The sequence below is a fragment of the Rhinolophus hipposideros genome, assembly GCF_964194185.1.
Source record: "Rhinolophus hipposideros genome assembly, chromosome: 19".
In the NCBI taxonomy this organism is placed as follows: domain Eukaryota; kingdom Metazoa; phylum Chordata; class Mammalia; order Chiroptera; family Rhinolophidae; genus Rhinolophus; species Rhinolophus hipposideros.
Genome location: NC_138065.1, coordinates 8,913,750 through 8,985,377, shown reverse-complemented (window position 1 = coordinate 8,985,377; position 71,628 = coordinate 8,913,750). Strand labels below are relative to the sequence as shown.

Genomic DNA, 71,628 nt, shown 5'->3' with positions numbered 1-71,628 from the left:
ACACAAGGAGTGACTTAGAACTTCCCTACGTGACCATAAGGAAACTCAGGTAAGAAAGTGTCCCCAAAGGCAAGCACTCATACATAGGTGAGCAAGGGGACAAATTCACACCATTCTCTTAGCCACACCATCTAAAGATTCTCCCCAGTGCTTCCATGAGCAGGAGCTAGTTTCTATTAGAATGGCAATAGTCTGTTGTAGGTAACATGCTAAGATGTTAGTAAGGTTTAATGAAATGCTTCCCCGGTTCCTATTTTATAGGGAGGGTCTCTCATTCTCAGCAGATTCTTCTGTTGCTTATAAAACACTGCATTAAACTGTCTCTCTGGATTTGTGGACTGAGTTTGACCTCTGTGTGTCACTTTCAATAAAAGTCCTCGAACACAGAGTAGACCAGAACCGGTGAATGGTGCTGGTAAAGAATGTTGCTTTACCGTGATTGACTTATGTCTGTCTATGGCCTGTTTCATTTCAGGGCAGCAGACAAATCAGCGGTGACCACAGCCCAGCCAGCCCTGAGAGAGCAGTACCCCTATGGAAAGCGTAAGAGTTAGCAGATATCGGGGAGCAGCTGGAGAGGGGGCCAGTTTCAGACAAAACAATGTAAACACGGTCCACTAAAGGCCGCTAAAAACCTGAACAGAACACACGGAGCAGCTACTGGGGGACTCTGAGAAGTAAACGGTAGTAGGTGGACTGGAGAGAAAGACCAGTTGCCCTCTGTATCCCCCAGTCTGAATTTGGGGCAGCCCAAAATTTGGAAATGAGCACCGGGTGTGGATTAAAGCTCCCTCTTGTTCTGGTTCACGGTGCAGGTAACACTCAGAAAGTGGGGGAGATGCCCTATTCTTTTTCTTTTTCTTTTTTTCCCCTTTTCTCCATTCTGTCACACCCTACCCCGAGGCAGTCCTGTGGCACACACAGCAGTCGCAGTGAGAGCTGCAGCTGTGGGGGTCCCCAAGGACCCTTCCGTCTCTGTTTGGAGGACCTGTTTGCCTAAGAGAATGGCGGAACCTCCGTCCCTTGTTTTCCTTCTCCCTGTTCTCACCACCTGGCTTTTCATGCGGACACATTCATAGGAGGTCTGCAGCACAGTAGGAAATAGACCACCAGCTTTCTATCCAGAGGATGGAAAGGGGGAGCCACAGAGCGGGCAATCCCAAAAATGGGGGAACCCAGGGAAGTGGCCTCATAAAGGTGTTTACAAACTCCTGGGCTCCACCCTGGGCTGTGTGTGTATGGATCTGCTCCTAAACAGCACACTACAGATTTTGAGAACTGAAGGGTCGACCACTACTCGGGTCCCAGGACGACCCCTGGTTTCACACATCTGGTATAGGTCTGAGTAGTTGTAAGGCTCTGCAAACAAAACTGACATTGGGACTGTGACCCACAGAGGGCTGGCGGAACATTCAGCCAAAATCCATCCAGGTCAATTGCCTATGAAAATACAAATAACGTCATTTGCAAAAGATGTGAACAAAACCCAGGGTCTCATAACATAATATTCAGAATATCCAGGTACAATCCAAAATGACTTAGTGCATTCATTTTCTATTGCTGCTACAACAAATGACCACGTACTTAGTGGTTTAAAATAACACATGCATTTTTTCCTGTTTTAACGTTCTATGGTTCACAAGTCCAAAGTCAATCTCACTGGGAAAAGTCCAGGCGTGGGCAGGGCTGGCTTTTTTTGGAGGCTCTGTGTGCAGATTGTTTCCTTGTCTTTTCGAGGTTCGTGAGGCTGCCCGCCTTCCCTGGCTCCTGGACCGATTCCTGCATCATCAAAGCAGGTAACATAGTATCTCTCTCTGATCCTTGTTCCGCTGTCACATCCCTTTCTGACCATAGCCAGGACACATTCTCTGCTTTTAAATATGCTTGTGGTTATACTTAGTCCACCAATGTAATCTACCCATCTCAAGGTCAGCTGATAAGCAATCTTAATTGCATCTGCAATCTTAATGCCTTTCGTTATGACATGTAACATATTCACAGGTTCCAGGAATCCGAACGTGAATATCTTTGAGGGAGACTTTATTCTGTCTTCCTATGGAGGTAGCCTGTGAAGAACCCTCAAATCTCAACTCACATGAAAACAGATAATCAACACAGATGATGCAGATTTGGGAATTTTCTGACAAAGACTTTCAAGCTACTATTACATTATAAAATATTCCAAGAAGGGAGAACACTCTTGAAATTAGGGAAAAATAGAAAGCCTTAGCAGGGAAATAGAAAGTATAAATAAGATTCAAATATAAATCTTAGAATTTAAAAATACAATGACTGGAAATTTCATCTCCTACTGCATAGCCCAATAGAAATCATTCAATATGAAAATGGAGGGAAAAAAAGATTGGAATAAAAATGAACAGAGACTCAGTGACCAGTAGGACAACATCAAAATGTCTAATGTTTGTGTCGCTGCAGTCCCAGAAGAGAAGGAATGTGGGACAGGAAAAAATGCTGGAAAAAATAAGGACTGAAAACTTCCAAAAATTGACAAAAGACAGAAATCTACAGAATCAAGAACCTCAGTGAAGTTCAAATAGGGTAAACCCCCAAACTTCGTGCCCAGACACATAATGAAACTGCTGAAAACCATGATGGAGAAAACTCTTGAAAGCAGCCAGAAAAATGACATATTACTTGTAAGAGAACAATTCAAATGATCGTGGATTTTTAAAATCACAAATCAGGAATATGCAAATGTAAAAAAGTTGCAAGTTTTTGCCCACCAAATTAGCAGTAGTTTAAAAAATTGTTACTATCTGGTGTTATGGTGCAAGAATATGTTAGCGGGAAACGAAATAAGAACATTTGTGAAAGGCAATGAGGCGTCATCTATCAAAAATTCAAATGTGCAGAAAACAAACAAACAAAAACATTTTAAGTCTGCATACCTTTTAACCTTCAAGTCTACTTGTAGAAATGTATCCTACTGAAATATTTGTACATACGCGCAAGGATGTGTATTGTAGTCTTTTGTGTAATGGCAAATAAGTACATTAATTAATAAAACATGAGTTACTTCAGATGCAATAATGTTTAAATTATTAAACATCATGCTGTGAGATATAACGTACAAATCAACAATTAGATTGGAGCCAGGTCTTCTGGCATGGGAAGAAACTACAATACTGTGTTTCCCCGAAAATAAGACCGGGTCTTATATTAATTTTTGTTCCAAAAGACGCATTAGGGCATATGTTCAGGGGATGTCATCCTGAAAAATCATGCTGGGGCTTATTTTCCAGTTAGGTCTTATTTTCGGGGAAACACGGTATATTGTTAAATGATAAAGACATTTGTTGAATAGTACACATAGACACACACAAATCAGGTTTTATAATTGTGTGTGTATGTGTGTGTGTGTGTGTGTATGAGAGATTATAATTGATTGGAAAAAGAGCCAGAAGAATAAAAACCAAACTGATATCAGTAGTTGCTTCTGAGGAGTAAGACAGGAAAGATAGGAAAGTTACCTGTACTTTTTACTTTCTGTGTCTGTATATCAACATATGTTTTAACAAGGAACGAGTATTATTTTTGACATTTAAAAAAATGATACAAAGTCTATCTAATTTATCATTCTTTCCACTTCCCTTGAGGAAGCCCTATCGTCTCATTCAGCATCTCCTTATTTTCTATTGTGGCATAACAAATTACGTCAAAATTAACCAGCTCAAAGCAACCAAAATGTATTCTCTCATACAGTTCCTGGGGATCAGGAACCCAGATGTGACTTGGCTGGAGGCTTTCAGTCAAGGGCCTCTCTTGAGATTGCAGCCAAGATGTTGGCCAGGGCTGCCGTCATCTGAAAGTTTGACCAGGATTGGAACAGCCTCTTTCAAGTCCTTCATATAAGCTTTTGACAAGAGAACCCAGTTCTTCGCTGGGTAGTGGTCAGAGGGCCTCAGTGCCTCCTCACACAGGCCCCTGAAGGGTGCTAGCAGCATGGCAGCTGGCTAGAGTGATGAAAGAGACAGAGTGGCCAAGATGGCAGCTGCGATGATTTCTACAACCTTTTCTTTGAAGTGACGTACTATTGCTTCTGCTCGAGTCCATTGGTCACAGAGACTGACCTTGGCACAATGGGGGAGGAGAAAACACAAGAACATGAATACCAGAAGGCAGAGAGCTTTGAGGGCTGCTTTCTTGAAGACCAGCTACCACAACTAAACGTTTGCCTGCCTTCTTTCTCATCTCCCTAAGTCCATAGACAGCTCTATCCCTATAGCGTCACTGGTGTATTTAGGGGGTCCTGGAGCACTTAACCCTTCATCAAAGAAAACTCTATGGACTAATAGAAAACTCTAGTTCATGGAGCCCCAACCTTTTCCTATAAACAAAGGGAATTATGATTTCCCTCAAGTGTGATGATGGAGGAGAGTTGGGGAAACTGCAAGTGTCAATAATTGATTAAGGAAAAAACATGGAGAATAACCAGGCACCTCAATGAACATCCATTCCACAAAGGATCATGTCGTTGGCTCCCACCCTGCAGCCCAGCTTTTAATCTTCACAAGTCAGGACAGTCTTCCCTTCTCCCAAGTGGAAATTCCCATAAGCTATGGAGACGAGGAAGTGGAAATGCTTGCCAGAGTATTAATCAACAATAAAGGCTACTGGAGTCGTCTGTTGTTGAGGCAATATTAGACAGTAATAAAGAAAATCCTTGAGTTCCAGGATACCTATGTCTCTGCACTAGAACAATGAGAAGTACTCCAAGGCATGGCATATCTAAGGATTTCAAACAAAATTTCCTGACATGTGGATGTACCCGACGACAAACGATGTCTGTTGTATTCCTAGTAATATAATTGAGTGGTATTGTTCCGAATGCCGCAGGTTCTGCCAAATACTTAAGCCTTTCATAATATGCCTGTAGGTATGATGGAGAAAGAAAAGTAAGAGTTGATTCATCATAGGATGAATAACCCTAATGCAAACAGTGGTGATTAAATCACTGTTGTCAACTTGAAAGAAGGAACATGCCTCAAGGCTTTGAATGTGGCCTTGCCTCATTTAACATTTCTATAAAGTATTTGGACAAAGACAATGAAAAGGGGCTTATTGTATTTTCCATGATTATAGAGCTAGACGGGAGAGCCAAGAAGTTGGATAATAACATCAGAATTCCCGAAGGTCTCCAGCAGGCTGAAATGATAGGCCAGAACTCATGACCTGAAAATGAGTAGGAAGCAGGCAGCATAAAACCCTGCCCAAGTACAAAATGGGAGAGACCTGGCACGGTACCAGTTAATGCAGGAAAGCTTGAAGTGAACACAAATTTAGGATGAGTCAGGAGTTTGCCAGCTCTGCCAAAAAGGCAATGCAAGAAATTGGTCTGCACCATAAAAAATACAGTGCTCAGAATCTGAGCGAGCCGGACCTGATAAACCCACACCGTGACTCCTGGATACTGACTGATTGATTTCTCTATGACCATATATATACCTTCTAACTCCAAGATTATACAGTTCTCTGTTAATAACACTCCCCTGAGGGGCCAGTCCAGTAAGTCTATCCAAAAAAAAAACACAAAAACCAAAGTTCATTTTATTCTTTTGATTATGTTCAAATGATATTTATTGAGAAAAACTATTTGCCAGGTACCCAGCTAAAAACCAGGAATACAAAGATGCTTGGTACACAAATGCCATCTTCCACTGATTCATGCAAACACAGAGATTGAATACTGTTGTGAAGGGATTGGGTTCATGGAATTCAGGTTCCAGATTAGTTGTCATTGAGATAGGGAAATTATCTGGAAGGGCCTGACCTCATCACATGGGCACTTGGAAAATAGCGTTTTGGACGATGGCAGAAGAGTAAGTCAGAGGTTCAAGGCATGAGAGGATTGTATGCTGGCTTCCATTGCTGGCTGGAAGATAGAGGGGGCCATGGTAAGGAATACAGGTGGCTACTGGGAGCTGAGAGCTGCCCCCAACTGACAAGCCAGCAAGGAAACAGAGACTTCAGTCCTACAACCACTAGGAAATGAATTCAGCCCACAAGAATGAGCTTGGAAGGGAACCTGAGCCCCAGAAGAGAACGGCAGCCCCAGCCGACACCTGGAGTTTCGCCCAGTGAGACCCTCAACGCAGCATCCAGCCACCGCACGCCCAGACTTCTGACCCACAGAAACTCTGACGTAGTAAGTCGATGTGGTTGTACAACACCGAGTGTGTGGCCATTTGTGACACAATAGAAAACAAACATGGGGGATAAACAACAGCCACACAATGAGGGAAGTGCTCTGACCGGGCAGTCGCCGTGCACATGGTTGGTTGTCGATGAATAAGAATCCATTTCCCTCTTCTCTTTCCTAAGTGAATCTCGGTTTTGTTCAGATAGCCACTCCTCGCCCATACCTACAGTCACGATCTGATTAACTGCACTCGAAACTCCAAGTGTGGTGCTGATCAGTCTAAAATAGGGTTTCTCAGCTTAGGCACTATTGCCATTTTGGCCTACATCATTTTTGTTGTGGGTGTGGGTATCCAATTCATGGTAAGGTGTTGGGAAGCACCCCTAGCCTGCACCAAATATGTGCCAGAGGTATACACTTTCCCTGCCTCCCAGCCATGACAATCAAGTAATGTCTTTAGATATTACCGATGTCTTTGGTGGGGGAAGAGAGACGGGGAGCAAAATCACCCCCATCTATTAGATCTCCCGATCTAAAGGTAAGTTCACCCACCTTGCTAATGATTGGTTCAAGACTAGGTACGTCTTAGGGGAAAGGAGCTGTCTAGAGAGGTTTGGAAGGTTCTGAGAAAATCTTCCTCACTTTGCAGGGAACATTCCTGGAAGTAACCATGTTTCTCTTCTCTAGACATTACAGATGTCCAGATGTGAATCCTGGACGGCTGCAGCCAACTCAAATTCCAACTTGGGGGGGAAGCCAATCCTGGAATCTACCCTACCTCTAGACTTCTGGTTAGGATGAGCCAATCAATTTCTTTATCGTTCAAGGTTGTTTAAGAGAGTTCAAGGGACAGCCATTGACTTTCCTTTTCAGCAGCTATCAGTTGCCCAACTTGTGTCCGTCATACGGACAAGGTGCTGTCGAAGCCCAGAGGAAGACAGATGTACCTCATGAAGCTGAGGCAAGAAATAAAACGAAAAGAGTACAGATTATAGAGTGCTTTCACATTACACGCTGTTTTAAAGATCTACTCTCTTAGCAACTTTCAAACATGCAATCCAGTATTATCAACTATAGTCACCATGCCGTACGTTACATCCCCATAGATTATTTTATGGAGATGTACCTTTTGGCCCCCTTTACCCATTTTACCCACCCCAACCCCTGTCTCTGGCAACCACCAACCTGTTCTCTGTATCTATGAGCTTGGTTTTGTGTGTTTTTGGGTTTTTTTTTGGGGGGGGGGTTTGTTTTCTTTTTAGATTACACATATAAGTGAGATCATAAGGTAATTTGTCTCTTTCTGACTTATTTCACTTCGCGTAACGCCCTCAAGATCCATCCATGTTGTCGCAAATGTAAGATATCATTCTTTTTATGGCCAAATAATATTCGTGTGTGTGCGCGCCCGCGCGAGCACACAGCGTGTTCTCTTTATCCATTCATCTGCTGATGGTCGCTTGGCTTGTTTCGGTATCTTGGCTATTGTAAACAATGCTGCAATAGACCTGAGGTTGCAGATATGTTTTCAAGTTAATGTTTTTGTTTTCTTTGGATAAATACTGAAGAATTGCTGGATCACCCGGTAGTTCTATTTTTGATTTTTCGAGGAACCTCCTTACTATTTCCCTTAGAGAATGCACCAATTTATAATAAAACCAATAGGGCACAAGCATTCCCTTTTCTCCATATCCTCACCAGCACGTGTTATTTCCAGTCTTCTTGGTAATAGTTATTCTAAGAGGTGTGAGGTGAGGTCTCATTGTGGTTTTGATTTGCATTTCCCTGGTGATTAGTGACGTTGAGCACATTTTCATGGACCTGTTGGCCATGTGTATCTCTTTGGAAAAATGTCTATTTAGATCTTCTGCCCAGTTTTAATTGAATTGTTTGTTTTTGCTATGGAGTTGTATGAGTTCTTTATATATTTTGGATATTAACCCCTTATCAGATATATGATCTGCAAATATTTTCTCCCATTCAGTAGGTTTCATTGTGTTGAGGGTTTCCTCTGCTGTGCAGAAGCTTTTTAGTTTGATGTAGCCTCACTTGTTTATTTTTGCTTGTTTTGCCATTGCTTTTGGTGTCAAATCACATCACACATTTGATCCTAATACTACCCCGGAAGAATAAATTATTATTCTCATCGTATGGCTCAGGAAAGTCAATGGTTTGTTCATTTTTACAAGGCCACGATGAGTCAAGATTCAAACCCAGGTCTTCTCATGCCAGATATACTTTTCCCCATATTTCTTTGAACATGACTTTTCCTATCATCCTCCTGCTCAAAAAATATTCAACATGTTCCACTGACTCTAGAAAAAAGTTCAAACTTTTGAGCTAAGGATTCAAAGGTTTCCATAAACCTACTTCTACTGATCACTCCAAAATATGTAAGCCCATCACTCCAGTTGGGCCGGTTCTTGGTCCTCTCCCCTCTGTAGACGTATAGTACATGCTGTTTCTTCTCCACTTGTTTTAGTCTATTATTTAATCAAGTCCAAGTTTATTCCTGAAATTATGCAAAATAGCCCTCGTGTTTGGTAAGGCTTCTTCCACTTACCTCTTAGAACATTTTCTAAGTTCACATGACGTAGATGTCATTGGGCTTCACTGAATGGGGTCCTAATAGTCATCATTATGAAAAACATCCACCACTCCAGCCCCCACCTGCTTATTTGGACCCCATCACCACACAACTACTCATTCTATCTCACTGAGATGTTCCTCTTAGGGAGCTTGACCCCCTTTCCTGTACCCCCTCTCATTGTGAGAACTCCAATGTCTGAACCCAAAATGCTGGCTTCTAATGCCCTATGTCTCAACCTCACAGTCCCAAAGTGGCCAGTTGTGAACCACACCAGAGAAGGAAAGTGACTCTTGGTCAAGACAAGAGCGGCTTTACTGGTGCCTTAGTTCACCATCCCACACGCCTATGACAAGAAAGAGTCCTGTAAAAAACGACTTCTTCAGCCTCCATCTTCAGTCCTTTTCCTAACGTGGCTCAGTTGGAATGGACACAAACTCCATGCTTGCCCCTGTCTTTGTCTGTTTCCAGAAATATTAGCCACCAGCTTTGGACTGCTTCCTCTGGGCCAGGCATTATGCTAAGCACCTGACGAGGTACCTCATTGAATCCTCACCAACACCAGGTAGGGTAGGTATCCTTATTTTATTCACTTTACAAAATGTTCTCGTATAGCCAAAAGAGCATAAGGAACTTGCCCAAGGTCACACACAATTCATCAAAGTGTCTGGACTCTGCTAAAGTCCCTGCTCAATCCACAATACACTGCTCTTCGGGAACCAAAGTGACAACCTCCCCTGTGTCTTCGCCAGCCAAAACCAAGGCCCTTTAAACTGAGCTCATGCGAATGTGCTCCTTACGTGCGCTGCAGACACGCTCGGACACGCTACATCTAGTATTACCAATCGTTGGCACGGATCATGTGCTTACTGTGTGCCCGGTGCTCTTCTACACAATTTGCATGATTAATGCATTTAATCCTCAAAACATCCCGGTTAGCTAAGCATTATTATTATCTCCCATTTCCCAAAAGAAAAGAACAAAACAAAGCAAAGGCATTGGAAGAGTTAGAAGCATGCCTGAGGTCACCTAGCTAGTAAGTGGCAGAGCTGGGATGAGGACATAGGCAGTCTAGTGGCTAAGCCCACACCCCCACCGCTCTGTGTCTGATTCTTGGGCATCTACTATATTCCAGTTCCCGGACTGGCTCCTCGCCTACATTTTCTCTAATCTTTACACCACACCTGCAAGAGAGTTATGTCCCCAGTTTTACAACCAAAGGACCTGAACGTCAGAGAGATTAAATAAATTTGTATGTGATCTTGGTTACTAACTGTAAACGTCCAGATTTCAGCAGGTCTGCGCTGTCCTATAAAATCGTTTGCCTTTTCATGCATATGTTTTTTCTACAGCCCCACGCCCCTACTCCATCCTCCCTGGACCTCTCTGGGAGTTATAGTTCAGGTCTGTGTTCTGGGCATAGACAGGAAGAGGAGGGAGATAAAAGAACATGGTGGATGCCAGCTGCTGCTTCAAACAAAATACATCCACATTTACAGAGGCGCCAGGGCCGGTTGCCTAGCAACAACATTCTGGCTCCCCAACGTGCTGCATCACGTCCTTACCCACCATGCAGTGCACTCGTGACCTTGGCCTGCAGTGCCCTCTGAGACATCCCCCTTCAAGGCTGTCTTTGTTCATTTTAACCCGCTTTGCTGGGCAAATGCTTGCAGCTGGCAACTTGCAGGGAGTCCAGGAAACACATTTCTATCGCAGATGGCCCTAGGGCACTCCGAACAGAGCTGTCCTCCCTGCACAGCCCACACCTTGGCACTCACAGGGTATCCAGAGCTGTGGGAAGGAGAAGGTCTCTTTTCAAGCTTTGTCATATCCCTGAAGGTTTAAAAAAAAGAGAGCTTTGTGTTTCACACGTCAGGTCCTTTAAATAGTTCTTTGATATAAAAGTTTGCTTGGGATAGAACTAAAGTAGACTGTCTGGATCTCTTAGGTTGGTGCAAAAGTAACTGCAGTTTAAAAGGATAAAAACAATTGCAAAACCCACAATTACTTTTGCACCAATGTAATCTTTTTTTTTTTTATCTCCCATGTTTGCAGTTAAGAGCCTCTTAAATTTAAACTTATCTTCAGTTCAACCAATCCCAAAGGCCTTGGGGCTATTTTTGTCCCGGAGTCTTCAAGGGAGGTAGGACAAGGCAGAGTACACAGTACTCTGAGCTCTTCTGTCAAGCATAAAAGAAAAGGGACAACAGCAGTGCAGCCCCTGACCAGTCCAGAAGCTTCTGCCTTCATAATGATCGGGTGAGGCTGACCTGAGAGCTAGGTCTGCATCCTCACATCCTCACTCTCACGGGCCCCTCCGTCCGGACAAAGAAAGCAAAAGCATTAACAATCGTATTTTACAACTATGCACACACACACACACACACACACACACGTGTGTGTGTATACACATGTGTATATTCATATGTATATATATGTATAATTTTTATTATGATGCTACGTTCATTTTTTTCTAATTTTAAAAGAAAACATTTTCGTGGGCCCGACCCTGCGCCTGCTGTGCCTAACAAACAAGACAGCCCTGCTGCGAGCCGATCAGCATTATCGAGACATGGGTGCCCAGGCCTGTGCTCAGAGCCAGGAGCTTAGGAGAAGTGTCAGGTGTGGCACCTAGATCAAGAGGCTCCCTGCCTCGCTGGGGAGAAAAACAAAGGTCATTGAACCACAGACACGCAGCTTGGCAGCCACCAAGGAAATAATCTAAGGCCCCTTCCTTAGGTAATTGTATTCCCACTTAATAAATAATACATTTTGAAAACTAGCAGACTGAGAAAAGTCTAGAAAGGGAGGAGGTGGCTCTGGCAAGCATGGTGAAGGATTGGGTGTTGGGGTTTGAGAAAAGTCAAGGAAGATTTGGGGTCAGGGGCTGGAGTGACCATCTACACAGACAGCAGATACAGAAAGAGGGCGATTGGAGGAGAAGAAGGCAATGAGTCCGGTGTTGGGTAGGTTGAGTCTGAGATGCCTTTGGAGGGTAAAAGGCAGAGACTGGGGTTGGTTGATTCCCCACTAGCGTTCCATCTCCCTGTAAGTAGATAAAGGTAGAGAAATGTAGTGATTACTTGCCTTTATGGAGCTGATACCCAGAAAAGACACCTGGACCCATGGCTAGAGACTGGGGTATTATCGCAGATGCTGGCCCCTCACATTCACTCTCTACCTGAAGGCATCTTATGAGAACGCCTGCAACTCCCCGCCTTGTCCTGGCCCCAGGAATAGACTTGGCCTCTCCACAGGAGAAGCTGGAATTGCCAGAGAATTAATGCCCTAGAAGTTGCCCTCAACCAGGGAGGGACAGGAAGTACCCAGCTTCCTCAGCCTTCAGTTGGGATAACTCTGAGGGACAGACTACACAACCTCCCAGAATTCCCCAGAGAAGTTGAGCTTCTGGAGCCCTGGGAGAGGCCACACCTTTTGGGGAAGAGGCTTATTTGGGTGAAGAGCTGTGTAGGCAGCTCCAGGACTACATGCATCTGGAAAGGAACCGTTAACATTCTTAACAGGCGGTCAACTGCCACTGGACGACTTATTCCTACCAATTCAAGGCCAGCCCATTCTGGCAGTTCTCAGGTAGCTCTAGTTACTGGAAAGTTTTTTTCATGAAGTGAAACAACATAAGTTTATGACTTCTGCCTTTTGGCTCTACTTTGTTTTTAATGAAAAGTTTTATCTTACTTTTTTTTTTTACGTGTACAATTCAATGGTTTTCACTGTCTTCACAGAGTTGTGCAACCATCACCACCATCAATTTTAGAACATTTTTATCATCCCCACCAACAATCATTTATCAGTCCCCTCTAATCCTCCCAGCCCACCCCCCCCAGTCCTATGCAACCTTCTGTTTTCAGTCTCTGTAGATTTGCCTGTTCTGGACTTTTCACATAAGTGAGCTTATATAATATGTGATATTTTTTGAATGACTCCTTTCACATAGCATACTGTTTTCATGGTTTATCCATGTCTTGGCACACCAGGACTGACAATTAGGTTCACGAACTTGTTGCAACAAGGTTGCTAACCTTTTTTGATATCAGAAGGATTATTCATTATGAATTTGTACCAACTGGACAAACAGCTAACCAAGTTTACTATTTGGAAATGCTGAAAAGGCTGCATGAAAAAGTTAGATGAAAACGACCTGAACTTTTCGCCAACAATTCATGGCTCTTGCATCACGACAATGCACCAGCTCACACAGCGCTGTCTGTGAGGGAGTTTTTAGCCAGTAAACAAATAACTGTACTGGAACACCCTCCCTGCTCACCTGATCTGGTCCCCAATGTCTTCTTTCTTTACCTGAAAATAAAGGGAATATTGAAAGGAAGACGTTTTGATGACATTCAGGACATCAAGGGTAATACGACAACAGCTCTGATGGCCATTCCAGGAAAAGAGTTCCAAAACTGCTTTGAAGTGTGGACTGGGCACTGGCGTCGGTGCAAAGCTATCCAAGGGGAGTACTTCGAAGGTGACCGTAGTGATATTCAGCAATGAGGTATGTAGCACTTTTTCTAGGATGAGTTTGTGAACTTCATTGTCCATCCTCGTATATTAATACTTCATTCCTTTTTATTGCCAAACAATATCCCATTATGGATAGATCATATTTCATTTATTCATTTATCAATTAATAAACATTTGGGTTGTTTCTACTTTTGGCTATTACAGATAAGGTTGCTCTGAACATTTGTGTACAAGTTTTAGTGTGGATATGTTTAAAAATGTTGGAAGATATATATCTTAGAGTGAAATTGCTGGGTCATATGGTAACTCTATGTTTATCTTTTTGAGGAACTGCCAGACTGTTTTACTAAGTAGCTGCCCCATTTTACATTCTAATCAGCAGTGTGTGAGGGTTACACTTTCTCCTCATCCTCACCAACAATTTCTATTTTATGTTCCTTATGTTATAGTAATCATAGTAGATATAAAGTTGTATCTAGCGATTTTGATTTGCATTTCCCTATAGAAAGATATGGAGAATCTTTCATGTACTTATTGGCCATTTGTATATGTTTTTTTGGGAGAATTATCTGTTCAAATCCTTTGCCCATATTTAATTGAGATATTTGTCTGAATATTATTGAATTGTAAGATATTTTAGATACAGATCCTTATCAGATAATTGATTTACAAATATGTTCTCCCATTCTGTAGGTTGTCTTTTCACTTTCTTATTTGTTCCCTTTAAAGCACCAAAAATTTTAATTTTGATGAAGCCCAATTTATCTATTTTTTCATTTATTGTTTACTCTTTTGGAGTCAAATCCCAGAAATCATTGCCTATTTCAAGGAGATGAAGATTTCCATCTATGTTTTCCTCTAAGAGTTTTTTAATTTTATTTCTTACATGTAGGTCTATAATTCACAGTGGGTTAATTTTGGTCAATGGGATAAGGTAAGGGTCCCACTTCATTCTTTTTAATGTGGATATTTTGTTGTCCCAGTACCATTTCTTGAAAAGACTATTAAACATTTTTTGAAAAAAACTATGGAATTATCTTAGCACTCATGTTGAAAATCAACTGATGATAAATGTGAAGGTTTATTTTTAGACTGTCAATTCTATTCCATTGACTCTATGTCTATCTTTATGCCAGTATCACAGTGTTGATTACTGTAGCTCTGTAGTAAGTTTTGAAATGAAATATGAGTGTACAATTTTGTTCTCCTTTTTCAAGATCACTTTGGCTATTCTCAGTCCCTAGCCCCAGCATTTCCAGATGAAGTTTAGGATCAGTTTGTCCCTATCTGCAAAACAAAAAACCCCAAAGGCATCTGGGATTCTGAATGGGATTGTACTGAACCTGTAGGCCAATTTGGAGGAGTAGTGCCATCTTGGCCCTATTGTTTTCCAATCCATGAACCTGGGATGCCTCTCCATTTATTTATATCTTTTATTCCTTTTGTTAAATGTATGCCTTAGTATTTCACTGTTACTGTATAGAAATACAGTTCATTTTTGTATATCAATGTTCTACCAGCAAAATCATCTATTAGTTCTAATAGTATTTTTGTGGATTTCTCGGGTTTTCTATCTACAAGATCACAACATCTGCAAAGAGAGATTGTTTGACCTCTTCCAGGTGGATGCCTTTTATTTCCTTTTCTTGCCTAAACAAGGCAAGAAAGAAAGCTTTCTTGTTTACGCTTTCATTACAATGTTGAATAGAAGTGATGAGAAGAGACATTCTTGTCTCATTCAGTCTTTTGCCATTAAGTATAGTGTTAGCTATGGGTGTTTTGTAGATGCCTTTTACTAGGTTGAGGAATTTTCCTTCTACTTCTAGAATATTGAATGTTTTTGTCATGAAACGTGTTTGATTTTGTCAAATGCTCTTTCAGCATCTACGGAGATGGTCATGTAGCTTTTGTCCTTTATTGATACAGTGTACGAGATGAATTGATTTTTGTGCGTTAAGTCAAGCTTGCATTTCCTGGGATAAATTCCACGTGGCAATGATGTAGAATCCTTTTGAAGTTACTGGATTTGGTTTGCTAATATTTTATTGTAATAATTTTTGCTTCTACATATATAAGGTGTATTGATCTGCAGTTTTCTTTTTTTGTATTGTCTTTGGTTTCAGTATCAATGTTATACTGACCTCCTAGAATGAGTTACAAAGTCTTTCCTCCGCTTTAATTTTTTGGAAGGGTGCATGAATTATGGTTATTAATTCTTCTTTAAACTTTGGATATAATTCACCAATGATCCAGTTATGCTTGGGTTTTCCTTTTTACAAAGACGCTAGGGTTTTTGTGTTTTATTTTGTTTTTTTTAAACTGATTCGATCTCTTCACTTGTTATAGGTCTATTCAAATTTTCTATTTCTTCATGAGTCAGTTTTGGTAGTTTCTGTCTTTCTAGGAATTTGCTCGTTAATCCAGATTATCTCAATTTTTGGCATACAATTAATTGTTCATTGTATTTCCTAATAATCCATTTTATTCTGTAAGGTTGGTAGTGATGTTCCCTCTTACACTGCTCATTTTAGTAATTTGATTCTTCTCTTTTACTCCCCTTAGTTTGTCCAGCTAGAGGTTTTGCTAATTTTGTTGATCTTTCCAAAGAACACATTTTTGGCTTTGTTTATTTTCTCTAATACAATCATGTGTTGCATAAGGATGACTTTTTGATCCATGACAGACTGTATAGAAAACGGTGGTCCCATAAGATTACAATGGAGCTGAAAACTTCCCATCGCCTAGTAACATCGTAGCTGGTAGCTAGCTGTCTTACCATTGGCTTAGTGCAACACATTACATAAACGCTTACCACTGTGTTACAGTTGCGCACAGTATCCAGTACAGTAACATGCTATTCCAGTGTGTATCCTACAAGCTGTAGGGAAACAGAATTTGTCACCCCAAAATATATTTCCCTGGCACAAAGACTATTTTAAACTGGTCAATTTTAACAAATAACAGACATGGGAGAAGCTCTGAAAAAAAGTAGAAACTTACACTTTGTAAAATATATTTACATTTGTAGGGAAAGTCTCCCTCCTGTGTACCAGGAAAAGGGGTTGATTTTATCTCTAGGAATGCTTATCAGTGCAGAAGACCTTGACGTAAATCTGCATAACGACATTGTCCTTGTAACCTCCCCCAACTGACTTCCCACACCCATCTTCATTTGTCTTCAGCTGAAAATGGTATATAACATGGTGGCTGCAGCCATTTTGGTGAGTTATTTGTTTTTCCTTGGTCTCGACTATGTATACAGGAGGTAAAAATATTTAATTTCCACATATTTGTGAATTTCCCAAATTTCTTCCTGTTGTTACTGTGTTTCCCCGAAAATAAGACCTAGCTGGACAACTAGCTCTAATGTGTCTTTTGGAGCAAAAATTAGTATAAGATTTGGTTTATATTATTATATTATATTATATTATATTATATTATATTATATTATATTATATTATATTATATTTATTAGATTATATTAGATAAGACCAGGTCTTACATTATAGTAAAATAAGATCAGGTCTTACATGAATTTTTGCTCCAAAAGACACTTTAGAGCTGATTGTCCAGCTAGGTTTTATTTTCGGGGAAACATAGTAATTTCTAATTTCATTCTGTTGTAATTGGAGGATATATTTTGTATAATTTCAATCCTTTAAAAATTTGTGTGGTTTGTTTTATGGCCTAGCATATGGTCTGTCCTGGAGAATGTATGTCCCACGTGCACTTGAGAAGAAAGTGTGTTCTGTGCTTGTTGGGTAGAGCACTCGGTAGGGATCTGTTAGGTCTAGTTGCTTTATAATGTTGTTCAGGTCTTCTATTTTCTGTTGATCATCTGCCTCGTTGTTGTATCCATTATTAAAAATGGGATATTAAAGTTTCTATTATTGTTCAGTTGTCTGCTTGTCCTTTCAATTCTGTCAGATTTGCTTCATGTATTTTGAGGCTCTGTTATTAGGCGCATAGATATTTATGATTGTCATATCTTTCTGGTGGATTGGGATTTTTTTTCATTATAAAATGTCCCTCTTTATCTCTGGTAACACCGTTTTGTTTTAAACTCTATTTTGTCTGATATTAGTATAACCTCTTGTATTAGTTTCTTATTGCCTCTCTAAAGAGATTGCCTCAAATTAGTGACTTAAACAACACACATTTTTTCATCTTGCACTTGTGGAGCTCAGAAGTCCTAAAACCAAAGGGTTAGCAGGGATCTCTTCCTATTGGAAGCTCTAGGAGAGAATCCTTTTCTTAGCTTATTCCAGCTTCTAGAGGCTGCCTGTATGCTTTGGCTTGTGGCCCCTTCCTCCATGGTCAGCAATGCAATATTTTCAAATCTCTTTCTCTCTCCCTCTCCTCTATGTGCCCCCCCATCTACTCTGCTTGTCATCCCGTCTCCTCTGTCCCTAGCTGTGCTCCTTTCCTCTGATAAAGACCCTTGTGATTAAATTTGGCCAAACTGAATAGTGCAGGATAACCTCATCTCAAAATCCTTAATTTAGTGACACCTGCAAAATTCATGTTGCCCTGTGAAGGAACATTTCCACACGTTCTGATGATTACTGTGTGGACATCTTTTGGAGAGGGGGCATTATTCGCCACTCCAGCTTTGTTGTGGTTACTGTTTACGTGATATATCTTTTGGGTTTACTTTCGACCTTGAAATATAGAATCACACTACCTTATCTGTCTTTGCAGATGAACCATTCCAGATGAGCCAACGGTCCATTGACCGTTCTTTCAATAACACGATTTGGGAATTTATTTTGTATCATCCCGGGCTTCCCCCTCTTCATGCCTTCATGATGTTAGGGTAATAATCGCTGCACATCAGTAATAAATACTTATGGAATGCTTGCTCTGTGCTAACCACTATGCTAACCTCTTTACACAAATTGTTTCATTAATCCTTGCAACCAAACTGGGGGATATTATTATCTGTGTTAGGTGTAAATAAGGAGACTGAGGCTTGGAGAGGTTAAAGAACTTGCCAGAGTCTCATAGTTAGCACATGGGAGAGCCAGAATATGAACCCAAATAGTCTGATTCAGGCATCTCCTTTGTTGTTCAACTCTTAAAAATATCACACCTATTCCACTAAATTCAAGCAAAATATGACTTAATAATTTAACCCCCCCCCCAAATTGCACATATGGTATGATACTGTTTTCTAGCTAGCTCTTCTTTTGTTTGTCGATGTGCACCAAGAGATACCTGGAATGATATTCCCCAAGTGTTGACCATGATCATTTCTGGGTGATAGAATTGGGGAAATTTTGTTTGTTTTCTTTGTTACTGTTCTTTTTTGTCTTCTATTAGTGTTTCATGGTCCTTGAGTTTTTATGAAGAACATGTATTTTTTTTTTATCTTTGTCAATGGCTTTACTGAGCTGTAACTTGTATACCAGAAACTCACTAATTTCAAGTGTATATTTCAATTCATTTTAGTATATTGACAGAACTGTACAACCATCAAAACAATCTAATTTTAGAACGTTTTCATCGCCCTAAAAAGAAATCTTGAGCCCATTTACAGCCACTCCCAACTTCCACCACCAACCCTAGGCAAACACTAGTCTACTTTCTGTCTCCACATAGTTCCTATTTGGGACCTTTTGTGTAAATGAAATCATAAAACACGTGGTATTTTGTGTCTGACTTCTTTCACGAAACATAATGTTTCTGAGGTTCATCCGTGTTGTAGCATATAGTGGTACTTTGGTCATGTTTATTGCAAATAATATTCCATTATATGATAATGGCACACTATTTATTCATGCATCTGTTTTTTTAATTAATTTTTCATCTTTCTTGGGGTATTATTGACAAAGAAAATAGTATATATTTAAAGTGTACAGCATGATGATTTGACACATGTATACTTCGTGAGTGATTACCAAAATCCAAGTTAATTAACACATCCATCACCTAACATACATAGTTACCTTTTTTAAATAATCCATTCATCAGTTGATGGACAATGGGTAGTTTCTACTTTTTTGAGTATTGTAAATAACATTCCTCTGTGTATATGTAAACAAGTTGTTGTGTGAATAATTATATTTTTAGTTATCTTGGATTGATACCTAGGAGTGAAATTGGTGGGTCATATGATAAGACTATGTTTCACTTTCTAAGAAATTGCTAAAATGTTTTTTTCAAAGTAGCTGCACTGTTTTATGTTTTCACCCAGCAATTTATGAAGGTTTCAATTTCCCTGCGTTCTCACCAACTCTTACTGTTGTCCATTTTTTTTGTTATAGTTATTCTTGTGGATGTGAAATGGTATTTCACTATGGTTTTGCTTTGCATTTCCTAATGACTAAAGCTATTAAGAATCTTCTCATATGCTTTTATTGGTCATTTGTATATATTTTTTTCAACATGTCTCATCTTTACAACAAACAAACTACTTTTAAAAAAGATTTTGATACCTAGCATTAAACATGATTATCCAGATGACATTTGATCAGCATAGAGTGTAGTGAGAATAGTAACCTGTGATTTGTACTCTGCATTTCTACTAATACAAGCAAAGCATTGGGCTAGTTACATTATACCATAGCTTCCAATTAAGCCTGTGGTCAACTAAATACCCCAGATCCTGTTCTCACTGATTATTGTGTGTCTGGGTTTCTCCCGTTTTCTATTTGGGCAGTTGATTTTATTGAATGCTGGAGTTAACGTCTATCCCTGCTGAAGTCTATCTTCTCAGTTTGGTCCCAATATTGTCACCTGTAAAAATACTCTTTTGTTTTAAGTCTGTCGACTTACTTTACCTACCTGGCAAAATCAGTTTTGATACTAAACGATCCAAGTAGTGAGATTGTTTTAATCTCTATGCTTTTTTGTCTTTTCATACTTTTCCATAAGCAATCCAATTACAATGCATGAAATTTTTTTTTGAAAAAAAAGCACTTCAGAAATAAAATATAGAAGACCTACAAAACTCTGTTTTTAGTTTTCATAATTAATACAGGGATATATGTCTGGTACATGAAAAGTTGTTAAAAGTAAGCAGTGCCAATAAACTTTGTTTCATCACTTTTAATGAATCTATGTTTTTAAAAAAATGAGATTGATGAGAAATCTGATGAGATTGATGAGATTGATGAGAAATCTGATGAGAAAATTGATGAGAAAAGAAAGTATATACAATGTCATTGAAATGCCAACATTTCATACATAGGGTATTCTATCACATTTAGAGTTTTTCTAATTTCACTCTCAGTGGGATTTTTTTTTTCCTAGAAATGCTGGAAGTGATTTATTCATGCATTCGTTATTTTACCTATAACTCATTCACCTCCCACCTCTTCCTTGAAAAGTCTGTTGGGTCTTCCCAAACTTCTCTGATCTTTTCCCTTCTCTGAAATGCCTATGCAGAATTGAATTATTTTCATTCTCTTCAGTTGGCAGCATATCCTCCTTGGTTTGGGCAGGGCCTCCCTTTGTTTTAATGTTCTTCCTTTCGCCCTCCATCCTTGTTCCCCACTTCCCTCCCTTCTCCAGCACCTTTTCTGGTGTATGTAATGTATTTCCTTCAGTCCAACTTGTATATGTTACTTAGATAAATGTGTATCCATAAAATAGTGTTTATATGCCTATGTTTTAAAATTACATAAATAATGTTGTGCTATTAATCTTATTTTGTGTCTTACATTCGTCATCCAACATTATGTTTTGGGGAGATATCCCTGTGCTCCCTGTAAGTCTAGTTTAATACTTCTGCGTGCTGCATACTGTTCTAGCAAATGGGCATATCAAGTGTCCTTTCCACATACTTCCGTACAGACCCTAAGGTTGTCTTGAAAACAACTCCATGAACATCCATGTAAATTTACTGTACTTCCACTGTTCTCTACACAGCTCAGAGAAACTGACCATTGAAAGAGAAATTTGCGGTTTCTCCTTATGGACAGTTTCTTTGACATATGAACCCAGGAGTTAGATTACTGAGTCATAGGAGAATACAGCTATGACTTCAATAGGAATTGCCAGATTGTTCTTTGGAAGAGCTACAGTAGTTTACCTTCCCACACCAGTAATGCAAAGGTTTTTTTTCAACTCATTCTCACCAGCACTTGGTACTGTCAGACTTTGTGGTTTCTGCCAATCTGGTGACGTGAAATATAATCTCAATGGTGTTCCATTAGGCTATTCTCTGATTGCTGGGCAAGCTCAACTTCGATCTCCTGCTATATGAGGATTTCTGTCTGTGAAATCCCTGTGCAAATCCATTGTCCTTTTTTCTACCATTTGTTCCTGGCCTTTTTTCTTTCTTTCTTTCTTGTTTGCTTGCTTGCTTGCTTTATTTTTGTTTATTGCTGACTTGCATTAATTCCCTGGACATTCTGGCTGTTAATACCTTACGGTGTTAGGTATTGCAAATACCTTCTAGACTGTCACCGTTAACTTTGCCCATGATATTCTTCACTGAACCCAAATATTTCATGCTTGATTGTTGTCAAATTCATCAATTTCTCTCTTGACATCTTGAGCTTATGAGGTTTGATTGAATAATTTCTCTACCATCCAAGGGCAAACAGCTATTCCTGAATATTTTCTTCTATTAGCTTTATAGTTTTACTTTCACATTGTGAACTTAATGCATTTTGAGGTGTGTTTTTTAATGCATTGAGATAGGGATTCAACTTTATTTGTCTCCATATGGTGAGCCCATTCTCTCCAAAAATTTTTAAATAATCTATGCTTTTACTACACACTCATTGAGCTTTTATCGTATACTTACTTCTTATAGATGCATAGTTTTATCTTGGTACTTTTCATTCTTTCCACTGATCCGTCTGCTTGATCAGTACTACGAACTTTAGTTACTATGTCTTTCTCAAATGTCTCAGTTTCAGGTAGAATGGTTCCATCCCTTTGTTCTTCTTTTTCAAAGTTGCTTATTTATTCAAGAGCCTTTATTCTTCTTTACAAAGTCAGTTTATCACAATCCTAGAAATTCCTGCTGTAATTTTTACTGAACTTGTAATGAAATGTAAAGCAATCTGGGGACCACTGACTCCATAGTGAATGAAATTGCCTCAGTCATTTATTTAGGCCTTTTCTTTTTTCCCTTAGTAGAGTAATAACGCCAGTTTTTTTTTCTCAATAAAGGTCTTGTACATTTTTATTGGCATAATATTAGATATGTTTGTTGCTTTAGTAAATTATATCATATGTATATGTAATTTTATAAATTAATACTATATTTTCTATTTGTACTCCTGTGGCCTCATGAAAGTTGTATTTGAGGAGAGGGAGCCAACTCCTGAAGGACTCACCTTCTTGTCTGTAACCAAATTTAATAGCTATATATTCAGGTACACACTCAGGGTCTTTAACCTAATGCTTCACTGGGGACTAGTAGGCCCAATGAGATTGTCATCTTCATTAAGATGATTACCTGCCCGTTCCAGTTCACACTACTTTCAGAAAGACCTAGCTGTGTTCTGTACGCACATGGACAGAAGGAAATGGCACAGACTGAAGGCACGCAGTGGAATTGGTAGCGGGAGACTTTGTCCTCCTCTATCTTTGACTTTGAACCAGTCCCTAATCCCTCTGCGTCTCATCTTCCGCATTTCTAACAGTGGACGAATGAAGTTGTCACCTACATTCAGAGGAAATAGATGTATCTTGGCGTGTGAAAACGATACCTGCTGTTTGAATCTAAAGGCAAGAAATACTTACATCAAAATCAGCTGTAGTCAAAAGAAGAGCACTGGCAAGAAAAAATTATGAACTCAAAAACTTGTTCACCATGATTAAAAATGATCCCCAAACGTACTCCAGCCAAACACATCACAGAAAACTTACAATCATGTCCCCAGATACCCAAGGGTTTTCATTAGAGTTTTTTTTTGAAGTTGTGGCTGAAAGGAGACTCTCCACTAGCCTGGGACGTCCTAAAGCAGAAAAATTTACTCTGAGAATCTGACCTTTTTGGTAGAGTAGGAAGCAGCTGTGGGTGATGAAATACTCTCTGCAAAGAGATAATTTGAGAAGAACCCCAAATAATGCCTAGAGGTATTTGTGTGCAAATATTGCACATTTAAAAGTATACTTGAAACAAATTGAAATCCCTCTGTTTGCTTTGTTATTGTTCATCTTTTCCACTAAGCTAGAAACTCCATAGGAACAGGGACCTGGTCTGTCTTGTTTATGTGCCTCGGTTGGTGCCATGCACAGAGTGGACACTCGATAAATGAATGAAGGGAGCCCAGGTCTCCCCGAAATGGAGTAATAGTTCCTTGTTTCCTCATCTCACACGAGTGTATCAGTCAACCTTGGCGACAGGAAGTGGAATGAACTGGATGGAACGTGCTATAAAGTGCTTTGATGGTGAGAACACCGCTCAGTTAAGTGGCATCTCAATGAGCACTTTGCATTGATCTTCCTGGAATTCTAGCAATAAAAAGAATAAACACATGTTGGTCCTGACCTGACTTAACTCTTGGTTCTAGTGAATCCGCACATTCCTGAGTTTATCTTTCTGATAATTAGTAATCTGAGATATAGAGGCGGCAATGGTCTTGAATGAATGAGTAATGCAGCAAGTTACAAAGTTCTTAAAAGCAGGTTTGAGGATATCTCCTCCTTACTCTCTTGGGCTTCTCCGGCCTCTGTTCACGTGTGGGTAGGGCTTGGGCGGGGGATTTGGATCAAGTAATAATCATTTGTTCTGTTTTTCCTTTGCTCCTACCCTCTCACTTTGTTTTTTGAGGGAGAGAATGAAGAGGATAAGACTGCTAAGAAGGCAGACTTCTAATGAAATCATAATTCTTTTCTTTTTTTAACAATAGCTCTAAAACTATAAGGCCAACAAGTAGGAGATGTTAAAGACAAAAAAAAAATTACCACTCAGGAGTCAATGGAAATGTAGTTATAGGCAATTATTGCATGTTCTCTGTGTCCCTTGTAAACAAATTGACCTTTAAAAATAAAATTGATCTTGATTGTTTTTTAAATCTCATTTTCTGTGCTTCTGAGCTTGTTTCCAACTGTTACCTGTATCTCCAAATGTATCATGATAAATAACAGTAACCAAAATTTCTTGGATTCTTAGCTCTGCCTTATGTTTTTAAAATATTCATGTTTATATCTTACCATGAATAAATAAATCATGGTAATGCCATAAAATGGAATATTTTGCAACCATTAAACAGTAGTTTTAAGGATATTTTGAGATATGGATATAGTCATCATGTAATCTTATGTAAAAAACAGGATTCAAAGCCACATATAGAGAATGTTCTTCGTTTGTGGTTCGTTATATTCAAAATAATTTTTGTAGGATTATGAGTGTGATTATGGGTGAGTTTTCTTTTATTCCTTATATTGTGTAATTATTTCTCTACAATTGCCAAGTTCTCTTCAATGAATGTCATTCTAATAATCAGAAAAAAAATTTATAAAAATTCTGACATCTTTTTGATAGAATTTCATTTGTCTTTAAGGTACGTCTTTTGAGGTAGGTAGGGAGTAGACACTTTTTTTTTTTTAAGTGGACATACTGAGGCACCGGAAATGTCCTGCCTCAAATCACATCATTGATAACAAAGAACTGGAATCTGAAAGAGAAACCATCCTGTTGGATTTGTTCCTGGCCTCAGTTCCATCAAACTGGTGAGAAAGGCACAGGCGGAGCCTCTCGATGGCTGGTTCTCAGGAGTCACCTTCCTGTTTGCACTGACTGTACCTGGAGGAGACCCCCAAGAGTGAACCGGGGCTCCCCTTCCCTGCGTCAGTTCTCTCTACAGCCTTTTGCCAAGACAAGGGAAGAATCCCAAACTGTATCTCTGGATTAGCACAATTTCCAAATAACTGGGTCTATCTGGTTCAAATCATTTCAGATGAAACGCTATTGTCTACAAAGGGCCTCGTCCCATGTTTCTAAACTACTGGAAGCCTAATGTCAGGATCGTTTGAATGTTCTCTCGAACATTTCTTTAGAACGAGGACTGTGTCTGTTCTTTTCCAAAGACTCCCAGCCAAATTCCCAACATGGACCTATCACACACTGGTCATGGACTCTTTCTAAATACTCATTAACTCACTCACCATCAGCCTAGAACATTGTACCTTGAGGGCATTAGTTCAGATTCTGACTGGGCGGACCATGTATGCAGTCTTACTACCACGTGAGATGATGCTTTCATCACTGTGGCCTCTCTAAATTTCCATTTGGAGAGTTAGTATATCTTGTGATTTACTTTGAAGTGGCTCTTTTAATTTTTTGGAAGTGCCGAATGACAACTATTTCTTTCTCTTGGTCATGGCTCTTGATAAGCAACAAAAAAAAACAATGATTACCTGGGCTTGCCTATAGAGATTTGGTGGCCTGGATATATATTTTTTAAATCTCCTTTGATAATTCTAATGCTCAACCAGAGCTACTATTTCAAACTTTGAGTCTTTGCCTTTATGACATAGTTAGTGTCTATGCTTTATTTGATACCAAGAGTCTGGTCAAGAATGCAATATCCTATTATAACACAGATCCCATGGGTAAGATCAGATTTAGGCTTTTCCATGCGGTTTTCAGAAATGTACTGCAGTGACAGTCAAGTATTGTTGGGTATTTTATATTTGTCCTTTACCTCCAATGCCCTCAAAAGAAGCACTTGAAAGAGACCTGTTTCTTAACTTGAGAGCTCAAGTGAGAAGGAATGACTTCTTTGCAATATTGAGTCTTCTAATGCATGCACAATTTTTATTCCTGCATTTACTTAGGTCTTATACCAGCCAGGATCTAGTAAAGAGATGGAAACCAGACCAGTCATTTGAACTGGAAGAATTTAATATGAAACATTCGTGAACTAGTACAACTTGTAAAAAGGTGGATAACCATTCCAAAGGATAGGAGATGACCCTAAGGGTACAGAAGGAACAGGTACCTCTGGGGCAGAGTGATAGTGAATAAGTGAAAATACTTCGACACACTAAAGGGCCCCTCCCCCTACTGCCAAGGCTGAGACTCAGACCTCTTTGGGAAAAGGTGTGGCTGTCATAGAAACAAGCAGTCCGCCAGTGATGGAGAAACAGGAGGATGTGGGTCTCAGCTGGATGGCACGAGTGGCTTGCCACTGGGTACAGGAGGGTGTTGCCAGAGGGCATGGACTGACCAGCTCATCCCAGGACTTGTGTTGTAGTGTCGTGGACAGAGGTGATGATAATGGGTATCAGTTACTTCTTCCCAACTTAGAGAGGAAATTTTCAGTATTTCAGTTTTCTCGATGATTTTACAGGTTGGGGCAACACCCAGGGGAAATCGCAGTGTCATTCTCTTACAAAAACCCCAATCTCTTATTATCAGTGGAATACGATTTATGGAAAGAAGGACAGCCTTTAAAAGGAAAATACTGGGGCTCCTAGGTCTCTCCAGCCTTCCTGCGACTGGATCTAGAATCATACTTCCCCCATCACTCTGTTCCAAAGCGTGCACATTAAACATGGACCAGGTGTTGGAAGACCGAGCCTTGTCTGATTAGAATTTTCCGAGGAGCCAGGAGGAAGGGCTGTTCTCTGCAAAGGCAAAGATGTGACTAGATGGATGTTGTGACAGCAGAGAGAAAAACAAGAGTGGGTGAAGGAACAGGGAGATTTGAGACACTGTCCATTTGGCAAGAAAGCGGAAAGGAAAGAGAGAGTAAGGCTTCAGAGACTATCAGCTATCAGGGATTCTAGACCAATATCGAAGGAGCCCTATTAGACAGAAACTTGTTTTGAAGAAGAAATTGGTGGGTGAACTTAACTGCTTCGTGACAAGATGCCATGGATGAAATAATCTATGGCACCCTTTCAAGTTTAGGAAGTGCCCCTTCATTGGATAAAGAAAAGAGATCTGAGGCTGAGAGGGCATGAAGGAACCTGCTGGGAGATGGAACAGTCTACTTGAGGCTACTTTGGCTCCCTGGAACTCCCCACCCCATCTCCATTACCTGCTCAAGCCAGACCCCAGCTCCACACCGAGGCCCTGGCCCCCTAGCTCCTGCCCTCCATAGTCTCTTCAGAATTCTCCTTCTCCACTGACGGGCAGAGGGAGGGGAAATGTCTGAGGATGTTGGAGCCAAGATGGCTATGGGGCAGAGCTGACCACTGTCCCCCAGCAGGCTGAGGAGACCCCAGACAGGTGTGATAGGGCCCAGGGGACTGTCATTAGAGAAAGAAGAAGTTTCTTAGGAAAGAAACAGAGGGGGCTTCTGCTGAGTCTAGCCTGCAAGAGATGATAATGTAATGTTTATTTCCTTGACACCATTTTGAGAAAAGGAAGAGGCTTCCTTGAATTCTTTCAAATTCAAAACAGTAGTGTGAGTTTGTGTGTGTGTGTGTGTGTGTGTGTGTGTGTGTTCAGATACAGCTCCCTTGAGAAAGGTGTGAAAAGAGGTGGAGCGCAACTTTTAAGATGAATCCATATGAGTACCCAGGGCATGATGGAAAATTCTATTTTAAAAGGGCTGGTCTTTTAATTTACATGGTTTGGATAACTGTCATGTTTTTGTTTAGAAGCAAAACAATTCTGTTCTTAGCATTGATTCTTTTCTAATGGTGCTTAAGCTGAGGAAACAGCATGAATGCCAAGAGAAGGGGCTGGAGATTTGCTTCGGCATTAAGCGGGGGCTCTGTGATGCTGAGGACACACACATCCCCTCTCAGCCTCAGTTCTACTCTGTAAAAGACAAGGTCAGACCAGGCAATTTCTGGTGTAGAATTCTCATTCCATAAGCCCAGTGTTCTTTGTAAGACCCAACTGCCTGTGAGTTAAGATTTCTATCCACAGCTTAGCTCCCCTCCCATCTCAAGAATCCAATGTTGCCTGAGCAAGGCTCTAATTGCACACAGTTCTGTTGTAGACATTTCAGAGGCGTGGGAAGTGGACTCAAAGGCAACTACGAGGATTGCTCAAGGCCCCCCAAGTTCCCAGCAGTTCTGTTCCTTCCTACATCTTGTCCTGGCCAACCCTTGCCCTGACACCACACCAGCTCTGTCAGTGCATGCACATGGAAGGTGCACTTAGTCCAGACAGCCCTGGCTGGGAGGGGCATACATAGCTCCTGATTCCTTTTCTCTTGGTACGAGGGGCCTCTGAGATTGGGGAACAAGACTGCAACTTGATGGCAACTCTCCCGTTGAAGAACAGGAGCGCCTGGCAACTGAGAAAGATGCAGAGATGGGTAGAGCACGGCATCCAAACCACAGACAGACCCTTGCCATTCCTTCCAGGCTGCTCACCCCTCTCCATTATTCAAGGATCTGGAAACACTCAGCCTCCTGAATCTTGCAGGAGAGCAAGGTGATTTCACTCACACATATTTCTATGACATGGATGTCCAAACAGGAAGCCAAAGGGAACTGGCTTTTCCGGTTTCGGTTTTTTTTTTTTTTTTTTGCTTTTTTTTTTTTTTTTTAACAGGTGGCTAGGAATGGACAAGCGCAACTTCACTGCTATAATTCTTAAGGTCTACAGGCTAAGAAATCTACCATGGTTTCTACACTGCGCCTGGACTGTGAGCCTGTATTTAGGAGTCAATGCAAGACCTTAGCTAATGCTGCTCTATACCTGCTAGGAGCTGCTCATATGAACCAGGTGGCCTGCTTCAAGCAGAATTCAATTACCCCGATGGCAGCTGTTTCTTAATTCAAAACTTTAACATCGTCTTTTTTTTATTTTCCTTTATTATGAAAAACGAGAGGGGGAATAGAATACACTGAGTCTGAGCACTCCTGGTTTATGAGATTAGAGGCAGGAGAGGGAAATGGATCTCTGGTCTCTGGGCTATAGCACGGTGCCTGGCTGGCTTGGCTGCTTATTCCAGGAATAGGAGTAATGGTCCCCAACAAGATCTGTTCTTCGGAAGCCATAAGGACTCTCCCTCACTAATTAGCCAGTGCATTAGCAGATGGTATCTTTCTTATTGGTTTTGAATTTTTTGAAGCAAAAAGAAAAAAATAAGAAAAGGTTTTAAATTGCATTTGGAGACAATGCTCTCTTCCCCCCTCCCCCCCTCCCAAGGACATTGTGCTGAATCAGCCTGAGCCCGGATATTCAGGCTTCTCACTCTGAAGGTGAAAAATCTGTTGGCTGCGCTGGGCTGGCGCTGCAGTGTTTTTAGTGGGCTTGCTTTTGTGGTGCTCCCCTGGGGCTTGGTGATAACCAGACCAGTTCAGACAGGTGGAGTCCTGACCGACCCCTACCCAGTCCATTCCTGCACTCTGGTTACTATTCTCCCTGGCTGTGCACCAGGAGACAGACAGGCCCGCTGATGGAGAAAGGAGCTTGGTGGGGGGAGAGGAAAGCCAGCATAAAGTAGACTCTGTTCTCGCTCCCTTCTCCTTGAGACAAATTTTCGTTGATGTCTTCATCCTTCCTGAGGCCTCCTTTTTTCCAGGCTGAGTAGGAATTTAAAATCAAGACAAGTCCGCGCACTTTTTGCACAGTTACTTGTGACAGGCAATGTTTGAGTTATTCACGTGTATCCTACCGACGGAGCCTCGTAGCAGCCTGGTGATAAAACAGATTTAAACATTCCTTGGGAGCAAGGAAAATGCTGTTGCTTGAAGGAGATATTTGATTGGAGTTCTGTTATTTGATGCACTATTTTGGGTCTACCACCTCGGCCATCACTGCCACCTCCTACCACCACCACCAACACCACCCACCCACCCACCTCAACAGCCATGACTACTGCCAGATGCCAACTGTCAAGTTGACAGGGATTTGTCGAGAGAGAGAGAGAGAGAGAGAGAGAGAGAGAGAGAGAGAGAGAGAGAGAGAGAGCTGATATTTTCACACAGGGACATCTTTTACTTAAACTATCTGGTCAACTGAAGGCACATCATTCATTCATTTGGCCTCTTATTCTGTTTTCTTTATCCTCCATGGTTTCCATCTTTCTTCATGGAATTGGGAGTCAGGTGGCTTAACTTCTCTTTACTCCACGGAATTGCATCGAGAACTGGTCTCCGAGAGAGGTGGACGCCAACAGTCCTTGGTCTATTTGAAATTCAGTTTAGTCAAAAATATTAGGAAAACCGGAGACAGTGCCTGCACCTTCCCACCAAATCACACTGTCTTCTGAGGGGTCAGATTGTGGTATGCTAACATTGCAAAATTATGTCCGTAGCCCAATTTTTCATCGTATCCAGCCATTTTAAAGCCTCTGTTTGGGGTTAGTAGTGGATAATTGGGATTACGATGGGGATTAAGACATGCATGTGTGTGCACAAAAAAAGGAAGAAAATGAAATTAGTGTCATCTCAAAGATACATGGGAAGACATAGATGTCTTGAGAATCTGAATTCAATAATACAATCAGAAGATCTTTGATAAATGACTGATTGTGAAGGCTTGTACCAGCACTGCCAGAGAAATCTTTCCAAAGCCAGATCTGGTCATGCCACCTTCCTGCTTCAAACCCTGCCATGTCTCCCTGTGGCCTATGGGATAAAGTCCAAGCCTTTAGAATGGCATCCAAGTCATCCAGAATCTGGACCCTGTTCACGTTTCCAGGCTGACCTCCTGCTGTGCGCTCTCCCACAACCTATTTCTAGCCATGAATTTTCAACTACTGGCCAGCCCTCCAGCAGGCTCAGTTTATTTAGGTGCTGGAGGTTTTACCCATGCTGTTGCTTTTGCTTCCCATCGCACCCCTAACACACACACATACACACACATCCCTCCACTTAATGAACGACTATCCATCTTCCAAGAGCTAACCAGAGAAGGCTTCCAGCCTTACAGGAAGAGCTGACCATATCTTCCATCAGCCCCCCATGATGTCCTCCGTAGATACAGCACCTCTCATTGTGTTACTAGTATTTCTTTGCATGTCTGTCTTTTATGCCAGATAGTGAACTGTTTGAAGGTTGGGAGTGTGTCTTGGCCATCTTTATATGTCAGCACCAAGCATGGTGCTAGGCTCAGAGTAGGTTGCCAATAATGGCTGTCCCAGGGTTTTTGTATGAACTAGCTCTGACTTCTGTGAAATGGTGTAGAGTGCCAGAGGTAGGGGTTGGAGAGGGTTCTTTATGAGAGGGGAAGAAAGACAGGCAGCCTTTCTGAGGGGCTTATCTCTAAGGGTCCACAAGTAGAAGTCACCCATTAACCAAAATGGCAGCCTCCTGAGTAAAACCTAAGCTGTTAACCATGAATTGCGCTGGTTACTATTTGTGTGCCTGACCTACTTTCGGGTTACTCCCTACTGCTGTTACAAAAACTCCCAGACTTTTGTAAATGAACCAAACCACTGTTTTAATACTTCTGTGTTCTCTCCTCTTAATATGGCCTTTCCCTCTACAGAAAGGAGAATCTGCACAGCCCTCGAAACCCAGTTTTGGTGCAAGGGCATCTGTGGAAGAGTACTGTTCTCCGTAGGACCAGCTTTCCCAGAACTTGCTCGGTTGTTTTCCCCTGGAAGATCTGAAGTCCAAGAATGGCACATCTAGCCACTCCAATGGTAGCCCTCCTTTCCTTAGTTAGTGCTCACGGCCGTGTATATTCATTCCCCTGGGAACAAGAAGGGTTAGATGACACTTTTCTGCTGCCATCTCCTCTGCATCAGGCTTGCCGCGCTGGGTTGTGCCTGAAGCCACAGTCTCTACCGTCTGGCTGCAGATGAGAGACTCTGGCAATAGAATATTTGTCGGTCCAAATTGCTTTTTTGTTGCCATTTGATTTTTGTTTGTGATGCCCCAGTGGTTGTTGATAGGTCGAAAACCAAGGGTAAATTCGTACGTGCCAGGATATTGTAACACTTACTAGTGTTTCCAACTGCCATAAGGGGCATCAAAGAAGGGTATGAGGAGAGAGTGAGAGAAGACGGAATCCTGGCTGTTAATTTCAGGATCTGATGTAAACACATGAGAACCAACTAAAGGGTCCTTTCACACTGTTTTATTTATGAAGGCTGCTATCAATAAGAGCCAATTATTTCAGTGGCAGTTGCGTTAAAGGGAAGCCGAGGAAAAGAGTGAGGACTTGACTCTGTGAGGTTGATAACAGACCCCAGGCCAGGTACCATGTGAAGGCAGTCTTTTCTAGATTTCAGGAAGCAAAACTTGACGGCTTCAAAATCATTAACAGAAAAGAGGATGTGATATATAGATAACGTGTTATAGAAATGTACACTTGAAGCCTATGTAATTTCACTAACCCTAATAAATTCAATTTTTTAAAAAGTTAAAAAGTATGCTTAGAAGAATATTACAGAACTTTAAAAGAGAAGGAAGAGATGAGTAGAAAATGGAGTCTGGAGGAAAAGTTACAGGGTCAGAATTATTTAGCTGACAGATTTTTGATGGTCAGTGGGGTGTTTAGAACTACGCTTTTAAAACAGGAGATAATACGTCTGCTGCTGGACAAGAAGAAATAGATTTGCAGTGGTGGCATGTACACTGGCGAGGAGGAACTTTGGGGTGGTAAGGAGAGTTGGCTTTAACACAGGGACAGTGGCAGCTAAGTAGCTTTCTGGGGTGCCTAGGAAATAGAAAAAGATAAAGATGTATACATCAGATTGTTTCCATGCTAGCTCTGTTCTTCCAGATCCCTAGCTCCTTGATCTCCCAAATGTTTGCTTCCTATGGAAAATGCGTATTTGGTGTAGTCTCCAACCCGTATTTTTAAGCCCTTAATTGCAATGGTGTGTTTGTTCAATGCAGCAAGTACTTACTCAAAGTGCTGGCACTTTGGCTCAAAATACTGACTTGCATATTTTTCATACATCTGCTGATTCTTTTCACAACGACTGGGCCAACCTTCCATGGTGATGTCAAACCCTCCTCAACACTTGGCAGCCTTGGGGGTCTGTAAATGTTGGGTCTCTAGGCCAATCCCTTTCATTGTTTTCCAAGCCAGGTGCTTAAAAAGAGCTGAAAGGAGGCAGATAGCATAAGGAGGCAGAACTTGCCCCACCCTCTCTTCTGGAAGTACAGTCTGCTCTGGGAGTTTGAAAAGATACCCAAAGGTTCTGCCATTCTCCTGGGACTATCCAGTGCCCAGTACTCTCTGGCCTTTAGTTTCTTCATTGTAAAAAGAGGGGCGTGTTTGATCTCTAAGGTTCCAATCAGAAGCCCCTCGCAAGAGGAAAAAGGAAGTCTTACCCAAGAAAAGGACATTTCCCCCCTTGGTTGCCTATGTTCCAACGTACCTCTCCTGCATCTGAAACTTCTGCACCTTGGCCCTGCCCATGCTGTCCTTGTGTCTTTCATTCCATAGGCGTATCCAGGGCTCCGTATTACAACAGGGTAGGGTTTCTTCCCATCACTCTTTCCCATAAAAAGTTGGCAACTCCTGCTTCTTTACCACATTTTGCCCCCTTACCTCCTAAAATTAGTCCTCAAATCCTGGCGGTAATCTTTACCCCTAAAAACACCCCTGAAGACTGCCCAGTGCCTAGACCACAGCACTTGGTGTGGAGGGGATCACGTTTAGAGAAAGCTTTGACTTTAGAGGAACAATCGCCAGGCCCTTTCTGATATTCTAAAAAGTTTTTGTGGAAAGTCTTTCTTTCCATAGGACTGACACGGAAAATGGCATTACAAATTTTGAAAACGGAATGGGATTTGCCTCTGGAGGTGGGATCAGGTGGGCCAGAACCGAGGCCTGGGGGGGAGTATGCGCCCGATAAACTGATGAGAAGCGGAAATAGGAAGAAAAGGTTCTAGCCGAGGTCTTCTTGGTAATAAAAAAGGGGAGGCATGTGGAAACACTGTATTTGTGAGGATAGCAGTGTTGAGAGCAATGGCTGTTCTCCCACCCAAACTTCCTTGGCGCTACGCTCTGAGACCAAGCTTTTGAAGTGGGAAGATGTATTTTGTAATTTTGAGGACAAACTCCCCGAATCACTAACTCAGTGGTCTTGTGAGAAGAAAGTCCCCCAGCCTCCCGTTTCCTACTCTGGAAAAAGGCAGCTAAAGCCCTTTACCATCCAAACTTATGAGAATCCAACAGGATTTTTATATGAAAAAGTGCTATGGGGAGGCAAGAGCAACACACAGATTTTAGTTAACATTTTTTAAACTTTTCCCCTCTCTGGAATACAGCTAGAATTTGGAGGTCCTCCTGGAAGGACCTTCAGCTGCCAAACAAACAGCTCTAGCGACAGAGGGAAAAAGCCTTATCTATCAGGGTTATACTGTTGAAGGAAAAATGATACTTTTACTTATGGAGAACAAGGAGACCAGTTGGCAGGAGACATCCACATTGTTCCGAGTTTTGCTTTCTACATTTGGTTGTTGTTCTTGCTGCACTTTTTCCATTCAGAACAGGGCCCAAGGGATGATGAATCTTAAACAAGCTAAGAGATCTCATAAAAAGCACACGTCTCCTACAGGCCAGCAGTCAGGGGGCCTGTAAAGAAAGCGTTTTCTAGACCCTTGGAGATGGAGCCCTGATAACATTCTGCAAATGCCTTGTTGAATTAGCAGTGTTGGGGACTCTGGATTTGGGGCTCTCTCCCCAGCAGTCATAAATTTGAGTTCCAGTTACAATTTCTGCTCTTCCTGGCATGGAATGATTTAAGGAAGCCTGAGGATCCAGGATCACTGGAGGAGGGTCCAGCCCTTAACAACACATTCTTGGGCAAGAGAAGAAACAGTTTCTTCTAAGAAAGAATAAGAATTACCCTAACGTTAGCATTCCTTCCCTGCCTCCCTCCCTCCTTCCCTTTCCTCCCTATTTCTTTCAAGCTTCACATCTTTTATTTGTTCGTGTTAAATGAATACTTAGAGTTGATAGGGCCAGCTTTTACTTGCTTAGGAAGTTAATATTTTCCTTGTTTCTTGCAGTATTTAACAGAGAGGTAGAATGACTTTCTCCGGAGAATACTGACTTCCTGAAAGCACTGTTAATAATACTACCACCTTGCTTTCTAAATGGAGACTTCCAGCCACTGCAGCCGCTGCTAAGAAGCAGAAGCCATAACGCGAGGGAAGTCCCATAAGGCAGCCAGGCCAGGGCTCTCTGGGGGTGGGGGTGGGGGTCCTGGGCTCATCCTCACACTCGGGCCCAGGGTCCCTCAGAGCACCCAAGGCGGCACTGGACGAGCACTGCTGCGCCAGTAGGCGGCATAGGGAGGCACCAGACACGGCCTCAAACATCGTCCCCTCCAGTCGGCCCCTTTCGCTAACGATGTGCATTCCTTAAGGTTTCAGGTGTTCCTCCTCTAAAAAGCGAATCACCAAACTGGACAAGCAGGTTTCATTCACACAGTTGCCTGAATGAATTCATTGGACGTCCTTTGCATTGTCATTTGGGGAGGACGCCTGGGGCCTCCGGCAAGACCAGCCCAGACCCATTCCTCCTGGGGCGGAGAGGGAAGTGGATAACGGGGATGCCAGACGTACGGAGGCCTTCGGGAGGGCTCCGAGAGGCTGGAGGGCTCGGGGCCAGGACCGCGCAGGGACGCGGCGTCCCGCGGGCGGGCGCTGGCTGCAGTCACACCTGAACCCCCACCCCCACCTCGGCGCGCCCCTCCATCCCAGACGAGCCTCCCGATGCAGCGGAAAGGCCCCTCCGCGAGAGGTGTCTGTCCCGGTTCCCTGGCGATTCCGGGAGCCCAGTTCCGACGACGTCCCCGCCACCACTGCGGCCCTCGGGCGCCGTACGCAGCAGGCGGGTCACGCAGGGCGGCGCGGGGGAGGAGCACGGGGGCCGCATGGCCGCCACGGCCGCGCTGCCCGGCCAGCCCGCGCGCCCCGCAGCGGCTCGGCCGCGGCCTCCCGAGACGTGGGCACGCGCGCCGGGGGGCCGGCGCCCTCCTGCCGGGAGTCGGGACCGGCCGCAGCCGGCGCGGCCCGGGGCTGGGGGGCGGGGTTTGCAGAGGGGGCGGGGTCCGGCGGGCGGCGGGTGTCAGGTTGCTCCGGTAACGGTGACGTGCGGGCGTGGGCGGGGCCGGCACGCAGGTTGCATATTTTAGGAAGTGAGGAGGAGGCGCGGGCCGGAGCTGCGGCGGGGTCTGGGGCGCAGAGCAGCGGCGGGAGGAGGCGGACACGTGGCAGCAGCAGCGGTAGCAGCCCGGCGGCGGCGGCGGCGGCATCGGCGGCATCGGCCCGACCGCCGGCCGCCCTCCCTCCCTCCCTCCCTCCCGCCCGCCCCGCGGCAGCCCTAGCGCCCTGGTCGTCGCTCCGCTGGCCGCGAGCTGCTCGCCGCTTCTCTCGCTGGTTCTCAAGCGGCGGGACCCCGCGCCGCGCACCAACCACCGCCACCATGGGGAAAGGGGTGAGTGTCGGGGGAGCCGGCGCCGGGGGCGCGGGGGGCCCCGGAGGCCGGGGAGGAAGTCCGGAGGGCGACCGCAGCCAGCAGGAGGCGGCGCGGGAGGAAGCGCCGCGCCGGGGGCTGGCCCGGCGGCCCGGCTCGGAGACGACGCACTCGGGAAATGGAGGGAGCGCGGCCGTGGGGACGGCGGGCGGGGGAAGGGAGCGCCGGGGGCTCGGCGGGCGGCCCGGGCGGGGGGCTGCGGGCCCCCCATTGCGAGCGCGCCGTGGCCCGGGGCTCCCGGAGCCGGCGCTCCGCGCCCCGGGGCTGCGAGGAGGGCAGCTGGGCCGCCCCCCGGAGGAGCCGGCCGCCGGCGGCATCCCCGCGCCCGCTGCCCTCCCTGCACCCGCCCTCACCTCCCGTCTCTCGCCCCCCTCCCTCCCTCCCTCCGCCCTCCGTGCCCGGAGGCCAGGCGCGCTCCTCCCCTTCCCCTGGGGCGCGCAGCCGGGCTCCTCCCGGCGGCCGTTCCCGCCGCGGCCCGGGGCGCCGGTAGGGGCTTCCGAGGCGGGGGCGGCCCTGGGGTGCGAGGCTCCCTGTCCTGGAGGCGCCGCGGCTGAGCCGGCTTCCCGCAGAGACGGCCGCCCTCCCCCAAAGGAAAAAACTGGCTTCCCCGGACTGTGGAGCCGGTCGTGCGGGCTGGTGCCAGCAAGGGTGTGCCTGCCCCCGCCTTAAGATGGCCTTTAAGGTATACTTCCGAGAGCTCTACTGGGACACTTTCCACAAACACAGGATACGCCCGGGGCTACTGGGGTGGGGAGGGGTATGTAGATGTTTTTGGAGGAGGACAGGCTGGCCGACGGGGGCCTCTGGGTCCAATAAACCCCTGGAGGCAGAGGACAAGTAGGCTGTGGTAGGACAGTGGGGCCCCGGGAGAGCGGTCCCCGAGGTATCCAGGGGGATCCGAGACAGGAAAGGAGAGCACGTCTGGTGCCTGCCTCTCTGTCACTGGGAGCCGTGATAATCGGGACCCCAACGGGGACAAAGAGTCTAGTTGAGGAAAGTCGATACAAAATGACCCCCAAAGCATCAATTCATGGCATAAGATGGCTAGGTCCTGAGAATACTGGTAGGAGAGGATCCACTCCCTTAGCTCTAGGCCTTGTGCTGTGCCTGCACTTAGTAGGCCTTTCAATGTTGCAGGGCTCTTCCCTGTGCAGTGAACGCTGGGGGAAAAGGGAGGACGCGTCCTGACTTCTAAATGGGTTTTGAAGGAGACAATTGAAAGGCTCGGAGGACCCGATAGGGAGAAGTGGGAAACGCACAACTTGTATCTTTTCAAAGCACAAAATGTGGAGGGCTGGCTGGCGCAGGTCAAGTAGATGAAGGCCAAGAGCTGAGTGCCGCCAGCCAGCCTGTTACTCCCCACGATGGAAACTGGGTTAGTGGCCTGTGTGTGTGCCGCACCATCAAACCTTAGGTCATGCCTCTAAACAAGCTCTTTAAAGCGCATTCCTGTATCTCTGCCCCCCTCTAATAAAAAAAAGTTTATTTCTTGAGCTGGACAGTGCTGATTTGGGCGGGTGTAGAGCTCATAGACACCTTCCCGGGGCCTAGGAAGGTGAAGTGACTTGCTCAAGGTCAAATGGTTGGTTAATGACACACCAGATGTCCCTGATTCCTGAACAGCCTGTGGCCTCCCCGAGCCGGAACACTCACTGCTTAACATTGCCTTCTATGTGGAACGCTAAAGTCGTTCTTCAGATGAAACGGGGGTATTTCTGATAATGAATTAATGGACCAGAGAGATGTTTGAGTGAGTTATGTCTCTTGTGTGTGTCTCTTTCATAACCACACACGTACATAGTATTGGTCAAATCAGCAACATACCTTGTTGTGGACGTGCAAGTAAGATGTTTCCTGAATCCCGATAAAATGTCTAGAGGCTGGCAAACACAAAATTGAATTACAGCTGGTTCACACAGGATGCGATGCCCCTAACATGCTGGGTTGTAATTACTGTCTTGGATGCTCTAATAATTTGAATGTTAAGGGTGTATGTGTGTGTGCGTTGGTGATTCTCCTGCGATAAAGTTACCCTTTTTGTCCCCAGTGGGTTACTGTGACAGTCCAAATGCTCAGAAGGATATTTTATACTGAAATGTTGGGATTTTTCCACATGAGGATTAAAATGTGGGTGGAGTGATGACTAAAGCCCAGCTGATAATTGGTTAACCAGGAAGCCTGTGCTGGCAGCTAATTTTTAAGGTCATTGTTAATTTCTTCCCCTCTTCCTACTTTCGGATTGCCTAGATTTTGATGATAGTTCAGGTGATTTTATTTCTCCTTAAAAATCTAGTGCCTGAGCTTTTGGTAGGAAAATGAAAGAACAGCTGAATCATTCCTGGATGAAATAGGATTTTGTCCCCTTTTTTTCATATTGGGTGTTTTTGCCAGTGACTTGGCTTAAATCCGTAGCTAGGCCTGCCACTCACAACCATTAGCTCAACAAAGGTACACAGAAACTCTCTCTTTTACAAAAGATGGGTGGGGGGGCAAGGATGTCACCAGGTCCTTCACTGCGGTTTTCCATTGTTTGAATATTAACTTAGTTACCTAGAAAATAAATCCTAGCTTATGGGTACTGGTTTGAAGAGGAGCAGGGAAAAGGGTTCAGGTGAAGGCTGGAAAAGGCGTCAGCAGAAATCCTGGTTGTATGGTAACATTATCAGCTGCCCTTTTGGAGCTCAACTTGAAAGTGTGACTAAATCTTCTCTGGCTGCTATAAAGTTAGTACTTTAGACGGAAAACATTGTAAGGCAGAGTGCTCGATGTGGAAAGGTGCCCAGGCCTGGCCGCCAGCAAGTGCAGCGGTTACAAGAGGAACTCGGGACTGACAGCACTGGGGGCAGAGAAGAGGGTTGGTTTGCAACACGCCCTTTGCCTGTTAAGTGTTGGTGTGCATGTGACAGCTTCCGGGGCTCCCGGGGAGGTTCTTGCTGTACCCTGTCCTGAGGGTGTATTCTCTTTTGGTAACTTAACTCTTTGTTAGTTTGTAGTGTTCTCTGCCAGTAAGTTTGTAACACGCCAGTGACTCACCTTTGGGTGGGAGGGTAGGAAAGGGGGAGGTCTGCATTTATAAATCAGAATCTGAGAGTAGGCTAAACTTGACAACCCAAAAAAGGCGGGGGAGGGGTGTGTGTGTGTGTGAAAATCCAGTAAAATGTTTATCCAGGTGAGGACTACAACTTAAAATATACAGACCTCTGGAAGTGTTATTCCTCAATTGCATTTAAAAACAAAAAGGGAATTCGCATCACAAAGCACAATAGACTTGGTACGCATTCTTGCTCCATCCCAAAACCCTTCTAAATCATTATCTTCTGATTATTTTAGCAACAGATTTAACAGTTGCGTGTGAGTTTTCTGTTCCAATCAGGCTATGTTCTTTTCAATAAATCCAAACTTGAGTGAGAAAGAGGCTTTAATGAAATATTTGAAGGATTTTGTATGGAAAAGTAAAATTCATTTCTTCATTTTAAAACAAGGTTAAAAAGATAATAATGGCCCTTGGGTAGAGGACTCACCCTGAGTGAGGACCAGGTGAATCCATCTCTGTTCTGTTTAGTGAGTGGAGGGCAAGCGTGAGTGTGGCTATTATTGGGCCTTACAAAGTAGTGGGCACTGAGAGATCCGATCTTTCTATACTAGGTTTTCATCAGTTATTCTTCAGCCCTTTCAAAACTAGAGAGCAGGTTTTCTTTCATCTGAAAAACACAGAGTTGAAAATCATGGGAAATACTGTTAATTACTCACTGAAAAAAATCCAAGTGGAAATGTCAGTTGACGTTGCTCACCTATTTAAGACCGTCTTAGTTTTCATCTACTTTCACTTTTCAAGTACAGGACTTCACAGCATTTTTAAAGTCTCTGTGAAAGACGAACAGAAGAACCTGGACTTCTCAGCCCTCAGTGATGGGCAGGAGTGTGAACATTTGCACTGCAGTGCCTTCATCTAGCTGCCCAGGGCTCTCTGCCAGCCAACAGGCCAGAAGAAGAAACACGAGTGTCCGATCAGATGGGCTTACAGTAATCAGAGTGGCTGTGTTTGGACAGCAAAACACTGGGCAGGCTGTGTCCCCTTCCCTGCCAGAGCTGTCCAGTTCTGGGTTATGCTGAAAATACACGGTCAGTAAGTGATAATGGGAAGGAAAGAGGCTTTTTTAAATCCAGCGTTTTTTCAAGAGCTCTTCTTCCTTTCTGTATTTTTGGAAAAGGAGACTTGTAACCAAGTCAGGTTTGAACTTTGCTCACGTTGCCTTGAATTGAGCGTATGAGGGAAAGTGTGTTCCTTGGCTGGAGTCAGAGAGAGACTGTTCTTTGCATATGACTCACCTCATTAGTTGTGCTGAAATCTGTTGTCAGGAATCCACAAGAAGTTCTTCACATTTATTTGACTGATGTTGGGAATAGCAAGTTCTGGGAGTGAGACGACAGCCCCCTCTTCCCCCCATCCGCACCCCACAATTTTTCTCTGCTTTCATTTGGATCCTGAGCCAAGGGAATTTTGGCCAATAGACCTCATTCCTTATTTCCTTTGTGACTTGACAAATGAATTTTAGCTGAACATTAATTATCTCTGTATCTGGTTTTATTCAAACCCCATTTAGTAACAACTATTAGATAGTTTCTGTTGGTGATCAGGAAAATTGATTCTTGGCGCTTTGTCTTGGGGACCTGGTAATCACAGAGTGCAAGGTTTTGGATCCGTGTGTCCAGTCTGTCCCCATGGGGAGGGCAGGGCCCTCAAACACTTTGGGGATTGTCTTGTGTTTTGTCTTTTATCCTCCACCCAAGGGGAGGCTTCCCTGGTGCCATATTTGTTTTATTGTTTCAACACATGTTTCCCTGGGGCTGTGCTGCCTTTATCTTCTTCAGCTGGCTTCTGATTCACTTCCTACCCTAGGCTGCAGGGTACCAACTGAGGAGCAATCGGGACTTACTAGGAACTGATTCAGTCCCCTTTCAACACTTGTGTCAGTTACTTAATCCATTGCCTCTCAAACGGACGTGTTTTGAGTCGCATGAGCCAAAGAGTGGTCTGGCAAAGTGAAGAAAGGGGTGAGGAGGGCAGCAGATGGACGGAAACAGGTAGAAAGTTTTAACTCTTCATAACCCAGGTGCCTAATGTACAGGTAGAGTACCCATTTAAAAAAGAGGGGTGTATTTGTTTTCTAATGAACTGGAAAAACAAAGCACGTATTTAAAAAGGGAGTAAATCTAACGTCTATTTAGAGTCTTTAGAAATCTTAGGATTTTCTTTTTTTGAATAATTGTGGATGTATACTAATTATTGCAGGTAGAGTGGGCTGGCAGGCTGGTTAAAAATTTAGGCGCCGGCAGGTTAGGGAGGAAGGTCAAGCCTCTTTGATTTGGGGGCTGAGGGAGCCCTCTGGCTGGAGCTGGAGCCAGAGCTGTTTTCTCTGCGTCCTCTTGGCTGATGGGCTGCAGCCCCCATTTGAAGGTGCTGAGCTGGGCAGACAGACCCGCTGCTTTGTCCTTGCTACGTGACATCCCCCAGCATGCTGCACGTTTAGGTGAGTGAGAGGAGGAGGATGATGGCATGGTGGTCCCTCGGGTCATCTCTGCAGAGAAAAGCTGTGCTTTCGCTGCTGCTCTGGACCACAGAGTAGCTGCAGTAGGACAGGGCTTATTCTCGCTCAGCCCCGGCCATCTCCTAGCCCTCAGGTCCCTGGCTAGAAGATTCCTTGCGTGAAAACTAAACTACTCAGTCATTTAGGAGTAATGGGAGGTTTCATGAATTGAGCTTGATGATCATTTCTTGTCTATTCTTTAGGTTTTGATGAGATTAAATTTTTAAAAAATACCCAAAATGAGGTTGGTTTTTGGTTTTGTGTTTTTTTTAAGGTTTAAAAGGAGTTTTCACAGTGAGGAATGGCAGTAATTCAGATGTTAATTTAAACCAAGTTACAATAATAACCTTGGTGTAGCCCTTTATAGAGTACCTTACGTAGATGGTTGCGTTTGATACTGATTTAATATATTGGAAAGCCCCACCTTCTGCATCAAGGAAAGATGTGGCCCAGGGTACCTCTAGGCAGCCATCCCCCAGCATCCCTGCTAAGGCAGATTTTGCCAAATTGGGTTCAGAGGTGCCATTTCTACGACCCTCTTGGCCAGCGTGGAAATGGGCTGCATTGGGGCGGTTACTTTTACCTGCCTGCTGGCCCCTCTTGCTAGTCCAGAGTTTCTGTTTGTGGGTTTGGGAAAACGGCACAGTTTCTTAGGTGTTTCGTTGTCAGAGTTGACGTCAGCCCCTTGATTCATCTGACTGTCCGTTGCCTTCTCGAGATCCGTTAGTACTAACACCTAGTGTCAATTCCATTTTATGGACAAGGAAGCCACGCCTGGCTGTTCAGGGTCCCGCAGCTGGCATAGGCAGAGGTAGAATGACTTGGGGCTGACTTAAAAGCACCATCTAAAGGGTGTGGATAGCTCAGCTTCCAGGGACCCTTTAGACTTTCTTAGCTGGAATTTGGGAAGTCTGAAGAACTCTGAACTCCCTGCTGGCCCCAGGGCTGATAAGGTGGGGACAGTGGCCAGAATTCCTATAACTCCCATAAGGCACAATAGAGAAATGCCCTGAAGCCTGCCTGGTATGGAGGCTGGTGGTTGAGATGGGCCTGAAGGCCTGAGCGGCAGCTTCAGTTCATGCAGACCTCAAGGGACATACCCTTTGGGATGGATGCTTCTGTCCGAATCCTCATTGCACTTCTCTGTGTGCCTTTTTACATTGGGAGACGAATTCTTTTGCACCTGTCCTATCTGTTCCCCACTCCCCCGCCTTTCTGAAGCATCAAGGTCTCGGAGATGCCTCACTCATTGTAAGGATTAGCCGTGTTTCTAAATGAGCCAACCTCCTTACGCGCCTTAACCTTGGTTCCTCCTGTCAAGAATTTCCCCTTCCCATCTGCTGGGTCACCCTTCCCCTCTGCCTAGATCGAATGGCAGCAGAACTCAGGGTAGTGAATCTCTGAGCAGATGGAACCCCTAGGAAGCACAGGATGAAGTAATGAATGACACGGTTTAAGCTACGTCACGCTAGGCAAAGCCCCTGCCCTTGTTCTGACCTCCCACTTCCTAAATTAGATAGGAAAAAAAAAAAAAAAAACCAGAACCCCACTTACTTCATTTTCACGAGAGGCCCTTCTGAGAAGGCTATAATGTTGAGCTTCCATTGTACCTTTCTTTAGAGATATCAGAGGGTGCTCCCTCCCCACCCCCCAGGGAGTGGGAGAAGTGATCGGAATGTTCCAACATTGAAAAAGTAGGAATTGCATGCCCAGAGGAATGGGAAGCCATTGTAGTAGATTGGGGAAAGCGCATTTATCAGTGCCCCTTGTCGTGACCTTGGTTCTTCCAAAATGCTTTTAAGAGAAAGAATAAAGCACGTGTCATCTTACTGTCCGTTTTTTTTGCATTGTGCCCTTGTCCCACATGGGCACAGATGTTTTTTCTGGTTTGAAACTGTAATGATTGAGACTGATAGAGACTTCAGTAATATTTAGTTCCCATCAAGATAAGCTAGCATTAAACTATTGTTTTCCTTGTAGGGAAGAACTGAATTGTGTAAGTTGCCTGTTCTGGACAAACGTTGCCTAGTGAGAAAAATTAACATCTTGACGGAAAAGAAATCTCACATGTTAGTACTTCCCGTGGGTCTCTTTCACAAATGTCCTCATTTAAAACTCTGCTCTATATAGCACGAATGGATGAAGGAAGGGGAGGGTGATTAGGGAATCTAGATTCCCAGCTAACTTAACCATGATAACTGAGGCTGCAGGCAAGATACTTATTTTGTAAATGGGGATAAAACTTTGGAAGCCATCCAAGGCCCAGCTGCTTCAATAGTTCTCTCCTCCCTCTTTTGGAGTGGAAATTATTGAAAGTCTGAGAATAATCAAAGCATACAGATGGTGAGGCAGAGGACTTGAGCTCTGGTTTCCGTATATTCAAATTAAATATATTTTAACGATACTTGCTTAAAGAGAATTTGTGAACTGTATTTTAAACATCAATATAAACTGGTCACGTAAGCCCTTTAGAGCTCCCTAGTCCGTGTCTTGTAAAATGATCTTTAAGGTTTGTGCTTTCCCGTTAAGTATATGAAGGACATAGCACTTCAGACTGGGGCTCCTCTCTGGGGAAGAAGCCGTGTCCTTTCTTTTTGTCTGTTTGCTTTCAGCTGGCACCAGGGGCTGTGTACAAAGAGGCACTTACTTGTGTGCTGGTTCATAGTGGAGGGAATGTCAAGAATGTTGGTTATCTTTAGACCTGCTTCGTTCTTAACAGAGAAGATAGAAACTAAAAAGAGCTCCTCTCTCTGTGGGAAGAAGGTCTTAGTCGAGGAATACTGCAGAAGGGACCACGGAACCTGAACAGTGGGAATGAGGATTTACGTGTCTGTGCATGTGGGCAACGCCAACTCACTGGGGGCAGGGTTTCTCTGAAGAGTCTTCAGAGGCCACTTTAAAATTCAAGTGAATGTCGCATTTACGTGCAACCATATCAGCTATGACGGAAACACACCTATACTCTGATTTTTTTTTTTCCCCCAACACAGTAAAATTTTTTCATCTGGACACGCTTTCCTACTTACTGTTTTAGTAGCTGGTAATGCACTTCTGAATGTTAGAAATGAATAAGGGAGAGACACAGAATAACAGGAATAGCAGCACAGGTCATTTGCAGAAGATTGCTAATACCTCCTTGCTCTGTCCTTCTGGGGTGGTGATTATTGTGGGATTGGGGGGTTGCTGTCTGGAATGAGGGCCTCTTCATGGACTGAGCTTTTGTGTGTAGCAAATTGAGGCTCTGTGTAGATGAGCTCAAGTGTTTTAAACAGGGTGGGAGAGTGGAACCATCTAAATTTAAACTATAGAATCAACGTTTTCTCTAAAAATTATTCCTGATTTTCAAGAGACGTAGGTGGATCCTGTGAATTCTGTGATAAGGCACGTGCTTTGTCGACATCCTTCTTATGTCAAAACATTTCTAGGGACTTTCATTGGTGGTGGTGTGTGTGTGTGTGGGGGGTCCTTTTCAGGCTGCAGATTGGGGTGGGGACTCCTTTTTTGATGTCTTTCACTTCAAGAATTTTTAAGGCCTCTTAGGCTGACTTTTTTTAATGAGGAGATGAAAAGGTCAGTGTTCTTAGGTGAGCCCTAAACATATTTAAATTTGATACTTAATGACTTCTTTGCCAAGCTAAGGATGTAAATAAAAGTAGCTAGTATGTAAATGTATTACCTGGTCCTTTCAAAACCACTAAATGAGGTAGGCACTCTTGTTATCTCCATGCTAGAGAAGAAGAAAATTAAGACTTCAGAATTAGTGGTTTGCCCAAGGATTACACAGCCGGTAAGTGGTAGGGCCCAGGTTTTTCAATCAGACCTGTCTGGTTCGGAATGCAAAGGCATACGTTAATAACGTGAAGATGGTTTCCTTCCTTCAGTGGAGAAGATGGAAGGCCGCAGCACAGATATGTCACAGCACGTCGTCTCCCTATTCACCCCAAGTGGAAGTGACTGCTGGCAGGGCCATCCTGAGGCTCGTCACGATTTTCCCACTGGCCTCAATGCCCTGAGGTGCATGCAGATGGTGGGTCTTGAGCTCATGATGGCAGCAGGAATAATGGATGGGTTGCTTTGCTCAGTCTGTGGCATAAGCGCAGACATTTCCACGAGCAGTTTCCCAACAGCCATGCAGAATGGTGGCGATCCGAAAAAGCGCCGAAACGCTCTGCTCCCTAATCTTCGGTGTTGAGACGCTGTTCATAATTCCCAACCATACGTTTCCCCCATTTTCCTGTAGATTGGGCGTGATAAATATGAACCCGCAGCCGTGTCAGATCATGGCGACAAAAAAAAGGCCAAGAAAGAGAGGGATATGGATGAGCTGAAGAAAGAAGTTAGTATGGTAAGTGCTTAGGAGGACGATTGCTTTCTGTTCTTCTTAGAAATTCACCGTGTCTTCATATATCGTTTAAGTATACGATTTGCCCTCCAACCCACACCCTATCCTTCAGTCAAAGATTGAAAATAAAGCCATCCTTGCCCTTGTACAGACCTTCCTGTGACTTCTAGAGGTGTGGGGAGGGAAAATTTGCGTTTGAAATGCTCTTCGAGGTTGGAAAAGTTTTCAACCACTCTGGCCTCACGGAAGGTCCACAGAGGAACTGGGCTCGAGGCCGTGGGCCTTTGTTTTTCTGTGTTTCTGGATTACACAGGGGGCACTTGCAGGCTCTTTAGCTGACTGTGGAGGCTTCCATTCTGGCGACCTGTCCAGAGTCTGTCTGCCTGGTTATCAGAGGGTGTGAGGGAGGTTTTACTCGCTCTCCAAGACGGAAGGTTTTCTCTGGAATGAAAAGGAACCCAGCAGGCTTGAAGAGCTAGCAAATGATCATGATGAGTGACACTGATGCTCTTTAAAACTTTTTTTTTTTTAATGATACAGTGTTTCATTCTTTGTTTCTATTTCCCTTAGGATGACCATAAACTTAGCCTTGATGAACTGCATCGGAAATACGGAACAGACTTGAGCCGAGTAAGTTTCAATTTGAAACATTGTGTACAGAGTCCTAATTTCCTCTTAATCCCATTTCCCCCCCCCACACCACAGGCCTAACCCTCAGGCACTAGAGGAGGAGAATAATGACAGCCACCATCTGGATATCTGCTATGTGCCATGCGCAGAGCTAGGGATTTCCTATGCTTCTTAAATATTTTGTTTCCGATGAATGGAGCACCAGACTGGAGACTGAGGAGCTGCAAAGCCACGCTCATTTCCCAGCCTTTGGATTGCAGACCTCCCCTGTATTCTTCTCCGTGTTACACCGAGTTGAAACTTCCAACAATTCAAATTTTTGCACTTTACCAGCGAGCTCATTGAAGTCTATCAAAACCTTGGTTCTTCATTTGTTTTACACAGTCCAAAGAAACCTTTCAGTCAAGGGATTTTGTTACGAAATTTGCTTCATAAACAGTATAAAAGGAACCAGTTGGGGGAGGGGTGGAGCTTGTTATTTCGAGACAACTACTGTGTTTGTAGTTGACAATAATCTAGTTGACAATAATAATAATAATGTAGTTGACAATAATCAGCTCTAATGCGCCTTTCGGAGCAAAAATTAATATAAGATCAGGTCTTACAGAATATAAGACCAGGTATGATAATAACATAAGACCAGGTCTTATATTAATTTTTGCTCCAAAAGATTTTGGGTACTAAACATTCTGGGGAGTAGCTTGAATCCCAGCTAATCTGTAGCCATTGTTACAATAAATTATCAAGAAGGTCTAAGCAGGCTGAGCTCCAGGCGGAGGCCTAGACTCCGGCCTCGCTGACAGCCACTATCGGACAGTCTCTGAACGCTTCACATGGCTCATCGCGCTTAAGTTTTACGAGATTCTGAGACAGCGTCTTCTCCTTGACCCAGAGTCTGTTACTCCAATGCTGTGGGTCTGTTTCCTTACTTGTAAAACGGGATTAGTAATACCCAAAGAGGGTTATCGTGAGAATCAGACAGGTCAGTTTGAAGCACTGGATTCCGTGCCTGGCACGCAGATAGCGTTCAGACGTCTGTGCTGCTGGTTTCTGTTCTGCCCAGGAGCTCATACGTGATGAACTTGAGACAGAGGAGGGAGGGTCCTAAATGTGTCCTTGTTGTCCCTTACTGTTTGATTTTTTTCCTTTCCCCTTTCTCCACACACTCTAGTTAACTCAAATATTAAAAATAACACGAACCCAAACTACGTATTAACAGACACTTGAGGCAAAAATGTGATTGTTCTTTTTTTTTCTGGTTTGGTATTTTGATAGTGTGAAAGTAATCACATTTTCCCCTTGTAACAGGACACAGGTCTACTGTCTGCTGTCAGTGAATCTTGGTTTCAAGGCCCATTAGAAAATAGAGTGGACTTTTCCACTGAATACTTTTCAATTGACAGGTGTCCTAGGGGTTAGTTAAAATATACACGTATGCGAACTCTTCCCTGCCAGATAATTGCTTTAATTATTATCCAAAGAATAAAGTTCTATACTTAAAACTTGGCTGTGAACCCAATAATAGGTTAGATTGCAACAGAGATTTTTTTTGCCCCCTCCTTTGATATTTACAGAGGGTTTTATCTAAAACTTAGAAGAGACCGGACTGGATTCAAACTTGTCCGTGGATCAATTTTTTACAAAGAATTTGGGTCTGGTGGGTGGGCTCCTGGGGAAACTTCGGACTGTTGTTTGCCTGAAGCGTATGGGGATCATCAGAATTTGGCATGTTTCCCCTTTGCTCGGGAAGCCTTGTTTCCTCCTAAATCCTTTATTGCAGCGTTCCAGCTCTCAGGTAGTTATATTACCTTGTAAGGGCTGGAGCCGTGTGTCCTATTTACATTCCTCTACCTCTCAGGGCTTAACTCCTGCGCGAGCTGCTGAGATCCTGGCCCGCGATGGGCCGAACGCCCTCACCCCCCCTCCCACCACGCCAGAATGGGTCAAATTCTGTCGGCAGTTGTTTGGGGGGTTCTCGATGTTACTGTGGATTGGCGCGATCCTGTGTTTCTTGGCTTACGGCATCCAAGCTGCCACAGAAGACGAACCTCAAAATGATAATGTGAGTCGTGCACTTCCTGATTTGGATTATCGTCTGCGCACAAAGTATCCTCTCGGTCTTTGCCACCCGCTTATTTTCTTTGCTAAAATCTGTAGTTGTTATGTTTCAATTCCATTTGGCATTCAGTTATTATCTTAGTGTCCAGCATCGTGGTTATACGTGTATGGAACTTGCAAAGTGCCCCCACCCACCCACCCACCTGGCACCATATACAGTCAATACAGTATTGACTGTATTCCTTGTGCTGTACTTTTACATCCCCGTTTTGTAACTGCCAGTTTGTACTCCTTACTCCCGTCACCTTTACACCCCGCCCCCAGCCCCCCTTCCGTCTGACAACTCAGTCGCTGAGTGGTTTTAAACACCGGGGAAATGTAGTGTCAGGAACTGTTGCCTTCGAGACCCGGCCATTCCTCCTCCTCCGATTCAGGTTTCTCTCCCCTGCAGGGGCCTCTTGCAGGCTGCACGTCCACACTGCACGTTGCTTCTGAACAGGGGGCTCTGCCCAAGTCCTCACCTGGACCGGCTGCCATTTCCTAGGCGACAGGGCACAGCTTTAATATGCATACATTACGCATGTCCGGAAATGTTCGGTAGCCATTTCTCAAAAGCCACAAGTTGTTCCCGAAAATATCTTTGTTTTACTAAAGCAGCAAAAACTGATTCGTCTAGAACATTCCAAAAGTCTGTTGAGTTAGTGACCATGTCTACGTGACTCCAGCTCTGACCCTCCTGTATGTATGGTCTCTAGAAAGAGAAATAATGGAGACATGAGTTCTATATTTCTGTTTTTCATGCCATCAAAAATTAACCGACTGTTTCCAGTTCTTCACTCCGAGCCGTGCGGTCCTAACTAAGGCCCTGGCTTGTTTGTTCCCTCCCAGCTGTATCTCGGTGTGGTGCTGTCTGCTGTCGTCATCATAACGGGTTGTTTCTCTTACTATCAAGAAGCTAAAAGTTCAAAGATCATGGAATCCTTCAAAAACATGGTTCCTCAGGTACCTGCTGCTTTGTCCTTTCCCATCGGGTGACTTGATAGCCCCAAGAATGTGAACTAGAGTGAGGTTCAGGTTCTCCAAGAATTCGGTGACTCCCTCAGAGAGAGGGGTGCCTTTACCTCCCACCCGAAACCGCCCCAGATAGTGGCTATCTTCCCTGTGAACGGACCCAGAAAGAGCAAGCACAGTAGGGCTGAGAGGGCGGCCTCCCAGGTAACGGTGGACCAAGCGTTGTGACTCACACGAATAAAAAGACTGATAATCTCTGTTAGGGCACATGAAAATGATCTCAGTCACACATGCAGGTAACTAGGACTACGGGTCTTTTTGGTAGCTTGATTTTCTTGTTTGGGTGCTCCTTTCCGGTTGGTGGCCATCGTGATCTATTTTAATGGTGTGAACTATTTTCCGCTTCCAAAGCAAGCCCTGGTGATTCGAAATGGTGAGAAAATGAGCATAAATGCAGAGGAAGTCGTAGTCGGGGATCTGGTGGAAGTGAAAGGAGGAGATCGCATCCCCGCTGATCTCAGAATCATATCTGCAAACGGCTGCAAGGTAGGCTGACCTGGGTGGGTAGTGGGTAGGTTGACCTCTGCTGTTGGGGCAGAGCGTGTCGTGCATTCCAGCCTCCTGTGACAAGGCCCGTGTGCTCACGACACTCCTTCCTTTTTCTCACCAATAGGTGGATAACTCCTCCCTCACCGGTGAATCAGAACCCCAGACCAGGTCTCCAGATTTCACAAACGAGAACCCGCTGGAGACGAGGAACATTGCTTTCTTCTCCACCAACTGCGTTGAAGGTTAGACCATTTTCAGGCATTGTTCCACACGGCTTGGCCTTGAGCTTGGTCGTCAGCCACAAAGCCCGAAAAAGCCATGGACACGGTTTCTCGTTTGGTCGACTCTATTTCTGACCGTTCCACTCGTGCACAGAGCAGAAGTGGTTCCCTGGCTGGCAGGGAACCAGGGACACCTCGTGGCCGTTTCCCCTCCTCCACCTCCAGTGTGCCCTTTCTGTTGGCAGCGCTCATGTAGCCTGGAGTTGGGAACTACTTCTTGCCAATGGATAGAAACCCCTTCACCACTGTCTCTGGGGTTTAAAACACATAGCACGTACCACCAAAGAGCTGGCCCTTAAAAACGTGTGTTTTCTGTCTCTTTTTTCACCAGGCCCTATAACAGTGCAAACTTGTGTGACTCCTTTGGTCAAATTTGGTACTATTTTCCCTCCTCCTCTTTTCTAAGGCACTGCCCGGGGCATTGTTGTGTACACGGGGGACCGCACTGTGATGGGAAGAATCGCCACGCTCGCTTCCGGGCTGGAAGGGGGCCAGACTCCTATCGCTGCCGAAATTGAACATTTCATCCAGCTCATCACGGGCGTGGCTGTGTTCCTGGGGGTGTCGTTCTTCATCCTCTCGCTGATCCTCGAGTACACCTGGCTTGAGGCTGTCATCTTCCTGATTGGTATCATTGTCGCCAACGTGCCGGAAGGTCTGCTGGCCACTGTCACGGTAAGAGGCTCTGGGAACAGCCACGGTCGCGCGGGGTTGACTCAGGTCAGCTTGTGTACGAGTGTAAGCCTCCTCCGCTCCCCTTTCCCGAGGGGCCGCCTGCTTACCTTTCATCGCATGTTGGCAGAGAGGTGTTCTTGACAGCCACATAGTGGGGTGAGACAGTGGGAGAACTTACGGTGTGGTTTCATATAGAAGATAGTCACCCAAACGCATAAACCTTGTTCATACGTCATCACGTGATTCACAGCAGCACGAGGGGAAAGGAGAACTTGGGGGGGGGGGTGAATGGGGGAACTCAAATGTGCCTAATCCTGGCTATTTTCACTTTTGTCAATACATAGCTTATTTGGGGGGAAAGGAAAGCCCCATCCAAACACATACATGTCACCCTTACCCTTCCGACTTTGCCGAAAGCTGGAGAGTTAATTATAGACACATTCCTTCTCTGTTAGGGTGTAGCCAGGCTTTGTGTAGCACTCCAGCTAGGTGGAGAGTGAAATAATCTGGTCCCTAACATTTTTTTTAGGTGTGTCTGACCCTTACTGCCAAACGCATGGCCAGGAAGAACTGCTTAGTGAAGAACTTAGAAGCTGTAGAGACCTTGGGGTCCACATCCACCATCTGCTCCGACAAAACTGGAACTCTGACTCAGAACCGGATGACGGTGGCCCACATGTGGTTTGACAATCAAATCCATGAAGCCGACACCACGGAGAATCAGAGTGGTAAGATGAGGGCCCGCCCCACACTCAAGCCACAGCTGTTCACGCTGCCTGTTTTTGGACTCATTTGATAAAAGAGTCAAGGGCATGGGTTTTCGGTTTTGTTTCGTGTTGTATTTTTTGTTGTTGTTTTTGTTTGTTTGTGCTTGTTTTGTAGTATGTCAGTAGAAAAATTGAATTTGCCGTACAAATGTGGTTGGAAAATACCTAAGACCCGATTAATTTAATTAATTGGGAAATGACATGCAGCGTGTCCATTGTTATAAGACTTGAATGCAAAGCTAATGCCTTCTTTTCCTGCCTTTTCTTCTTGCCGCCATCAGGGGTGTCGTTCGACAAGTCTTCCGCCACCTGGCTCGCTCTGTCCAGAATCGCGGGGCTTTGTAACAGGGCCGTGTTTCAGGCTAACCAGGAAAACCTACCCATCCTTAAGGTACGCTCAGGAGTCCCCGTTAGCCCTTAGGCTGTCTTGGGGTACGTAGGTACCTTAACAAGGGTCACCCCGTGAGTGCTCCTTTTGAACAGCACGTGACCTTTGTGGTCTGGAAATAACTAATCATAGGAGGACACTGGGAGGCATGGTCCATGTGACGCTTTGTTGTGTGTAACTTGCATTGCCTCGAGCTCTCAAAGTTCTGACAGTATCAGTGGTCCATGTAGGTTGGAAAAAGGGCAATCTATACTTAAAAACTGACCAAAGGTGGGTAGAGGGAGATGGGAAGAAGGAGGGGGGAGGCAGTCTTTCCTGGTGAAAAGCCTAGTTTTACTGTTCTGATTCAAGACGCTGTCACCTCCCCTCGCAGGCAGTGAGGGCTACTCGTGAGGCCTGATAATTACATTTGCATGTTAGGATACAGTAGAGTCCAATAAATAAATCCCTTTAAGCCATTTATTTTCTTAAAATAGCTCAGCTGTCTCTCTTATCTTCCGTGTTCTTAGCTTGCTTGCTAATGATGCAAAAATAAGCTCAGCCTCATGGAATGCACATGAAATTTGAAAGGAGATTTTGCTGTGTTGCCTGGTGAAGACAATTTTGGAAAGGCCATGAGCTGGACAAGGTTCTTGAGGACGAGGACGAGCTGTGGGAGGCCTTCGGGCTCCCTGGTTCTCTGCCAGGCTAGGCTGCCTGTGGTAGCTCTGGGTAGAAACCCAGTTGTCAGAGAGAAAGTGGCGGAGATGGAACTGAGCTAGACGGCTTCTGTTGTGCAGACAGGGCTCCTTCGTTCTTTAAAGGAGATTGTCTTGTCATTGAACTGATGTTGATTCAGGGAGGGTGTTGTTATCTTAGGATAAAACTTCAGAGGCCTGCTTCAGGTTTTTCCTTGCCTCAAAAAGGAAGTTCTCTAGGCTCTGAGCAAGGGGGGGGTGGAATGCACAAGCCCCACATCTTTCCTGATTCGAAAGCCCCAGGGAGAGAGCTTTAGCTGTTATATCTAAGTATTTCAGAAGTTGGGACTATGTTAATGGCATTATCCCCCCCCCCAACTCCCCCCACCCGCCGCCAGCATCATGCGGCAGCCCTATTCTGCTTTAATGACCGGCTTTTATTAAAAATGATACCGTTTATTTCGTGTTTCTTACCAAACCTGGCCTCCTTTCTTATTAAACAGGACCACTGTTATTTGTGAGCCTTGCAGGTCTCTTAAGTTCTAAAATGTTCATGTAAAAGTTTGCAACTGAAAATGTGTTTAGTGTATCAAAACATATATATATATATATATATATATATATATATACACACACACACATACATATATACATATGTATATGTCGCACCGCAAGTGTATCACACGAAAGATACGTATGTGTTACTTGCAGTGTGCGTGTTAATGAAAACGTTCCTGTTGGAGCAGATAATAGCTTTCAGTTCACGTCCTTCAAGCCCAGATATTTTTGCATAATTATGTTTAGAATATAGAGTCCTCCACTCTGCCCTTGACACAGTTTGTCCCCAGTCCTGAGAACCAACGGCCTTTTCTTTTACATGGTGGGACAGTAAACGGTGCTGTAAATAAATGTTCCTTGTTTCAGTAGGTATGTTCCGATTCATAACCCAAAATTTGTACTTGGGAATAGTGTTGGCTTGGATACTTTTCAACAGCGGAAGATAAAAAAGTAGGCTACAGTAGGTGGGGAGGGTGTGTTTTGCTTCTCCCAAGGGTAGGTGACACCTTCAGGTGCCTTTCTTTTACCAGAAGCTGGTTTGGGGGGTGCACGGGGAGGGCAAGGAGGAGGTGTGAGTTTGTATCTGGAGGGCGACAGGGAGTCCTGTCCCTCCCACCGCTGCTGCTCCTCTCCCACCCTCTCCTACTTCAGACGAGCCTGGAATACATTCCATTTTTTCTGTTTTGCAGTGGTGCCTGGGTGAAGCGTTTTCAGGGTGATTAACAGATGCTGTCTCTCTTCCCAGCGGGCAGTTGCAGGCGACGCCTCTGAGTCAGCACTCTTAAAATGTATCGAGCTGTGCTGCGGTTCTGTGAAGGAGATGAGAGAGAAATACGCCAAAATCGTTGAGATTCCCTTCAATTCCACCAACAAGTACCAGGTCGGAAGAGCTGGGGGTGGCTGCTGGTGGGGGGGAGGGTGCAACGGGACAGAGAGAGGACGAGAGAACACGAGCTGGCAGAACCAGTCCCCCTTTTGGAAATTTACAAGCTTAAATGCTTTTCTAAAATTATTCAAGCTTCTTTTGAAAGCTGCAGCTGAACACCCTATTTTATTGGAATATTGGTAGGATAAATGAAGCCGCTGTTAAAATGTTCGGGCATATTTATGTGCAGTTTAGTGTGGGGAGGGGGCTAGGTCAGGGTCTAGCTGCACAAGTGCATGCCAATCCCTTTGTTCCTGGTTTTTCTTCAGGAAAATTGTGTATACGAACACGTTTCAGGAATTCATGAATCAATCATCGCGCTTGTTTTTTCTGTAGCATTCAAAGTATGCTACAAGGAATGAGGCGCTTCAGAATTCAGACATAAGGGCTCTTGATGTTTTTCTGCAACAAAGACTAGATAGTAAGGGAGCTTTGTTTTTCCCCGTGGGAGGCCACACCCATTGACATGTGAACGATCCTTTCCAGTTGTCCATTCACAAGAACCCCAACACGTCTGAGCCCCGACACCTGCTGGTGATGAAAGGTGCTCCAGAAAGGATTCTGGACCGCTGCAGCTCCATCCTTCTCCATGGCAAGGAGCAGCCCCTGGACGAGGAACTGAAGGATGCCTTCCAGAACGCCTACCTGGAGCTGGGCGGCCTGGGAGAGCGAGTGCTAGGTACCTAGAGAACCCGGTCCCACCACCAGCCATCATGCTAACCTCTCGAACTTGTTCCCCCTTCTCTCCCCCCCCCCTCCGAGGCCTTTCTGGGGCAATCCTCCTACTTCTTGATTTGCCCCCTATTGTTTTGGAAACAGTAGGTGCCAGAGAAAGTATTCTGTGGGTTGGGCCGTGGGCAGCAGAATCCTGCTCGTTTGCTTTCTGACTTGAACTTAGACCTTTGTTCATTTCTGTTTGCCTAAAAAAAAAGAAATGGGAGAAGAGTGTCATTTTCTAACCTTTGACGCTATGTCCATGATCTATATATACTTAATGAAATTAAAATTAATTCCTAGGGTATTTAGAATAAAGCCATTTCCTGACTGACATAGAATGGTTGTGAATTTACGTGGGAACAGTGCAGTCAGCTCATGCATGAGATGGATGGTAAACTTGGGCCTAGGACACTACCTGTCCTTTCTCCTCTGCCAGCCCCTCTGGATGAAAAGGACGTTTACCACTGTAGAATATAATTAGGCAGGTGGCATTTACAATGTTCTGTAGGTTGACAGATAAAAATTCTCCCTGTTCCCCTTGGCTTGGATAACTGAAACCCTGTTGCCTGGTGTTCCATATTCTGGTTTCATACCCGCTCCTTCTCCAGAGGTGTCTTCCTGATGTCTCCCTCCAACTGAAAGATCCCTCTCTTCTCTCTAGTGTTTTCTGTTTCCCCACCTCCTCCAACCCAGAGTAGGAGCAGTCTTCTGTGAGCCCACATGGCACCGTAAATCACTTGAAAATACACTGGAGCCTCAGACAGCATCAGAAGGAACGTCTTGAGTGTCACAATTCTTATATTAACAGTAATACCAGATGATAACCCCTTGGGTAGAACATGTCCAATCTGCATTTACCCTCAAAGTAGCTAGCACGATGGCTCCCACGGGTGCTCAGCAATACAGTTTGGTTAAATGAACAGTGAGCAGAGATGTGGCCTTGATTTTACCAGAGAGGGAAGCTGAGACGACGTAAGGACGTGGTATGCCAAATCTAAGCAACGGACGGGCAGGTCTAGAACCCTCAGAGTTGGTGTCATCCTTCCGTCTTCCCCCACATTAAACAGTTTCTCTTCCTCTGAGGCTTGGTGATAGAGAGTTTGTCTGTTGCATGTTTTTTTCTTTCAGTGACTCTGTATCATTCATAAATGTTAAACAAAACCTTCATTCTGTGATAAAATTAGACTTTCAAAAATAGTCCAAAGTAAACATTCAGCCAAAGGTAGACGGCGTGAATAACAAGCTGCCACTGTCCTCTGCTGCCGCCGTCACGAGTCCTCATGGGCTGCCTGGCCTCCTTGCAGGTTTCTGCCACCTCTTGCTGCCGGACGAACAGTTCCCTGAAGGGTTCCAGTTTGACACCGATGAAGTGAATTTCCCTGTTGAAAATCTCTGCTTTGTTGGACTCATCTCCATGATAGATCCTCCAAGGGCGGCTGTGCCCGACGCCGTGGGCAAGTGTCGGAGTGCTGGAATTAAGGTAGCGTCCCATCTGCCTCAGGGGCACCCCCGAGTGCCCGGGGGCACCCTGCTGAGTGATACGGTCCCTTAGGGGGCCACGTGGCCAGCTGGTTTTCTCACCGGGAGAGGATGCTCTTCTCCAAAGCTTCAGTTTCCACCAGAAAAGACCAAATAGTATTAAAATGTTGGTGTAAACAGATGAGGGATTTAAAGAATACTTTTTCGGGGAAGGAAACGTAAGCAAATTAAAAAGAGCAAAAGATTGGGCAAGGGTTTCAACTTTGAAATAGTTGCATAATTCTGAATTGATTTGTGCAGTGAATGGCACGCCTTCGGTGTTTTCAGTTCACTGTGGACCTGGTTACGAATGGTTGGTGTTCTCTGTCTCTCTCTCTCTCTTTTTTTCTTCCTTAAGCTGTGGAATCCTATTCAGGAGTCCTAATGCCGGGTCATTCATTTAGTCTTCCTGGTTGCTGGGTATTGGATGCGTCGTTTTCATTCTCATAAGTCATACTGCCCTGAAAGATTCTGTAAAAATTATTTCCTCATCACTTTGATTATATTATCCTAAGAGTATTCTAAATATAATCATCGGGTTGAAAAAGAATGGTAACAATTTTGAATTCTTGTCACCTATCGTTCTCCCCTCAAATTGGGCCCGTTAGAGAATGCAACCAGCAATATGTGGCCTCTTTACCCTACAATCCCACCTGCATTAGGTTTTTACCGTGTTTTGCTTGTTTTGGTAAACTTGAGTATCTTCATATGACTGTATAAGAGGAAAAACAGATAGTGTGTATCCTCTGTGGTCGTGTACACGATAAAAATCTGGGTATTGGCTTTGTTTTCTTTCTGTGAACACGTTTGTATTTTTGGCCAGTGAATGTTTGTCAGGTTCACGTGTACAATCCTTTCCTTTTGACTTTCCAAGCTGAATCATCCTTCAGACTTATTGATGCTTGAGGACTTACGTAAGACGTCTTAGGGGATATTTGCTGAGCAGCCGCATCCAGTCACTTTTCCTGTTTCTTGTTACAGGTGATCATGGTCACTGGGGACCATCCCATCACCGCCAAAGCCATCGCCAAGGGTGTGGGCATCATCTCAGAGGGCAACGAGACTGTGGAAGACATTGCCGCTCGCCTCAACATCCCCGTGAGCCAGGTGAACCCCAGGTACGGCAGGACGTTCGAAGCACAGTCTGCCTTGAATGTGCCCTTGCTGCTGGTCAGAAGTCTTCAGCCTGGTTCGATAACGGTTTGCTTCTAGGCTCGCTCTCTGCAGGGACTGTCCCTCCCGTGCCAGAAATCACCCGTAGCAATTTCTCATAAGCACTGCTTAGCTGGTGCTTCGCTGCCCCGAGCACTAGATAAGGACACGCCTTAAGGTCGGCGTGAGTCCCGCTTTGCAGAGCTGGGGGGCTGAGGCTTAGTCCCGCTGCCCACGTAGCAGTCTAGTTTCTGGTTTCCCGCTGCTCACCGCGGGGTGGTGCTCCTAGCGCCTTGTCGATTTCCAGGTCCACAGTAACGAAGTGAAACGGGGAAGACAAGCCAAAAAGGTTCAGGCCAAAAAGGGAACATTTTGACAAAATAAAATAGATGATGGAGATAGATTTTGGGGGGGGGCGGGTGGGGGCATGTTTCCTGAAGGTTTAGGGCCCTCCCCTGACATGAGGGTTAGGAGAGGGTTTGGTGTTTCATCACCTCTCCTACTGTCTGCAACTTGGTCATATTATTTCAACACGTCTTTCATAAAGATGGGGAAAGGAAGATGGCAGACAGGCCTGTCCCACGGGTGGTTGTGAGTCTTGAATGAGGCAACACGTGAAAATGCCATGTCACCTGTAAAGTAACTGGATAGGGACTAGCTTTTACATCCTGGGGGACATTGCCCCTGGCTTTGCGTTCACGCCGAGCTCTGCATTGTAGAGCATCATCCCCCTTGGGGATGAGCGTCTCACTGGTGACATGACGGGGGGGCCTTTGTTCCCGGTCCTAACCCTAGAGATGCGAAGGCCTGCGTGGTCCATGGAAGCGACCTGAAGGACATGACCTCCGAGCAGCTGGACGACATTTTGAAGTACCACACTGAGATTGTGTTTGCCAGGACCTCTCCTCAGCAGAAGCTCATCATCGTGGAAGGCTGCCAGAGACAGGTCAGTGTGCCGTCAGGGCCGGACTCTCCGGGGGCGCCACTGACCTCCGAGGTCACCGTTGCAGCAAACACAGAAAACAAAGCAGCGGTGTTGGAAATGCGACCCGGCCCCTCTCAGGCCTAGGGTATGTGTGCCAGGAAGAAGCACCGGGCCCAGAGAGAAGCGTGACTTGATCGTGGTTTGCTGGAGACGCACTTAACAGGATAGGTCTTCACTGTGGCTCCGCGTCTGAGCCTCAGCGCTGGCCTGGAATAGCCATCCCAGCTCCTGGCATCGACGCTGGCCAGGTGAAGAGCCAGGAGACTCTCATGCCACACCTGGGAAATAACTGGGGTGGGAGGTTGCGTAAGAGAGGTGGGGGTTTTCTGGAGTGCCACTCGCCAAAGTCATGACTTCGAGTCGCCCTCCTTCGTGGGGTCGTACGTTTGCTGTCACTCCTCAGTTCTGTTGTTTGGTGACAGCTGTGTGGGTTCTGAGACTCCCTACAGCCTCTGGGAAAGGAGCAATGTCTGTCATGAGGAGAGGTGCATGGAGGCAGGCACCTCACTTATTTCCATCTCCAGACTCTCTGAATTCTTTAACCCACACCCGCTTCTTTCCCTGGCAGGGTGCTATCGTAGCTGTAACTGGCGATGGTGTAAATGACTCCCCGGCTTTGAAGAAGGCGGACATTGGGGTTGCCATGGGAATTGCTGGCTCCGACGTGTCTAAGCAAGCTGCCGACATGATTCTCTTGGATGACAACTTTGCCTCCATTGTGACTGGAGTAGAGGAAGGTGAGAACACTACATTCAGTGTCAGCAGAAACTGGTCCTGATGCCGCCAATGAGTACATCCATGTCTGCATGCTTGTGGGGCACGTAGTGTCTGGCCTGCCGCTTTCCGCCGTACAGTGAAAACATCTTGCTTTCCTAGGTCGTCTGATCTTTGATAACTTGAAGAAATCCATTGCCTACACCCTAACCAGTAACATTCCTGAGATTACCCCCTTCCTGATATTTATTATCGCCAACATTCCACTACCACTGGGCACCGTCACCATCCTCTGCATTGACTTGGGCACAGACATGGTAAGTGATCGTCACAGGTTCACACATCCTAGTGTTACAGTGTGACGTCAGGGCTCACCACTGCACGCCCGGGGTCCATGGGACTGCCCTAGGAAAAGAAAGCCGTTCAGTAGTGATATCCAGCATCAGAGTCAATGTCATCATTCTTAAACAAGGCAACTGCCAACACCATTCATCAGATATTAACCTTCCCTTTTGTACAATTTTTCTCGTGGCTTTTTAATGTGACTTATGGTATCTTACAGATTTCTAAAGGGGAGGGCAAGGATTTTACAATAAAGGTTGACAATGTCACCTTCCCTGTTTTTGATAACTTGTTCTCGCCCTTCCTCCCCAGGTTCCTGCTATCTCCCTGGCTTATGAGCAAGCTGAGAGTGACATCATGAAGAGACAGCCCAGAAACCCCAAGACGGACAAGCTTGTGAACGAGCGGCTGATCAGCATGGCCTACGGACAGATTGGTGAGCAGGAAGCAGGAGAATTCAGATTTGTAGTGGTGGTGTCTGCCACAGCTTTCTGAGACTCCCAAATCTAGGGTGTCTTTCCCCACCGTGACCTAGGGTGAGACTGGGGATTTCTCAAGAGTCTTTTTTCTGTGAGAAGCAATCTTTTGCTAGCTGCCCAGTTACTTTTTCGTGGGAACTACGGTTCTTTAGACTGAGCGTCAGTCACTCTGCCTGAGAACCGAGGGTGCCCTCCTCACTCAGCCTGTGGGAACGCCAGGCACAGTACCAGGGAAATGCATGCTTTCCACGGGGATGCACAGTATCTGGCACTAATCTGCATAGAGAGGAGGAAGGCTTTGAAAAAACGAGGTCACCCCCAAATGGTGACCTGCACCTCCATCCACCCCCCAAGGCTTGATTTCTGTTCCACCTGTGGAGCATGGCCAGCTAACAGGGTACTCTAGGCGGTAGGCAGTGAAAATGCTCTTTGATCCCAAATCCTCCACCAGGGCAGCCCGGTGAAGCCTCCAGGAGCCACTTACGGATTATTGGGCTGTGAACACTTGGGGGAAATGGAACAGATTAGTACCTTATGGAAGTACCGCAAGGATGAATTTGACAGTTGCCGACAACAAAGTAACTGGCTGGCAGCCAGGGAGACCTAGTTTTGAGCAGAAGGAAGGACCAGGTCCAGAGTGTAGGATGAGAGTTTGTCCTGAGGCATTTAGGGTAGCGCCTAAGTCATTCTTCCCACAGTGGCTGGCAAAGGGGCAATGTGTGAAAACTTGAGAGATTAAGAAGTGGGGAAGCAGATATTTCTCCCCAAGGGTCATGCCCTGAATGAAACAGATGGTTAAGTAATAGCAGTGGGTGTTGAAGACCAAGGCCCATGTGTCTTCTCCTTTTAAGCTCTTAAAAAGTGACTCAGAGTGGAGAGAGCCCTGGGCGAGGGCCGTGGCCCTGGGTCCTCCATCCTGCCGGTCACGGCGAGGAGCCTAGTGACAGAGACCTCGCTCGGGCCCTCGCAGGCCTGCTGCCCCGGTCAGGGGAAGGGTGTGGGGCGATGCCTGTGTGTCGGGCTCGAGCGCTGACGTGTTCTTCCCACCTGTCAGGTATGATCCAGGCCCTGGGGGGCTTCTTCACTTACTTTGTGATTCTGGCCGAGAACGGCTTCCTCCCCATTCACCTGCTGGGCATCCGAGTGGATTGGGATGACCGCTGGATCAACGACGTGGAGGACAGCTATGGGCAGCAGTGGGTGAGTGACGGCCTGGCCAGCTCCTGGCGCGCGAGGCGGGGGGTCACCAGCCACCAGGCGCACAGCCTGGCTCAGCCGTCTGCCTTCTGCGTTCCAGACGTACGAACAGCGGAAGATCGTGGAGTTCACGTGCCACACAGCCTTCTTTGTCAGCATCGTGGTGGTGCAGTGGGCAGACCTGGTCATCTGTAAGACCAGGAGGAACTCGGTCTTCCAGCAGGGGATGAAGTGAGTAAAGGACAGACGGTTGGGGGGCTGGTGTCATCTCAGCCCCGGGCGAAAAGCCCAGCACCCAACATGGCGAAGTGTCGCATCCCAAAGTGTTTGGGGCTCACGGGGTAGCAAAGTGGGGTCTTCCCGGGGGTTTTTCCACCTGACCTCGCGTTCCTAAATACAGCTAATCCATAAAGACATGGGTCTGCCATTTAACACAGCATGAGAAGATAAACGTCCTGTTAGCCTTTTGTTAAGCATTTCCCCCCCCCCTTGATTTTAGGAACAAGATCTTAATATTTGGCCTCTTTGAGGAGACGGCCCTTGCTGCTTTCCTTTCCTACTGCCCCGGAATGGGTGTTGCCCTGAGGATGTATCCCCTCAAGTAAGTTGATCCCCTTCCAGCCCCCAAAAGTGTGAAACAGGAAGTGTGGTCTTTCCTCTCGTGACGAGCATCAGTCAGTGGCTGTTTTCAGAACTTACGGGTGGCGTGTACAGGAATTCCTCTGGATGGGGCATTAGGGAAAGGCTGACTCATCAGTAAATCCGACCCTGGATGGGTCTCCAGGGCTTGGGATTTGGCCTAAGGTAGGGAGACAGGCTCCGGTGCCTGGTAATTGTTGACTACTTACTTGGGTTGAGCACTCGGGTCCCCCCCTCTCCGCAGCCATAGTGCAATTGTCTTTAGAGGCCAACTGGGGGTATCCTGGAGTGTGGAGACCCAGATTCAAATCTTGATTTGCTTACCTAGTCACTGTGTGTCCCCTCGCAAGCCCCCCACCTTTGTGGGCCTCTGCGTCTTCTGCTCGCAAAGGAAGGAGAGCGGAGCAGCAGATCTGAGGTCCTTTTGACTTTACACTCGATCAGAGGAAGCCAGCTCCCAGACTTTGGTCAGACCCAGACTGGCCTTAAACACAGCAAGCGACTGTAACTCTGGTAAACTTGAATTTTCACCTACAGGCTTTGCCACGAACTCGCCAGGAGCTTTTTTTAAACACTGAGTATGTTTGGTATCTGCTAACTGGTGGAGGTTAGGCAGCTACAACCCGATTAAAATGTGCTGAGTCACAGAATGTGGGACCCATCCAACACGAGCTTTTGCTTGGAAACGTCAGTCTCCCCGTCCTTGCTCAGACCCATGTGGACGTCGCTCCACTAGCCTGTTGCCATCAGCTCCACTATTCCTCTCATCCTTGAAGGAACCCAAACCCTGTTGGCTTCACTGATGCCCTCCTGCGTACACGCAGGCCTCGGCTGTGTACAAGGGCAGCCCGGGTCTTCTCATGAAGGTCCCAGTCTGCCTTTCTAGCTTTATCTCCCACCCACGCTTACGTTAGGTGAATTCCGCACTCGCTTCCCCACCCGTGTGTTTGGTGGGGTTGGGGTGTGCAGTTGCACCTTCTCTGTGGCGTTCTTATTGTTTCTGTTCCCCACTAGATAATCATCTTGAAGGCATGGACCACAATGTCTTGTTTGACTTTGTACCCCCGGCACAGAGGTGACATGCAATAGGGGCAAGCCACGTCCAGGGGGAATGCTAGCCTCTTGGGCCACTGTTGAACAAGAGGCGGCCAGAGCTCTCCAAAAGGCCGAAATGGAAACTCTCCCTTAAGTCAGGCTAGGACTAGAGAGTTTGTTGTGGGCAGGTTCTACCCCGTTTGGAAGGTGGTGCCGTTAACCCTGGGGCCTGTGTCAAGTGAGGACATATTTTAGCTGCTGTGGAGGACACACAGGACAGGAGGAGGGGACTGCCAGCGTTCTGCCCGGGGACAGCTTTCCTCACGCGTTGGCTGGGGGAAGCTGGTATGCAAGAAAGTGTGACCCTCCCACGAAGGCTGCCCAGGGCGCCTGCCTGTCTCCAGGCTGGGAACTGTGGCAGTGGCCCCGGCCTCCCGAAGGCCTTGGTCTCTGTTAGGGCTCAGCTTTTTCGTTGCCCACGTCTGGTACTCAGCACACACAGCTGAGTGTCCCAAAGTGCGTCGTCAGAGACCCAATTCAAGGGGTGAGTGAACGGGGTCTGGACCCACACTGCTAGTTCTGTCATTTCAAATGCCAGGGCATCAGACATGCATTTGAACTTCTTAAACACTTTAAAGAGGGAAGAGAGAAAATGTCCAGTTGCCCTGGGATTGTCCACAAAAAATATCTAAACTTACCCTACAAACCAGCTCGTATGCAAAGCAAACTGAAGGTGGGTAGGGGATTGATTCCTTTATCAAGTCTGCAGTCTGACTCCTGCCTCTCAGCCCTGGGCACACAGCGGCAGTCTTGTTTTTAAGGTATTTGCATGTGTTCTGTATTAATGGCTTAGTGGTTACCCTGAATGTACTTGGCTTCTCCTTTCAGGCTGATGATCTCATTTGTCACTATGGTGATGTGCAGGCTCTCTTTTCTTCCTTTCAATTGTGTTCATGTATAAATTGGTACCTGATTCTGTTTCCAGACCTACCTGGTGGTTCTGTGCCTTCCCCTACTCTCTCCTTATCTTCGTGTATGACGAAGTCAGGAAACTCATCATCAGGCGAAGCCCTGGAGGTAAGTCACGGGCATTTTCAGTTGGGTGGAGGGCATGGTTATAATTCTATCGGCTTCTGTTACGTTTCCTGTGAATTGTCTGGGCTGCCTCCTGCTAACGCCGTTGGACCAGCCACCTGTAACCTGATGACAGTTGCAGTCCTCAGAATCAAATCTCAATTAAGGTCTCAGAACCGAGCAAATCATAAACCAAGTACAATGCAGTGGAGACTTTGTCAGAAATCTAAACTGTCTTTCCAATTAACCTGCTGTTCTTAAAATCATTGAAATAAATAGACAGTTGTGGTCCCACACTGGATTGGGGTGTTCCCCTCAGGGCGGATCTGCTTACTTTTTCCCTCTGTGCACAAGAGCGAGGAAGGCTCACTGTCGCTTTTCTTTGCTGCCTGCAGGCTGGGTGGAGAAGGAAACCTACTATTAGACCCCCGTCCTGCACGCCACGGAGCATCATGCCACATACTCTGCACCCCTCACCCGCCCCCTCTTTGTGTACTTCAGTCTCGGAATTCGGAACTCTACCCTGGTATGAAAGCGCCGAAGCATGTGGGGGAAGCCAGACGTCCCCGAATGAAGCATGTAGCTATATGGGGGGGTGGGGGGAGGGCTGCCTGACAAACATCATCTGCGGGAATGACAGTGGGGAAGGTTTTTATGTGCCTTTTTGTTTTTGTAAAAAGGAAATCTCGGAAAGACTGAAAGAATACATTTTATATCTGGATTTTTACAAATAAAGATGGCTATTATAATGGAATTTGTCTGGTGCCCTCATCACTTCTGTGTGCCCGAGGTCTGTGTCCGATAGGTCTGGCCCTGGCGGGCCTCTGGGCGGGCAGCTCCACCAGCACCACCTGGGAACTTGTTAGCACGGCAAAGCCAGAGCCACTGAACCAGAAGCCAGCCAGCAGTCTGTTTTAATAAGCTCTCCAGGTGATACGGCGTCAACTGCAGCTTCCAACCCACGGAGTAAGAGGAACTTTCTCTCCGAGCTCTTGGTCTGAGTGACACATGTTCCCGTGGCTCCCCTGGGTAGTGTGGCTGTGACCTCCCCTCCCCCCGCTGCCTTAGCACCTGCCTCTTAACAGAAATCTCGTCCCAGGAAGGATCTTCAGACCCTCAGTGCACTAAAGGGCAGCGGAGGCCCTTCTCTTCCCATCCTCGTCACAGCCCCGCCTGCTGTCTCGCTCAGGTCACCACGACAGCCTTAAGTGTCTAGACGACCAAGGTTATTTATTTAGTCTGAGATACAGAAACCTGTGCTCCGCGGTCTGTCGGGGCGTGTGTGTGTGTGTCAGAGTGCCTCCCTTCCATACAGCTTGTTCCTGATTTAGCATCCAAGAGCTCCGTGTCAGAAAGTGGTTCTGTGCCAGAAGGCACTTAAGAAAAAGGTGAAAGAGATCTGTTTACTTCAAGGTCAAGTGGAGAGTACCTTCTGCTTTCAAAGGGTCTGCCTGAAAGGCCCCACTCCGCACGCCATCCCGAGTGCTGTGGGCCACCCACAGGGTCCTGGAGCCAAGCAGACAGGCCTTACCTTCTGGCACCAAACAGTGGGCATGGGCAGCCGGGGAAGCCTAGACTGGGTTCAAGGGTTTTCCTCTGAAAAGCTTAATGAGCTCGTGCCTCCTAAGGGACCACCGGGCAGATCTGCAGTGCTGCTCACTCCCCAGCTGTGCAGATGGCAGGGGAACAGGTGGTTCCCACACACTGGCCCTCGCCTGTCCAGCTACAGGAACGGGGGGTGTCTGTGACTTCTCAGTCTAACCCAGCAGTTCTTCCCTCCTTCCGGGAGGATCTCTACATGTAGGCAAGTTCTGTATTTAAAGAGGGCCACTTGTTCAGCCCAATGTGAGGAAACGGGTGAAGCTGCAGAACTAAGAATCAGGCTTAGAGGGCTCTGAGACAGGTGGTAATCGGGTCCTCCCTGAGGTCGCCTTGGACGTCCCTGACTCAGTTGTGATGATGGGGATAAGGCTCCAGCACCGTCCCTGTTACTGTTACGTGCTTCGACTATCAGAGTCATGTCAGAGGTTTGCTGCACGCCCCCCCACACACACACTCCCGCATGGCTGTTTTTTTTTTTTTTCCTTCTTTTTTTCTTTTTCTTTTTTTTTTTTTCTTTTTTTTTTTTCTTTTTTTTTTTCGCATGGCTGTTTTCTGGCACCCCTGAAGGAGCTGACTGGTGAACACAATACTGTGCTTCAGGTCATGGGCATTCCCTGCCTTAAAAGAATTTGAAGCAGCCTGAGACTGTAGACTTTGGAGATGACCCCAGATAGGTTCTCAACCAGGCTTCTCAGCCCTAGGCAGCCCTAGTCTTCCGTGAACAGCCAGAGGGAGGGCAGCACCAGAAAAGGGGAGGCTGAACCCCCCACCCTCTGCACCAGAATATTTCTGCCTGTTTCTCTTTGACAGTCCTTTGAATAAAATGTTCTATAGCAAAATGTCCTATTTAGAGGAAGCAGGTAAGTGATGGGTAAAGCTGGTACCCAAACCAGGCCTTCCAATGGACTGATCTTTCCAAACTCCAAAAGCAGCAAGAGCGGGTGCCTCGGCTCTCATTTGTACCTCTTCACACGCAAATTCAAACTTGAGCCCCATCAGGAGTGGCTCAGATTTGCTCCAGAACAATTACAGAAACAGCCCCAAATACGGACCCCAGCTACTTTCTACCCTTACCAATGTGCAACGGAACCACCCTGGCTGCCCTGAAGCCCTCCTGACACTTGACCACGTGTCCCTTTGGCCACTTCAATACCTGAGTTCTTGCCGGTTATTTTCAGTGTCCTTGCTGGCTCCTCACATCTGGCTAGCTCTTACTGTCTTTCCTTTCACAGACAAGCGTCTAAGAAGTCACCATCGCTTCTTCCCTCCTACTTGCTCACCTCCCAATCATCTCTCTCCACCTCCTCCTCCGGCTCCCATTAACACCAGTCCACCAAAACTTTCTGTAGAAGATGCCACTGACCTGCTTGTTAAATCCAGTGGGCACGTCCCAGTCCTTTCTGGACCTCTGCAGCACCTACGTCTCCATCACAAGCCTTGTCATTCCGCCATCATCTCTGCCCACTCCTTAGCTTCCAGCTCCCTTTCACCTGCTCCTGGGCTGTTAGTTGCCGCAGGGAGGTCTCCACCGTCCTCCCTCTGCCTGATTCATATTCTTCCTGGGATTTCACAACATAACATCCCCTACAAGATGCTTTCCAACTCTGCTCTGGTGGTCTCTTGAGCCCCCGCCCCATAAATCCAGTTGTCTCCTAAACATCTGTATCTGTGCATAAAGAGCACAGCACACTACAGCCTCAACCCCAATGACACACAAGCCTCAGTTTGAGGGCCCTCAAGATGTGCTTGGCCATGACATCTGTCACCTGGTTGCCCAAGTCAGAAACCTGGAAGTCATGTAACTTCTCACCCTTACCTTGCCACCGAGTCAGTCACCAATCGGGGGATCCCAGTGTGGTACCCTGTTTCCCCAAAAAGAAGAACTAGCTGGACCATCAGCTCTAATGCATCTTTTGGAGCAAAAATTAATATAAGACCCGGTCTTATTTTACTATAATATAATACCAGGTCTTATATAATACTCTCACGGTAGCTGAGAACATGTCTTAACAGCCTAGACACAGATAGTGGCCTGTCACTGACTGACTAGCCAGAGACACACAAATTTAGTCTCTGCTTTATTTAGTCTAGAATAAGGATGATGTTGCAGAGTTGTTAAAAGGATTAAGTCAGATTATATATGAAGGGATTCGCACAGTGGTTGGTGCTCAATAAATCCTTTTCTCCGCCACCACTGCCCTTGCACATCTGGGATCCACAACGGCCTCCTGGAAGATCTTGTTTTCTGCCTTCCTCTAATCCAGTGGTTCTCAAAGCATTTTCTCTAGGTCAGCATCACCTGGGAACTTCTTAGAAAAGCATATTCTAATTCAGACCTACCGAATCAGAAACTCAGGGTGGGACCCAGCGTCTATTCTGATAAGCCTTCCAGGTGACTCTGACATGTCCCAAAATCTGCGCGCCATTGCCTGACGCCATCTTCCAAACTCCACTACGTGGTTGCCTCTCTCCACCCTCCACGCCAGCACATACATCCATTTCTGCTCAGCCATTCAGACTGCTGTCCTAATGTGCTATACACCACTTGGTGCCCCCGCCATACTACCAGATCCCCTTGGCATCTCCCAACATCCCCACCTTGGCCCAAGCTGCATTCTGGCTAATCGACTCACCCTTCTGGATACCATTCAGGCCCTTCCTCCTTGGGAAAGGCTCAGTGGGCCCTTGCTTTTGCACACCTCACTGTAGCACGCAGGCCTCTGTGTATTGGTGTGTTTCCTTACCAGGGAACGAGACTTCCTGAGCACAACAAACCGGTCCATCCCCTTCCCAACATCTGGCACAATCTGCTGGTTGAATGAATGGATGCTTATTACCAGACTTTGTTTCTACTGCCCTAGCAGCCGTATTTTAACACTTTGCCCCTCACCATGTGTCTCTGTTTTTTTGAATCAGGGCTGACACTTCACCCAAGGGAAAGCTGCCAGCAATCTGAGTTAGGGCCTCAGCCTCTCTCTCTCAAGACTTGGACGGTGGAAAGCAGAATGTGTTAAGAAAGGATCATGCATGGAATTAGAATGCCAAGTGGGAGACCAGGCAAGCAATGGTAGAAGGTAAAGAGACAGACACCGAGAGGGGCACAGGTCCTTGGGCCTGCCTGGGTTCCCGAGTTTTTGAATTCGTGTCCTGGGCCTCAGATGATGTCACAAGAAACCTTTTCCACCCCCCAGCCAGGCTGGGATCCACTAGATAGTTGACTACTTCTTCAGAGACTTCACTAATTCTAACTAATACTCAATTATGTAATTAATTTAATACCCATTTTCCCCTGCTAACCTGTAAAGCTCCATGAGGTCTGGCAGCCTGTCCATCCTTTTCTATTTAATCCCTGGTGTTCAGCTCAGTACTTTAAAAAGAGAAGTTGGCACTTAGCAGAGTGGTCAATACTCCCTATTTAAAGAGAATGGTGGGTTCCCCTTCAAAATGGTGACGTAGGAAGATCCTGAACTCACCTCCGGCCACAGACACACTGAATCTGTAGCTATCTATACAACAATTTCCTCTGGGGAAAAAAAAACAAAAACAAAAACCTAAAACCTAGCCGAGCAACTCCTACATACGGGGCAAAAGAGAAAAGCCCACATCGAAGCAGGTAGGAAAATCTGAGACACAATCTCGCCATAAACCCCACCCCCAGCGCAGCGACCCACAATCAGGTCAGGACTCACATCTTGAGCTTCTCCTTGAGGAGCAAAGGGATTGAACCCCACATCAGGCACCCCAACTTTGAAGACCTGCACCTGAGAGGTGAGCCCCCCAAACATCTAGCTTTGAAAACCAATGGGGTTCATGTTCACAAGACCCACAAGGCTACAAAGAACTAAGAAACAGCTCTTAAAAGGTTCATGTGCTCGGATTTACTCAGAGGCCAGTGCAGAGGCAGCTGGCTGCGAGATGCCCAGACTTTATGTAAGAGGCTTATTTGTTTATCTTAAAGCATCAATCTAAAGGGCAGGCATCTCATTAAATAAACACCTAGGGACCTGGGGGGTGCTCCGTGGGGGTGGAGGCTGGTAAGCCCCATCTTTGCACTTGCAATGCCTCACTCTAGTTGGTGGGTACCATCTTTGCACTTTCCCTCTAACTTGTTCCTGTTTGCCAGTAGTTCCCAGAAAGGAGCTTGCATCCGTCTTCTGGCACCCCATTTTTTGCCTGCTGCCCAGGGCACACCTGTACATCAACTGTCTCTCTCTGGTGGCCAGGAGGGCTTAAGCCTACTGGTCCCACAGAACTATAACCAAGGGAGAACAAAGTTCTTAAATGAATAGCACCCCCAGGGCACAACAAGAGGGCACAACAGTCCAAGGAGCCCCGTCTTTCTGTGAAGGAGGCTTATTTATTTGCTTCTCTTCATCGCTGTGGCCAGAGGGGCAGGCTTCTAATTAAACACATATCTCAGGGCCTACAGTAATCCTTTCCAGACGCCTCAGGAGGCGGGCGAGGCGGGCGCCATCTTCACTCTGTCCCTCTGCCATGCTCCAGAGCACCAGAATCTCCTGCAGGGGAGCATTTACATACATCTAGTGCCCTGGTTTGTATGTCAGGTGCCCAGGGGACACTCGTTGATTACCTGGCTTTGGTGGTTGAGGGGCTTGCATTCCTGGATCCCACTGTAATAAATGAAGAGACAGTCCTTGGCCAGCTACCACCCTGAGGTGTAGACTTCTGGTTTGGCACATATCTAGGGGCCTGTAGAGGTGCTCTCAGGGAATGTACACAAGGAGATGCGATCTTTACACTCACCCTCTGCCTTGTTTCAGGTCACTGGTTTATTCCAGAAAGGAAATTATACAATTGCCTGGCACCCTGAGTTTTGCAACTGCTGCCCAGGGGACACCTCCAGATTGCCTGGCTCTGGTGGCCAATGTTTATATACATAAAGTATGTATATTTGCATACTTTAAAAGCTGCTACCTGAGGCTCTGACTCCCAATCAGCCTGATTCTAGTTGCTGACAGAGGTCCTTGATAGGTCTTGGCACATCCTCAACTATTGGGAGGCACCAAAAATAAAATAGGCTTCTTAGACGATTACAAAGGTTTGAGAGACAACAAGTAGTTAGGGAAGGATTGAAAGGTACGGTTCATCTCTTACACAAGGCCACTCTTTCAAGACGGGGAGAGGTGGCTGTTTTATCTAATTCACAGACACCAACACAGAGAGTCAAGGAAAATGAAGAAACAAAGCAATATGTTCTAAACAATAC

At 45.5% G+C, this 71,628-nt stretch overlaps 1 protein-coding gene across 1 annotated transcript; it reads left to right on the top strand.

Annotated features, from left to right (window-relative positions):
• Positions 1–36,123: 36,123 nt before the first annotated feature.
• On the top strand, positions 36,124–65,553 carry ATP1A1 (ATPase Na+/K+ transporting subunit alpha 1). The gene is made up of 23 exons (XM_081026862.1): positions 36,124–36,459; positions 46,327–46,431; positions 46,999–47,058; positions 48,917–49,120; positions 50,005–50,118; positions 50,539–50,673; positions 50,801–50,918; positions 51,364–51,632; positions 52,162–52,360; positions 52,681–52,790; positions 54,768–54,902; positions 55,434–55,626; positions 56,969–57,144; positions 58,164–58,300; positions 59,130–59,280; positions 59,888–60,056; positions 60,196–60,350; positions 60,688–60,811; positions 61,909–62,054; positions 62,152–62,282; positions 62,551–62,652; positions 64,711–64,802; positions 65,195–65,553. The coding sequence occupies exons 1-23, from the start codon at positions 36,448–36,450 to the stop codon at positions 65,221–65,223; spliced, it is 3,066 nt and encodes a 1,021-aa protein (XP_080882988.1). The 5' UTR covers positions 36,124–36,447; the 3' UTR covers positions 65,224–65,553.
• The last annotated feature ends 6,075 nt before the right edge of the window (positions 65,554–71,628 follow it).

What these genes read in the sequence shown, in the direction of transcription:
- ATP1A1 (XM_081026862.1), top strand. An exon ending in GTCTTCCAGCAGGGGATGAA is followed by an intron (nt 62,283 to 62,550) that starts GTGAGTAAAGGA and finishes CCTTGATTTTAG; the next exon opens with GAACAAGATCTTAATATTTG. An exon ending in CTGAGGATGTATCCCCTCAA is followed by an intron (nt 62,653 to 64,710) that starts GTAAGTTGATCC and finishes TTCTGTTTCCAG; the next exon opens with ACCTACCTGGTGGTTCTGTG.